The sequence below is a fragment of the Nelumbo nucifera genome, chromosome 3 (genome assembly GCF_055504915.1).
Source record: "Nelumbo nucifera cultivar China Antique chromosome 3, China Antique-T2T, whole genome shotgun sequence".
NCBI lineage: Eukaryota > Viridiplantae > Streptophyta > Magnoliopsida > Proteales > Nelumbonaceae > Nelumbo > Nelumbo nucifera.
The window spans coordinates 34,198,341-34,270,429 of record NC_142651.1 but is presented as its reverse complement, the minus strand read 5'-3'; the positions used below and the strand labels follow the sequence as shown (position 1 = coordinate 34,270,429).

The 72,089-nt window shown below is 36.7% G+C and overlaps 2 protein-coding genes and 1 long non-coding RNA gene across 4 annotated transcripts; 2 read left to right on the top strand and 1 right to left on the bottom strand.

Annotated features, from left to right (window-relative positions):
• Nucleotides 1–4,209: 4,209 nt before the first annotated feature.
• Nucleotides 4,210–6,118, top strand: LOC104592433 (uncharacterized). The gene is made up of 2 exons (XM_010251807.2): nt 4,210–4,773; nt 5,133–6,118. Exons 1-2 carry the CDS (start codon nt 4,390–4,392, stop codon nt 5,769–5,771), a joined length of 1,023 nt encoding a protein of 340 aa, XP_010250109.1. The 5' UTR covers nt 4,210–4,389; the 3' UTR covers nt 5,772–6,118.
• Nucleotides 6,119–17,774: 11,656 nt separating this feature from the next.
• Nucleotides 17,775–21,538, bottom strand: LOC104592426 (uncharacterized). The gene is made up of 2 exons (XR_734410.2): nt 21,311–21,538; nt 17,775–20,216 (listed from the first exon to the last, which is right to left on the bottom strand). It is a non-coding gene; the product is annotated as an uncharacterized LOC104592426 (long non-coding RNA).
• A 5,444-nt stretch (nt 21,539–26,982) lies between these two features.
• On the top strand, nt 26,983–59,229 carry STT3B (staurosporin and temperature sensitive 3-like b). Of its 2 annotated transcripts, none has more exons than XM_010251780.2 (7): nt 26,983–27,189; nt 27,317–28,337; nt 31,195–31,731; nt 38,280–38,734; nt 44,635–44,757; nt 49,234–49,293; nt 58,881–59,229. In XM_010251780.2, the coding sequence occupies exons 2-7, from the start codon at nt 27,435–27,437 to the stop codon at nt 59,008–59,010; spliced, it is 2,208 nt and encodes a 735-aa protein (XP_010250082.1). In that variant the 5' UTR covers nt 26,983–27,189; nt 27,317–27,434; the 3' UTR covers nt 59,011–59,229. The 2 variants fall into 2 exon arrangements, with proteins under 2 accessions (XP_010250082.1, XP_010250089.1); XM_010251787.3 differs by having other exon boundaries at nt 26,995–27,189; nt 27,322–28,337.
• Nucleotides 59,230–72,089: the final 12,860 nt, after the last annotated feature.

The following is a 72,089-nucleotide window of genomic DNA, read 5'->3' as shown; positions in this document are numbered from 1 at the left end:
TGCTTTGCTTCTCCTACCTTTCTCATCCAGGAAAAAAAAAAGAACAAAAAAAATGAAAAAGGTAATAAATAACCAAAAGAAGTAATTTTTAGGGTAGAACCTGAGTAATAAATATCTCATCTTAGGGTCCGTTTGGTTCGCAGGAATAGGGCTCTGTAATCAGAATCGGAATGGACTATTCCAAGTCCAACTGTTTGATTGGGTAAAATCGAAATCCCATTCCCATTCTTGCTGGAATGGCATTGCCCCATTTGAGGGAATGGTCATTTCCTGCCCCTTCCTTGGGAATGAAATCCCATTCCTGCTTATTTCAATTCTCACTTCCATTCCTGTCTGAACCAAAAAGACTATAGGAATGGACTATTCTAATTCCGATTCCAGAGGATTTCGATTCTGACCAAACGGACCCTTATTCAACAAAATTGATAATATGTACTTTGTAGTTCGAAAATTAAATTAAAAGAAAAGAGAAAACAAACACATCCCAAACACCCATTGTGATTGTGTTTGATATCACTGTTGTTCCTAAAGTTGATCAATACAAAGTGGTGAAAAATATCAATTGTCACATCATGGGCACATCCGCACATGAGAGGTACTTTGCATCAGTTTTTAAGATACAAAATTTACATTATTAGCGCATGCAAATAAGACAAAAAAAAAATACAAATTTTGTATCATTCATTAGAATACAGATCACAATTACAAATGAACAGACACAAAATTGAATTGGATGTAAAATTTGAATTCCATAAATGATAACTGAATTGGAATTATTGATTATATAACTGAATTGTATGGTATGGGGCGCTATTATTGATTCCATAAATGATAAAACAACTATTACTTTCAAATAATCAATTCAGATTTGCACCGCGAACAAATAAAACCTATGAGAAAACTATTAGAATTGAGAAAATACAAATTTTTGTAATTTTTTCATAAACCAAATGCAGTGGATCAAGAAACCTAACTGCTCCGATCTCAATTGAGTTCCCTCCCAAAATTGCCAAGCCCCAGTGACAATCAAGTTAGTCTTGATGCAATTAATCTATAAACAAGATTCCCGTGATGAAAGGAGATGCCAACTTAGCTAATCTGGTGCAGCAGATGTTGATTGGTATTTAATTAGTTAGTAGTTGAAACATTAATAAAGTAGCTGGTCCCATATGTTTAATTATCCACATCTAATATTCAATTGCACACTACTCGACACAAATGAAACCCTGCATATGCTAGACCACAAACGTCCTAATTAACTATCGTACTTTTTGTATTGCATTAGCCAAGTTGAAGTGTCGTTAACTAATTGTATTTGTCCATCACTAACGCTAAGAAGTGACGATTTGGATTAAGGCAGGAGATACAAATTTGTTTTGCAAAGTAAACTCTTATCCAAACTTTGAATCCCAAGGCTCGAAAGAGTATAAATACAAATGTGTATAGTATAAATAGATACAAAATAATACAAAACACCAGGTTTTGCATTCCACATATTTGTATTTATGCTCCTTCTAAACTGAACCTAATGCTATGTTTGGTTGCAATGCAAATAAAGTTACACTAATGCAAATTTATAACAGTGTAAATGTTTACCTATTTTTGTATCAAATTTTATCTTATTTATTTGATTGCAGTATAAATGAAATAAATTAAGACATGAAATAGAATAAAATTAAATTAAATTAGAATTTTCATTTTTTTTTATTTGCATTTGCATGCATTTATATTAACGCAAATAAAATTGCACTGCAACCAAATACAGCCTAATTAAGTGGAGTTAAGTGATTTCATTCAGTTGTTTTGGTCCTTAATAATGGATGTAACCCATCTATTGATAGACCTTGGAGACAAGGTCCAAAGAGGATAATAGATGATGGGTAAACAGAAGTAATTTTTCTGGGTCCCACATCTTGCCACATATTGTATGTTTAGTAGATCAAGAATCATGTTCCACCACTGAATGGGTCCACCTAAGTAAAAGAACCGCCACTTGAGACTTTGAGAGAGAGAGAGAGAGGGGGGAGACTCTGGGACATGTGTGAGATGAGTCCGGATCTGCTCCTCATACAGCATGCCTCACACTAATCTTACAGCCACGTCCCACCCTATGAGGTCAGTCAGGGTGGTATGTAGCTGTGAGGTCGGTGTGAGGTGCATTTTGTGAGGAACAGATCCCAATTTGTGTGAGAGTTATTTGGACAGATGGATTAATGGGGTCCATGCACATGAAGTGACAATCCTCATATAATTGCAGAATTCACATATGCGTCCCACAGCATATCCCAACCATGTATTGGAAACATCCCCATTGATAATTTCGAGAGATGTTCCTATTGTTCGCTGAGATGTTCATGTGGGGCATTTATGGGGCACCGTCTGTGGAGCATAGATGTGATCTCATGATTGCAAGACTCTGTCCTACATGGTCATCAATTAATCTGGACCTTCAAGTCAATGCCCCACTAGAAAAAAATATATATCCATCTAACAACCAGCTAAAAACTCTTCATTGGATTGTATTTATCCCTAAGGCTGTGTTTGGAAATGATGCAAATATGTAGAGTGTAAAATGATTCATATAAAATGTAAAGTTGGGTTAGTTTTGTACTCACAAGTTTACCTTCTTACCAAATAGATTTTTAGCTTTAATGGATGCAAACATGAATTTCAGTAAAGCATATGCTTTTTTATCAAAATCCCACTTGAATGCAAATTAATTAAATAGACAAAGCTCGGCATAGACAAAGCCCGGCCTGACCCAACCCAGCCCATGACAGTGTACATGAAAATTGAAAATTGAAAACAACAATCCAGTTTATGGTCTCAGCACTAAGCCCCGAACCATCTTTCATGCATCAAACCCAAACTAATTAGATACACCAGATGTTTAAACCGTTTGATCCAAGTCAGTTGGCTAGATAAGTCGGCCTAGTGTTTCATTTAATGCATGTTTGTGACTTGTGGCCTAAACATATCAACCCGTAGTGGATTGGATTTTGAGAATCCAAACTCTCTTCGCACATGAAAATGCAAAACCCTCCCCGCATTCAACGGTAGGGCAGACTAGGTTTAGAACCCACATATAATTATCTATTATTTCTTTTTATATATAAGTAAAATAACATAAACAAACAACAAAATTTTCAATTATTTGATTAAATATATATATAATACATAATTTATCAGTTATCCTCCACATAAAATTTAAAATATTATTAAACACAACACCTCATACATAAAACTTATTGCTTTCCAACAATATGCGAATCAGAAAGAGTCGAATTTAATCTAATACCATACCCTAAAATCTGTCCTTCAAGCAAAAAAAAATGGTAAAAATTACCATCCTTAACCGTGAGTCTCCATTTGGAAGGGTTTTCAGGACACCGCTCCTAGCATTTTGAGCTGACCCCTACATGAAAACATCTGAAGTTGTGTTTGGTTGTGTAATTATAACATGAAGCTACTCTAAGTCTCTAAGTAGCATATATAAAACAAGGGTGCTCAACCAAAACCGCTCATCACCCCAAACACAAAAGCCATTCCAAATGGGGATCCACTTCAGAATTCAGATTCTTTGAATAGTTTATTATTTACTACTATACGGGGCGTTTCAAAGCAGAATCAGTTTAATTTAATATTTTCTCAAAAAAATAAAAGTTTAATTGAGTTCAACCATCCCAAACGGGCCTTTAATAAAAAATTAACATGGCACATTTATTCTGGGAACCATTATTACACGGCCATAACGAAAAAACTGAAAACAAATTAGATAAATATAAAATAAAAAAACCTGATTGAAAGGGCTAATCCAATCATGATCATCACATCTTTTGAAAAAAAGGAAACAAAATCTCATTTGCTGTAACCAATGCCGTCCATTTTGTCCGAACAGCGGGACCCACCCACAATTTGACCCCTCGGTGGCTCATCAGGACGACCACTGTATTAGTCCCACTCAGTGCAGTGGGTCCCAGTGCCAGCAGTCCGCAATTTGTGGGTGGTGTGGGTCCAAGGAAATCCACCCGAACCCAAAGCCAAAGCTTTTTGCCTGAAAGGCTGAAACCTGGAGCGCACGTAAATTCTCATTAAAGGCGAGGTCCTTTTCGTAATATAAGCCAAGACTTGAGCAGGGTGCAGGCTCGATTCTCGAAGGAGTGACGACTGACGACTTTGGCCCGCGTAGTCCAAGTCAAGACCGAATATAAACTTTTATTTTCCAGCAAAACCGAATTTTTTTCTTCTGAAAAGTCTTCACGTCATTCTTCGCCAAGTGAAATACAATTCCAGACTCCACGACGACGCCATTTCAGACTTTCGCAGCTTCAAATCTCCTGCTCTCCATGCCGAACCAGGCCTCTCCTCCTCTCCCCCTCTCCAACTTCAATGGCTGAAATCGCGAAACAACCCCAGAAGACCAAACCCAAGAGGATTGCCTCCTGCTTCCCGTCTTGCTTCGGGTTCGCAGGCCGAGTTCTCGACCCCGACGACATGAGACCAGCACAAACTAACGGCGGCTCCGGTGGCCGGATAAGAAAGCGCTGGCTCTCCTGGTCAAGGTTCCGGATGAAGAAACCCAACGCCACCAAAACCGTCCCCGTCGATGCTCCTCCCCTCCGCGATGAAGCACCCGACGTTAAAGACATTGGGGTGGTTATGGATTCTAACAAAATCGCTTCGAAGCGTCAGATTCCGCCAAAGATGGACAGGAAGCCCAGCCGCAGACCGACGGTATTGGTGAATGAACCAGATCATCAAAGCCTCTTTGAGGTACCTTGCGCCTGAACCCAATCGTAATTTTTCACTTTTCTATAATTATTTAATAATTTTATAACCAATATTAAATTTCTGATTATAAAATGGAGCTTAAGCTTCAACTTTGCTAGTAATTTCCGATTAAAATGCAATTAACAGCTCATCTAAGAGCTAAAAATTAATTATTAAAAGAGAAAATTAAAAAAAAAATGATGGCATTAATTTCTTCAAGGCATGAATATTTGAGACTGACGCGGGAGAAACGGTCAGAATACAGCTTTCAATCGGCGTAGTTTAACTCGGCTTGCAAGTAACCGGCGTAATTTAGTGATTCTGAATCATTTCCTTTTGGTACTTCTCGAATTCAAATTCAGGAAAAGTACAGAACTGCGAAGAAGACCATCGTCCAAACTCGTAAGGAATTGGATACCGCAGGACAAGCAAGAGCTGATACGTGTCAAAAGCAGCCAACCCGGAAGTCGGAGTCTAGAAAATCCGGCGAGACCGCAGGACAAGCAAGAGCTGATACGTGTCAAAAGCAGCCAACCCGGAAGTCGGAGTCTAGAAAATCCGGCGAGGGCTCGCCGGAAAACCAGCCCAAGACGAAGCACAGTCAGCATGCAACGTTGAATTCTCATTCAAGGTCACCTCCACATAACCGACCCCAGATAATTCAGGCTGCTGCAAGCACCACTCGTTCCCGGTCAGCTGAGAAGAGACCCAGCTCAGAAAAAGCGGCAGTTGCCGGAAAATTCGATGCAGTGGCCGGGATGTCAATCCTGATGGTGACTCTGGCCATAATGCTCTTCTGGGGTAAACTCTGTGCTATTTTAGTCACGTCAGCGTGGTTATATTCCATCCCTCGCCTCCGAACGGCTGTAAAGCCCGACATGGTCGCCGGAGAAGGAGATAATTCTAATAGCATTGATTTTAACTCGGAAGAGTACAAGAAGAAGGTGATCTTAGAGGGGTTGTTGGAAAGAAACCACCGGAGCGGCGTCGGACTTTTGTGACTCGGCCGAGACTCTGTTCACATGATCACATCTGATTTTGCTATATTGCGCCGAATGCGCATTTAGCTCATATGAGGAAGAAGCATGAAGTAGGTTTGACCTCATGGCTCAATCCACTTTGTTAATAAATGCGTCTGTTATACTTCAATTCTTTTTTTTTTTTTTGCCGGGGGGAGAGGGGGTTGTATTTTGGGGTTTCATGTAAATTAAGCATAAAGGAGGTAATTTCTAGAAGTATAGGACCATGACCTTGGTGTCACGTGATGTAGATGGACAATCACGTGAGATAAGGACCTTGCAAGTTGGCCACATTACATCAATCTGGTTGGAATTTGGATTTTTTTCCATTTTTTTCCTTCAATTTTCTTTTTTTTTTTTGTAGAGGAAGCGTCTCAGGGTATATATGAGAGACAGAAGTATATATGGGTTTTCTTCTCTTTACTAATATTTTTATGGTTGAAAGCAGCCAAGAAATGGGCAGCATCCCACGGGTTACACGTCATAAAAAGCCTATGCTTGTGGATTATTCATCAAGGTATAAAAATAAAATATTAATCAAGTTTTGGAAGGTTATTAGGGGAATTAATGAAATCGCTTACTTTGACACAAAATAAAAACTTTCGAAATCTATTACTATATATTAAAATAAGGATAGCGGGATTTTCCTTGCCCCCGTTAGCCCAATCATATAAGTTATGTTTGGTTTGAAAAAAAAGGTAGGGAAAGAAAGGGAAAGGTAAGGATGTTTGGTTTGAAAAAAAAAGTTGTCACTTCAGCATTCCTCTCGTCTTTTTGGAGACCAAATCAGTCCCCCCATAAGATTGCCCCCCACAAGGCAGGGATGTGATGTGGGATGTTGTGGGGGGGGCAATCCTGTGGGGGCTGATTTGAACTCGTCCTTTTCTACCTCAAATGGAAACTTGTTTCACATTATTCTCTCTCCTCCTCTCAACATATTCCTCTTACTTTCTCTTTTCATCATAATAGCCACATGTTAGTCATGTAAGGTTACATAGGCTACATGTAAAATTACATAATTGACTTTAATTACCCTAAATTAACATTAGCTTAAGTTAATTTAACTTAGATTAACTTGAATTCACTTAAACTTCCCTAAATAGAGCTAATTTAATTAACATAACTAAACTTAATTACCTTAATTAGGTTTCATTAACCTAATTATTTAATTCAAATTTATTCTTTTCTTGACACTAGTGGAATAACCCGTGCCATGCACGTGGGATTTGATATTGATGGTGATATTTGACTATGCTTTTATATCTCAAGCATAGATGAAAGTTCACATACCACTCAAGTTCTAAGACAATTATATAATACATAAAAAAGACTATCCTCACAAAATGCCAATATCTGAATTTTATAATATGCATATAATGTTGGTTGCAAATGCATCAGATTGGAACATTAATGCACCAAATCAATGATAAAACTACATTCAACAACATTATATACAGATACAGTTCATCCCAATGTAACACAAAATTTATAGAGAATAGGAGATACCACTCTTCACCGATATCCTGTTTTATGATACCTAAAACCTATGAAAATAATTACTATTAATGGTTAGAAGTAAACAAAGCTATTATACTAATTTACTCAAGTAACCATTGAATAGCAGAAGTCATTATTTAAGATGACTATTAAATAACTTAAACTTATGCCTAAAAACATTTTCTTCTAACTTTTTAACTAAGATATATAAAAAAAAAAAATAGTTGGAAGCAAAATTTATCAACCAACCACTAAAGTAACATATTTGCAAATACCTCCCAAGTATATTGAGCACCTCCGCACATTTGTCCAAGAATAAAACAATCGAACAATTCATAATGTGTCACAGTGTTGCATACGATGAGGACACGACTTGCAGGCCCTACTTAACAACCGCACACATGATAACGCACAATCCCAATGGCCAAATACCCTTATAAGATCTAGGCATAATTGACAAGCATGTCTAGGGCCCATGGAATGAAATTTTTGTATTTTCATTTTTCCATAATTTATGGTTTTTCTTTGTTATTTGTAATTTCTGTTATTTTTTACCAATTTTTATGATTTCTACATTTTTTGTAAATTTTCTATGTATTCTTTGTTTTTTGTAATTTATATTATTTTCTTCGATTTTTGTGTTTTTTCATAATTATTTTGTAATTTTTATTTTTTTCTTTAATTTATGTTATTTTATACATTTTCTATTTTTATTTATATTTTATGTATTTTTTCTAGAATTTATGTATTATGTGAAAAATTAATGGGTTGGGCAGGTCGGGTTGGGTTATAGTGGGTTTAGGTTGAACCCAAAATGGGTCATTAGCGAGTTGATGGATGGGTTAGGTGGGTTAGGTTGAAGCTCAACCCAAACCTATGTACCTAACCCACCCAATGCCTTTTGAGAAAAGACAATGGTTTTTTTTTTTTTGTCAACAACTATCATGCACCCTCATATAGAATTGGGATATGTCGGAATAACCAAACAACTAAGGAGGGGGGAGGGGGGGGGTAGAATTAGTATGAAAAATCAGGATCTATCGACCACACTAACTGAATCATTCTCATTTTTTATATATGGTAGTAGATATAAATTTTTATTTTATTCTACATTTTTCTGTAATTTATTTTTTCTTCGATTTTTATGATTTTTTATATTTTTTGTAAATTCCCTCTATATTTCTTTGTTTTTTAATTTATATTATTTTCTTCATTTTATGTATTTTTTTCACAATTCTTTTGCAATGACAATATATACAATGGGAAAAAATAGAAAGTTGAAGGTAAAGTTGGAAAGTAAAATCGGGGTCTTTTGACCAAACCAATTGCAACATTCTCATTTTTTAGTATGGTATAGATTTGTAATTTATGTTATTTTTCTTCAATTTTTAAGATTTTCAATATTTTTTTGTAAATTTTCTAGGTATTTATTTGTTTTTTGTAATTTATATTATTTTCTTCATTTTATGTGTTTTTTCATAATTATTTTGCAATGACATATATACAATCGAAAAAAATAGAAAGTTGAGGGTAAAGTTAGAAAGTAAAATCAGGGTGTTTTGACCAAACCAATTGCAACATTCTCATCTTTAGTATGGTATAGATATAGATATAGGAAGGTTTATGATTTTCTATATTTTTTGTAAACATTTTGTGTATTTCTTTGTTTTTTTTGTAATTTATATTGTTTTCTTCATGATAAGGAGAAAGGTGCATAAGATAAGAGAGATGTCATTTCTGCTTCCTCCTTCCTACCATGGAGTAGGGGGATGGATAAGATATACACTATACAGAGAAGGCTTTAAAGGAAAGAACTAGGGTTTTAGAATTTGTCTTCACTTCATGTTTGAATGATGACATTTGGCATTTTGCCTCCTACCGTTCTACTTGTCAATGGTGGGGCCATTATTTACATATCTAATAGCTAGTGTTTGGATATAGGTTGATCCTGATTTGATTATATTTGGATTTGAATCGAACATTCATCCAATTTATATAGAAGAGTTTGGATCTCCTACCAACAAAACGCATTCCAAACCCCTACAGCCCTACCAAGTACCAAACCCTTACGGTATTACGTTGGTAGAGTGTCAAATTATCGAACTGGCCCAATGATCATTGAGAAAAAAACACCTTAAAACAAATCAATATAATGAACTTGAAAGCATTCTCCGATCAAATACAACTTATTACGTTAATAGAGACAATCGAAATAGAGGGGAAATGGGAAAAATACCTGAAAAAATAGGGAGAAAACAAAAAAAACTTTACTTAATCATCTAATTGATTGTTCGATGATGAAAACAGAGAGATCGAAAAAACCTATTCCTCCCTTCAATTTGAATTCGTGGTTTGTGCAAACCACCCAATACTTGACACGTGTTGGCTCTAATCAATGAGAAGGTTCATCAGGTAGGTGCTTCATAAGAAAATCATACAAGGCATAAGGGGAAAGAAGAGTAGGTTCCACATTGATTTTATTATTATTTTTTTGCTTTATCCAATTACAAGTGTTAATCGTTAATTAAATAAAAATGGAAAAATAAAAAACATAAAGGGTAAAAATGGAAAGTGAAAACTAGACTTTTTGACGTAACATTGCCACCACCCTCGTTTTTATAAATGGCATAGACTATCTACTACGTGTAAAATTACAAAATTAAGGCACTAGTTTATTTTAGGGTAAATTGCTTAAACCTCCCATGAAGTTTTGGATCGTTGCTAAAACCTCCCCTAAACTCTGAGACAATTGCAAGTAGACTCCTTAATAAGAATTTTCTAAAGAGGCATGAAAATGTCCAAAATACCCATATAGTTACTATTGAGGCTAGTTCTACAGAAAAAATAATATATACTTTATTAAAACAAAAACAAGAGAATTTAAAGTTGCAGCTTTACATTTAAGTGATTGGCATGAAGGGCGAATTTGGAAAATAAATCAATTTCAAAAAAAGAGATTGAAAAGATTTGGGGTAGCAATTTTACGTAGAGAAAACTTGAAATTAAACATTTTAGTCAAAGTAATTGCATGGGTATTTTGGACATTTTTATGCCTTTTTTAGAGGATTCTAAGTTCTAACAAAAGGGGTCTACTTGCAAGTCTATTAGAAACTTTAGGGGAGGTGATTGCAATTACTAAACTTCAATGGGGTTTTAGCAATGGTCCAAAACTTAAAGGGAGGTTTCAACAACTTACCCTTTATTTTAATTAGGAATTTAATTAAAGTTGGCTAATTAATAAATAATTTATTTCATTAGATAATAAAATATTAGGTTTTTAGACAATAGAAGCACCTTTTGGCCCCTAATATCAATAAAAATAACCTTTTAATTATAATTTCTAAAAATATGCAACTTTTTTGATAAAATATCAAATAAGGGCAAGAAATGGGCAAAAACACTTTTCTCCAAACTCGTGACGAGAGCAGGGCAGCAGAAACAACCCATCCATCTCTAACCTCCATTTTCTCTCTTTCTCTTTGTCCCTTCCTCCTCTTCTTCTTCTTCCATCTTTGGTCTTTGATCATGTTTTTCGTCTTTTGGCGATGAACATCTTTCAGCAGCGATGTTTCCTAAACATCTCAGTCTATTGTGTGGGATTTTCCGATTGTATTCCCATAGCTTGGACAAAAACAATGTATTTACCTCAGTGTCTACTGTGTGGGAGGCACTGAGCAAGGACAAAAAATGTCTTCCTGGGTTTGATTTCATTTACCCCACTCAGATGTTTGAAGGCTACCAAAGGAACTTCACTCAGATGTTTAGGAAACATCGTTGTTGAAAGATGTTGATCACCAAAAGACGACAAACATGATCGAAGACCAAAGATGGAAGAAAAAGAAGAGGAGGAAGGACCAAAGTGAAAGAGAGAAAATGGAGGTCAGAGATGGAGGGGTTGTTTCCGCCTCCCTACTATCGTTACGAGTTTGGAGACAATGAACAATGTTTTTTTCCATTTCTTGCCTTATTTGATATTTTATCGAAAAAGTTGCCTATTTTTAGAAATTACAATTAAAAGGTTATTTTTATTGATACTAGGGGCGAAAAGGTGCTTCTATCGTCTAGAAACCCTAAAATATTTCCTAATTAAATTGAGTAACATAATTGTCCTATTTAATTCATTTAATTAAGTTAAATGAACTTAAATTAAGTAATATAATTCGTCAACTTTAAATTAATGTGACGTTTGGTAGATGGCCATTTTCCAAAAATCAACACCACGTAGGATCCACATTAGAATTTGAAGAATAAGTGATTTTTTTCTTGTTTGGTTGGCAAATTATGCCGATTTCTAGGAAATAAGCCGAAAATCGATTAATGAAATCAGCCCTTTCAAGGGATCACCTTTTCTAGTGATTTATTGATTTTTTAGGATGGCATGGCATCCAACATGGCATTGAATAACAACTCTAATACACAAATAATCGGCCATTTAAAATCAGTACCAAATAGACTCAAAGCTAATTTCTCAAAAATCAGCTTAAATGGCATAAATGATACCAAACAACATTTTTTTATGATTTTTCAAAAATCACTGATTCTAGAAATCATCATTGATGCCAAACATCACCTAAGTTGCCCTAATTAACCTATACTTCCTAATTAATGAAGTTAATCTTAACCTAATGTTTTAAAAGTCAAAATGAAAATGGGACCATTTTTGCCTGTGGGTTCTGAGTTAGTGTTTCAATCATCAGGGTTGAATAGATCCACTTATGATATTCATCAATGATTTAAAAAATGACCTAGAATCAAAACCGCTTTGTCCACTGGTTTCTGGGCCAACAGTTCAAACGTATGGTTCGAAAAGATAGCCTATTCCAAATTATAATAATAATAATAATAATAATAATAATAATAATAATAATAATAATAATAATAATAATAATAATAATAATCATAATCATAATCATAATAATAATAATTTTAAAAAGTCCAAAATTGTTATTCGAGTTGAATGGGTCAATGGTTCGATCTCTTGGGTTAATGGGTCATTGACCAAGCGAACGGTTTTTGTCCAAGATACAGGTTAATGGTGAAATGGATAGTTTTCAGGTTGAACGGCCCCACCATCTAGGTCAATGATGATTTGAAAATCATTATATTCATCATAAATATAACAAAATATTTAAATTATAAAAAATAGTTATCAGTTTAGGAATGGTTGTCCACTTCAAATAGTTCAAGGATTATATAGCGATCCATTGACCAAATTCAACTATGTTTTGCAAAATAATGGTCTAAGTGGTAATTAAACCAAAAATGCAACCAATTTTCCATTGAAAAGAGTTAAACCCAATGATTTTTGGTAGGGAAGGAGTTAGATTTTTTTTCTAGGAGAATAAACATGGATGGGACTTTGGGGGCTAATCATTGGATGGGGAGAGGGGAAATTTACATGTAGAAGGATAGTATAAGTGGGGATTAGGGTTCCCTTGGGTCGCCCACGCTCCACCCTTGATCCTTGGGGTTGCTTTTACCCCTTGCTTATGTTAGAGCCTTCTCCCTCAAGTATCCCCCCCCCCAAAAAAAAAAAAACAAATAAATTTGGGGTGGATCTAATTAGGAATGTTATAAGACTTTCTTTTACTTTAAATATGTTTGACAAAGCCCGTGCATCACACAGCTCCCGACTAGTTTTTTATAAAAGAGTGACGCTCAAAGAAGATTTCTCCATCTCGTAGTGGGAGACTCCCTTTTTTAAAGCTAGGGGTGTAACTTGGATGGGTTCAAGTTAAGCTTTTGCCAAATTTTGAATAGGCCTGACCCAAAAACCTAAACTCGAAACAGTGTAAAATGCTAGCTCTGGCCAACACGAGTTGCACTCCTACTTATAATTTGTAAGTACATAAGGAGCTACTAGAATGAGATTGTTATTGGATTTGAAATCAAATTCAATTTGCTTAAGTTGGATTTGGATATCTATTTAGCCATAATCAAGTCAAGTTAATTAGATCTAAAAATACGATATGTTTATTTATTGGATGATATTAGATATTGCTTAATCTGATACCATCCAATTATTTACATAAGTAATCAAAATATTATTGTTAGAATAAAGTTGGAAATTAGGTACTTATATTTTTCTTCTTATAATGTATATTTTTTATATTTAATATTATACATTTATGCAAATTTTACAGAGATTCATTAATGTTTTAATCGAATCAAATATTTGAACAATTGAATCGATTTTCACTATTATTTTATATATCCATCATATAAATAAAATTAGCATCTACCTATTCCAATACACCACAATTTGAATTTGATCCAGTCCATTTGCTACACTATTGGTAGCAATGTGTGAAAAATAGTTAAGAGTTTGAATCAGCATTTGAGGTTGGTTTGGATCTCAAATAACCAAAGAATCCAAGATTAATTATTGGTTTGTTGTGAGCTAGGGTTGCAACTATTAGGAACTTTGTTGGCAACTATTAGGAACTTTGTTGGTTTGTATAAATCCATACGAAACACGTGCAATAAATAGTCAAATAATGATTTAATCAATACAATTCTTAACCTAGAAGGTATATTATAAAACACTTAACGCCTATCGAGATGAAGAATTATAAATTCGCTATCGTAATAGCATGCAAGTATCACTTATATATGATATATAGTATTTGGATTTTAATTTTTATGACCTGCACTAACCCAATACAAGTATTCATTTTATATATTATAGATAGAAATATGTAAAAAGTAATTTTACATATAATTAATTCATTAGTTATTATGAATAAATGTTGAATAATTAGTAAATAAAACATTAAACTGATCTAATTGAAGCCATAAAAAGATTAAGTCAGCTTAACTAATCTTGTTACATGTAAGATAGTAGCTATATAATTTCTTACAAAGTATTGCATGTATTAACCCATAAATATGTTATTTATTATTTAAATTTTAATTAGTAATATTGGAAGTGACTGTACTAAGTGATTTATTATTTTGTGTTTTAGTTAATAAGTCTTTAAGTAGGTTTTGAGATCCTTAATGGCCAGCTGGCATTAACACCTTGCCTGTATTGGTCTGTAACTCAATATCCCTAGTGGAGCAAACCAAGAAAATAGAGTCACTATTGCATGTATTTTTCAAGGGAAATTTTAGGAATTTTTTGCTTCCCAAATGGGGACTCGCCACTCCAAAATGGTGAGTGTTAGCTCCATTAGGGGTACTCTTGTGTGTGTGTTTTTTTTTATGGAAAAATGTGAGCTACACAAGCCCGGCAATAGCTCTTCTCCTTATATTCACTTCACAAATAAAATTAAAATCACATGTCCTAAACTCATTACTACCCTCTCGATTATTAAGAGCTTTACAAGCTAACCAATCAGTCAGCTGATTTGCTTCCCGATACATATGCTTGAATCTGATATTAAGGTTAAAAAACTCAACAAGGTTTGGACATTCCCTAATGATACTAGCCAATCTCCATGGGGGTGAGACTCGACCATTGAGACAATCTATAACCAATTTAGAGACTCCTTTGGTGGTGATTTGCTAGTCTCTAAAGTTAATCGTGATGTTGATAGCCTCCCATGCAGCCCACACTTCCACAAGGTTGATCGTCGTGATACCAATCCCAATCACTTTGGTCTCGAGGACATAATCTTGATGGTTCCTAGCAATACACCCAATGGCACAATTGCCATTAATCGAACAAGAAGCATCAAAGTTGATTTTGATGCAATCAGATTTGGGCTTATACCACTTAACAAGATTTAAACTTTTACTATTAGTGTTACCCATGCAAGAAGAAACTTCTTTAATTTCATTCCAGTAAGCAAAAGCTCTACCAAAGATATTTTCTGCATTACTGAAACCTCCATTAAAACATTAATTATTTCTATCCTTCCAAATGAACCAATAAACACAAGCAAATTTTTCTCTCAGGAAATTATCCCTAGAATAACTATTTGGCTTGTTAAGTTAAGACCACCACTGCTTGACCGACAAGAAAGAGTTCCTGGGAATTGGAAATTCCTCATCTAATCTACTCCATATTTGTTTAGAGTTTTCACATCAAATAAACAAGTGATCAAAGTCCTCTACCTCCCCACAAAAGACACAAGCTAGATCAATCCCTAGACCCCTGGCTATAAGATTATTTATTTTTTATAAGAAGTCTATTATTTAATAAGAGATAGAGAAAAGTTTTAATTTTGGGGGGGAGAATGAGCTTCCAAATATTAATTTGATAATTGGCAATAAGACACTCACCACTATTAAACCAACACTCCTATTCATAAGTTGTTTTAACCGAGAAGTTACCATCCGAGGTGAAATTCCAAACTCTTTTATCTTCATAGTCCCCATGGGGAATTAATATAGGTTGGCCCTGGTAAATGGTAATAAACTTAATAAGATCCTCTTTTCACACTCTCCTTTCAAAGTCCATTACCCCACTAACCATCAAATCCATATCAATCAAATATCTCCTATTATTAAATTCAATCAGAGGACCATTACCAGCCCATGAATCCAACCATGAATTTACATTTTTTCCATTGGCAATTCTCTATATAGAACCCCTTTTAAGAAGCTCTCTTGAAGTCAAAATGCCTCTCTAAGCCCAAGAAGAACTATTCTTTTTTTTTTTTTTTGCATCCTACAAATTGTTGTTATTAAGGTATTTATTAGTCACAACCTTGACCCAAAGGTTGTCATGGCAAGTTAAAATTTTCCACCCCAACTTAGCAAGAATGGCCTTATTCATCCATTTGAGATTCCTCACGCCTAATCCACCCCATTTTTTGGGAGAGCAAACCCTGCTCCACCTGACAAGATGAATGGGATTTTGGCTCTTTGCGTTCAACCAAATAAAGTCCCTTTGGTCTTTTTCTAAATCAGCAACCACATTACTTGGAATTTTAAAAGTTTGCATAACAAATTGAAAAACCATTAAGGCAGAAGAATTAATTAAAGTTAATCTCCCAATTAGAGAGATAATTTTTTTTCCAACCAGCCAGTTTGTTATTCATTTTTTTTTGTCACTCTACCCTCGATAATGGGAGCACCAAGATAGGTTGTATTCCTATTCCCAATTGGGATTTTAAGAATTCTGGCCATAATTTTCTAATGCCTATTGGGGATGTTTTTAAAAAAGGAAATGGTTGATTTAAAATAATTGGGCAATTGACTACATGCTTTTGCAAATCTATCCAAGATCTCCCTGATTTTAATACAAGCATTAATAGAGGATTTAGCAAAAATGATACAATCATCCGCAAACTGAATAATTGGAATTTCCGAACCTCCCTTAGAGGCTTTACAGCCAATATCATTCTTGTCACCCATAGCCTCTTTATGAAAATTACTTGCAAGGGCTTCAGCACAAAGGACAAAAATATACAGGGAGAGGGGGTCACCTGGACGAATACCCCTAGTGGCCCTAATAGTACAAGTAGGAGATCCATTTAAGAGAATCCAAAAAAAAACTGAAGTGATGCACTCCATCACCTAATTAATTCATTTGATATGGAATCCAAATTTAACAAGCACTCTCCTAATAAAGTCCCATTCTAACTTATCATAGGCATTTTCCATATCAACCTCACATGCAAGCATCCCCTACTTTCCTCTCTTTTTTTTATAGTATACATCATTTCATAAGCAATGAGAATGTTATCAATAATTTGTCTATTTTGAATGAAAACACTCTAAAATAGAGAAATAATGTCATTCAGGTATGGCTTAATTCTGTTAACAAGAATTTTGGAAATGATCTTGTAAATAACATTACACAAGCTAATGGGCTTAAAATCATTAATCCACTCCGAGTTATTACACTTAGGAATAAGGGTGATGCACTCTTTTATTTTTTAAGTGGCGGACTCATTAATTGTCATAGTAGCAGTAAGGGATTCAAGCAAAAATCCATATAGATGAATCCAAAATTCATAGCCATTTACTTCATAAGAGCGAGTTGGCATGTTCGAAGAAGCAAATCCTGGTTGAAACACTAGGATCATTTGTTCCAAATTTTGCATCACAATCCAATTTATCATCAAATCTGAATATGTATGAGTTTGTCGTACGTGAAATCCATTATAGAAAATTTTATCAATTCTCCCAACACCTTTAGTTTGTCTCCCTCAGGCTTATGATATTTTCTTTCCCTCTATCACTAATAATTCTAATTGCCAAAGCTTTTTTTCATGAATCATTGTCCCTGTTGCATTCTTTCTTTGAATAGACTTGTAACCAATCTACGTCGCTCATAAGTTTACACGATCTCTAATATTCTTCACTCTTGCAAGGCTGAATCATCCATTCCATCTCTCCCCTCTCCCCTCCCCCACCAAGATAACAAGAATTCCTTTCCCAACCGCCATCCATCGATTAATACAAATAATTGATTTCTAAAGAGAAAAACTAAAATATTAGATATATAATATTTTATATCATATAAAATAATATAATATTTGTATAAAATTTATGTAATGTTATTGGTTTCTAAAGTGAATTTGATACAAGATTTAACGAATCACAAACATACATTCATTTCTTGGCAGTGGGCAATAATAGGACTCTGCTTATACATATGACATGGTATAATATAAAATATTACATAGGCACACACAAATGTATGATAAATTACAAATTGCCACCTTGTACTCAAGGGTGCTAACACTCCCTAAAATATGTTTTGCGACAATGACCTTGTATGCTATCTTATAATATTTATATGAAAAATGCTTTGTTACAAAAAATGCACTATGAAGGGAGAAAAAAAAACGTGAACCACTAATAAATGGAAATGTCACAATTGGCATCTTTAATTTTGTTGGTCCCTAACATGATCGAATGATACAAGATTTAATGTATTACAGATGTTCATATTTTTCGCAACAATATGACCATGTTATAGATATAATATATGATGCATGTAAAATAATACACACACGTACAAATACACATAAATGTAGGGTAAATTACAAATCGTCACCTTGTACTCAACGAGTGTTATTGAAGCACAATAAAGAGATCTGCTCCTCACAAATGGGCGCCTCACAGGCACATCCATCGTGCATTGGGAACATCTCCTGTGAATGATAATTTAACAAGTACGGAGATGTTCCCAATGCATGGTAGGTTGTGAGTGTGAGGCACCAGGTGTGAGGAACAGATCCGGTCTCGATGTTATTACACCCTGAACTATGCTTTGTGACAATGACCTCTAACTTATGAATTCCTACACTTTCCCTCCTAACCTTTTGAGGGGGTTAATGTTGAAAGTATAATTAGTAAATTGCCCAATCAAGATTCTATGGGCTAGCAACAACAAATATCAAAATGATGAAAATAGCCATTAATTCTAAAGCACACATCATTCTCAATGCCTTACCAAGACGAACTTTGTTGAAAGAAATATGTGAGTTAGGATTTTAGAAAAACTAAATTAAATAGCAAAATCGTCTCATGAAATAACAAGTAGTTTGGGCTTTTAAAAATGTTTACAATAATATTTTATGAAGCTAACTAATAAAATGCTAGTGGTAGGGGCAAAGTTTTGGAATCCAAAAGTTTAGGGGGTCCTTGTTGCAAAACAAAGCTTGAGGGCTAAGTGTCATTTTTCCCCAAGTGCAAGGTGGATGTTTGTAATTTAACTATAGATGTAGTTTATATAAAATATAGGATTATTATGTAAAACTCTATTTCACTTTTACCCATTTCTCTTAAATTTGTAAATATGCACATGAGTTGCATGTGGCAATTTCAAATAACAATAATAATTTCAATACATTTACCAAAACCTGTTAAAAAGATAAGTAATCAAAGCATGGTGTGCAAATGGATTTAAATTTTGTATTTCATTTTCATTGATAATAAAAATACTACTTATTATCATATTTGTTTTTGTTTAATATAATAAATATATAATATTAAAGATGTGTTTATAGACAATTTTTTGTTTTCTATATTTTTAATTTTGATCTATCTTTGAGTTTTACTGTATAATTATGACATCAATCATCATGCATTCATCATTTTGACTTAAGAAAAAAAAATGATTTCATTTTTGGGCAACTTTAAAATTTCTATTTCATTTCCATAATTACTTCTAAATTTAATTATTGTTTATCCCACTTATTTTTTATATAATAAACTTATAACATGTTATATATGTTAAAATTTTCTTTAAATTTTTATTTTGCATTTTCCATTTTGTTGTATTTATATATGCTTTTTAATATTTATTATTTAATTATGACATCATTAGTTTACCCATTTTACCCAAACAATTGGATCGTCATGGTGCAAGTAAAGTAGGTTGGGCCAAGTTTGAGTTAAACCTAAACCTAACCTGCATTGAAATTTGATGCACTTGGGTTGGAATCAGATTTGGGTTTGTCAATCAATCTCATGACAAAATTTGACATAAATGTATGTATAAACTATATATGCATGCATGTATCAAAATATGTATCTATATATGTATGCATATAATCTAGCCTTACTTGCGCTACCTGATCCTCAGCTGTCAAATAGAAATCATCTATTGATGCGGATTTCCTAAGATTTAATTATAGCTCTCAGAAACTCCATATTGATCTTCGCACCTCAGCTGTCCAAAAGGATATCTATACCACTAAAGGAGCGATATCTTCTGAATCCTTGAACATTGACTTGTGATGGAAAATTTGATCTTCACACCAGAAGAACACCGGTATATAAAAGAGATAAAATCTGGGTAAAGCCCACGTTTTAACCACTTATGAAAAGTCTCTGCAATTATTTTTGAGGTCAGACCCAGTTTCTCTACAAGAGGACCTAAGCTTGCAAACTCATAAAGTTCCTGCACAGAGGAAACAACCGTTGGTGTTGCAGGAGACATTGAATTTAATTAGCTCTGCCTCCGGCTGCTGTTGATGATGGTGTCAAAAAATATGGAATTGTCCTGCATCGGTGAACATCCTTGGGCTGGAAAAAAAAAAACAAAAACAGCAGAAAAGAGAATGAATTTAAAAACAAAAAAAAAAAAATCTTCAGCTCAAAACACTCCATTGTGTTACAAAGTAAGATAAAACAAAGGCACAACAGATACCAGCAAAAAACTTCAGAATGTATTAGTAGTTTAGTACAGTTTTCTTTTGGGTACTACAAAAAGAAATTTGGCAAATGCATATATTATAACCACTCGAACTCTTCCTGGAATATGTCTGCTCTCATGCATACTGCAGTTTATTTCGCATAGTTCAGAAATACAAAGTAATTAAGTTACAATACTTGGAGCAGTTACCAAACTAATCCATTTCCGCGAACCCCAATAAAGAAAAATAGAAAACAACCAAAAAAAGGCAGAGTGGATGGAAGAAAACATTGAAAATTTAAATGAATGAATGGATTAGAGAGATGCAAAGGAATTAATTAAAATGATCAGTTAAAAGACCCTCTTAGATTAAAGGAACTAACCTGTCAATAAAATCTATAGAACTTTTAGTTTCCTTCAGAACTGATAATCTATTATAATTTTTGTTTTTTACTTTTCTGTCTTCGAGTTTCCTTCATGGGGTTATGGACTTGTGGGTTTGGGCAGGAGACCTATCTGTGAAAGGCCGCTATATAGAGTTAATGTTTCTATTTTCTTTTCTCTGGGAATGGAGGAGAAACAGAATTCATTTTGCATTGCACTCCCGCAAGGTAAACAGTCTCCTACTCCATGATCGACTACAGCATCAATTAAGCAAAAAGAGAAGCTCCCTTGCCAAGAGCAATGCTTCCTAAAGCAACATTCTTCCACAAGCAAAAAGAGAAGCTCCAACATCAATTAAGCAAAAGGAGAAGTTCCCAAAAAAAGACCGCAGAAACATAATGTACATATGCACACCACTAATTTCTAGGTTCGGTGAATCAGTAGAAATAAAACAGATGAAAAATAAAAAATAAAAATAAAAGATTTTCCACTATAAGATTTTCGAATAGATAATCGGTAGAAATTTCTAGGTTTGATGAATATTTCCAATGGAAGATTTTCCATGCAAAACAAAGAGGAAAAATAAAAAAATAAAAAATACCTGAACTCAAATCGTAATTAGAAAATGAGGTTGAAGCAGCCCCAAAATGACTTACAGAGGAGGAGTGGGTTTGAAGCAGCCCCAGAATGACCTACAGCATATGAGGAGTGGAGGGAAAGAGAGAAGAAGAAAAAACGACGCGGGTGAAGTAGGAGAGAAAGAGAGAAGAAGAGTGAGCGAGAGATGGAGAAGCAGAAAGCACAACGCGGGAAGTAGAATGAAATTTTGGTGTATGGGTTTGGGCGGGTTTAGAGTTTTAGGTTTTTCCTTTTTTTATATTAAAAAATAGGTTTTATTTTTTTATAAATGAAGTTGAAGTTTTAATCAATGTTTTAAAAACTCGGATGAAGCACAACCGTTTTGTCCACTGGTTTTTGGGTCAGCGGTTCAACCATTGTTTTAAAAAATGACCTATAAACGGTACCATTCTCCCTATCGGTCGGTTTCTAGGTGACGGTTCAACTGTTCGATTCGAATGAACGCCTTATTCTGATAATAATAATTAAAAAATAATTAAAAATAAAAAACACCCAAAATGATTGAACGGGTTGATGGGTTAATGGTTCAACCGGGCTTAAAACCTAAGCCAACTGATTAGGCCAGGCCTGAGTATATTCTATTAATACAAAGACAAAGCCCAACCCAAACAATTCTATTGACAACCCTAAGATAAAGGACAATGTATCCCGACCTAGACTCGATTCATTGACAACCCTAGGTGAGTTCAATGGAAATTGCTAGTCAATTATTAATAAATATTAATAAAACAAATATTAACAAATAATAATTACTAATTACTAGTGAACTAACTATGTAAGTAAATCAATCAACTATTTAATTAGAAGTATAGTCAAGCTAAGTTAAGCCAAATTTAAGCATGTGTTGGCTTGGCTCAATTGAAATACTCATGGGTTTGAGTTTGAGTTCGATTTTGATTCGAACTTGATTCACTTAAATATTCGATGAGCTTGAGTTTGGCTCAATAGCAAAAAATAAAAACAATAATATAATTGATTAAGTATTCGATCAAATATTCTAAAATATTATATTACAATTAATGTCACTAAAACTCAAACTTTTGCAATGTTTTATTTAAGTCACAAAAGTAACATCAAATAAATCATTTCCTATCAGATATGGATAGGATCGGATTTGACATAAACAGTGTTGAATTGGATTCAAATATACCCTAACTTGAATCTGATATGATCTGTTAGCACCCCTAAACGGGATATTCCGAAATGGAATTTTTGTTTAATGGAACGGCAAAAGGGGGAATATAGGGTTAAAACTTTATGGGCAGATGTTTTGAGGTATCTGGAGTTTAATGATGTTGTTTGATAGGTTCGGATATGCCAAGATTGAGGGGATAATTTGTTCGACTCGGAACCAGACACCTGAACAGTCCATTATCCAGAACCATTTTGGCCATCGATTTTTGGGTCAATGGTTTAACTGTCCCATCCGAATAGTTTTGGGCCAAAAAAGAAGTTATGGTGAAAAGCATAACTAGATGCTTAGATAGATTTTAAATCGAATGGTCTGACCATGTAAGTCAATGATGGTTTGAAAAATATTGGTTTTAGTTTTAGTTATTTTTTTTTATGTTTGATAAAAGTAAAATTGTTATTTGTGTAAATAATTGGGTCAGTTTTGGGTTATTGATCGGGATAGTTATAGGTTATAATTTTGTCCAAACTATTAATCAAGTTGGTTTTAGGCTTGTGATTTTGTCTTGACTGTCCCGGTTAATAATTGGTTTGCGATTGGTCAAATAACCAATTAATTAGATAATTAAGTAATAATGCAATAATTAATATTCAATAAATAATAATTAAATATCTAATTTATTAATATTAATGAATCAACTATTTAATTAAGAGTGTAGTCAAGATAAGTCAAGTCCAACTTCAACATGCGTCGACTCGGTTGAATTGAAATAAATATTCATGGGTTTGAGTTTGATTCAAAATTTATTTATTGATTCGAGATTCATTTGATTAAATATTTGATGAGTTTAAGTTTGACTCAATAGCACAAAAAAAATAATATATTTTTATGTTATATAGTGTATACTATATATAAAAATATATATTTTATACTCTAAAATATTATATATTATAAGTATAATTAATTATAAAATAGATAAATTTATTTGAATATTCAAATTATAATTAAAAATAATAATATAATTGATTATTTGAAAATATTAACTACATTAACAAAATTAAAATGAAATACTAATAATTAAACTTTTCGCTTAATAATAAAAACAATTAAAATATTTAAGCATTTAAAATATTCATTTATATAAGTATTTTTTTATAATTATTTTCAAATTAGCTATGACTTAACTTTATAATTAATTCATTTCATAACTAATTGATAAAAGCTTTAAAGTTAAACAATAATAAATAATAATAGTAATTATTATATATACTAAAGCAATTGTGGAGAAAGGGATTCAATTTACCAAAATATAAACTAAATGTCATTAAAAGTTAAGTTTTCATGACGTTTATAACAAACGTCATTAAAATATGTCATTAACGTCACGAAAAAAAAAAAGAACTTCGACGACATTTAAATTAAACGTCGCAAAAGGATTTTTTTTTTTTGAGTGAAACATTAAATGCACTAACTACCGATGGCTTAGTGCGTGGTCAAACACATCAAACATATGAAATAGGTTTATACAGGAACCATATGGAAAACAGACATAAACCCTGCAAAAGACAACACCATTTTTCTGGAATTCAAGCACATAGACAATTCAAACACCATTTTTCTGGAATGCAAATCCACGCTAGGTTATCTAAATTTGTGAGTTGGGTCAATATGGGATCAAGTTAAGCTTAATTTGCATTCTTATGGTTATGGACCATTCCATTGGCCACCAATTAAATGGGGCTACGCTTGGGCCCAAGTTGAAAAATAGAAAAGACCAAAATTTCGAGCATATGCCTAGGCCCAACTCGAGGACCAAAAATTCAAGTAAGATTGTCTAAATTTGTGAGTTGTGCCAATCTGAGCTCAAGTTAAGCTTTCCCATTTTGCATCCCTATGGACCATTGACCACCAATTAAATGCAAAAATATTTTTTTCAAGTTAATTTACTTTTATTATATTTCTATCATTAGGCAAAATACCTCTTATGTGTCTACTTATTTTGTTTAATATGATGAATACATAATATTAGAGATGCACCCAAGTATATTTTACAAAAATTCTATATGTTTTAATTTTTTTTTGTGTTGCTATCTTTTTTAAAAATTTTAATATTTAATTATGACATCATGGGTTGACCCATTTTACCTAAAAGGTTGAACCATTTGATCCACGCCCACCACTTGAGCAGGAAAATGGTTTCGTTTATATGTCAGTTTTAAATATTGTATTTTATTTGCATCATTAATAAAAATACTTCTCATTTATCATACTTATTGTTGTTTAATATGATAAATATATAATATTTGATATATGCTTTTTTTTTTACATTTTTTGTATTTTTGTACATTTTTATTTATTTTTTAAATTTTATTATTTAACTATGATACCATTGGTTGACCAATTTCAAAATGGTAGTTTTTTTCATATTAGTTTTGAGCACAAGTTTTATATTATTGAAAAATTTGGCGGTAAATTTAATTAGTATATTTTTTTTAGTGAGAAACAAAAATGCTTCAAACAAATGATCTAAGGAGAGGGAATGAGAATTAACACCTTAATGAGAGAGAGTTAAATGAAGTGCAAAATAATTATTTAAATTATATTTTCTACCCCATAGTTAGAGAATGACCAAATTCAAAAGTAGGGATGTTTTAATTAGGCCTGTAAACGGTATTCAAAAATCCAAATTTGAATCCGAGATTCGACACAATCGAATCAAACTTGAATAATTCGAAACAGATATTCGATTGAATTCGAATATTAATTTCTTATTGATTAAATTATCTGCTCGAATTCGGATATGCATTGATCTGATCCGATAAATATATTTTTGTACATTAATGTAATAAATAAAATCCCTTAGGGATAAATGCAGAAATCTATTCATCAAACCCCTAGTCAGCCAGCCCTAAACCATAAACCACTCTACATTTTCTTCTCAGCCCAAGTTTTCTCCTCTCTCGCCATCACCTTGCCACCCTCTCCTCTCTCAACTCTCACTATATGCAACAACTCTCTCTCTCTCTCTCTCTCTCTCTCCAGTTTGCATCTTCTTGCAAACCCTAACCTTAATCATCCCTTCTTCGCCGTCACCATCGCCCAAGCAACCACCACCGCCCCTCATCCTCAGCCTCTCCTCAGTTTTCTCTCGTATCTCATCTAATCATCTTCTCCTCTATCTATTCTCTTTCAAATCTCGATTCATTATCACAGCCACTCGAGCAACCACCAACAACAACGTCAGTGATAGTAGTCTCGACAACGACCACCATCATCGATGACAACCATCATCTTCTCCTCTATCTCTCATCCGCCGCACTACCATCGTTAGTGATGGTAGTCTTGACGACAACCATCATCTTCACTATCCCTCTTTCGCCATCGCTGCACTGCCATCACCGCTCACTGACCACCACTGCCATCGGTCGAATTCGAATTGATAATCGAAATTGAATTCAAACTCAAATATTTGATATCCATTGGATATCGAATTCGAATATTGTGTTCATAATCGGTTTTGAATTCGAATCTAGCCTGATTCGATTTGAATTCAATCCGTTTATAGGCCTAGTTTTAATCGAGAAAAAAATCCACAATGCTCACTTAATATTTAAATGTAGTATTTAATAAGAGGGGATGTGAGCTAATACCTTAAATGCAATAATTAATAAGATGGGATGTAATGGATTTAATATTAGTAGTTCAGATTGCCCATTATGATTCCAACTGTTTGGTTGGGTGGAATCAGAATCCCATTCTCATTATTGCTGGAGTGGCATTCCCCCATTTGAGAGAATGATCATTCTCTATCCCTTCCTTGGGAATGAAATACAAATTTTGCCGATTCCAATTCCTATTCTCATTCCTGTCCGAACCAAACAGACTATGGGAATATTCCGATCCCAATTCTGAAAGATTTTCATTCCAATTCCTATTATAAACCAAACGGACCATAAACAAAAAAGAAAAGTCATTATTTTGTCCTCTACCCCAAAGGGTCCAAGCTCATTTGGATGAAGACCCCCCAGATCCATGATGGAGAGACGGTATAGTAGGTTTCATCATTGCACAATTTTGGCCAATGATAAACTCAAATGGAGGGGTAATATAGTAAATTTGTAATAATTGTTTGTCTCGAAATGATAAATATGTGACAAGGCCTAAGTTTAAGAGAAATGGTAAGAGCGAAGAATTTTTGACAACCATAAAACATTATCCTCAATCTCTAAAACAGCCTCTTCAATTTCTCACTTTTATGAATTGTTATCAAGCCAAGATACCAAAAAACGTTACACTGAATTATTTTTATTTTTATTTTTTATAATTGAAAATAACTCGTTATTTTTAACCCTAAAACGTATGCAATATATAATGCGGCCAGGCTGGGCTTAAGTGTCAGGCCTAGTCCAGGCACCACACCTGGGCCCAGGCCCGTATATTTCAGGGCTGGGCCTACGATCCGCTCACTTTGAATAAACGGATTTATCAATATGAATTTCTCCGATTAACGCGAGGTGCACAATGCGCACGCTGTATATTCCATGCGAGAGTGGACTTCTGTATTTTTGTTCTACTGCTTGATTCGATAGCTACGTTTGAAGTCTAAAACCCTCTGAGCCAAAGCCCAAAAACACTCTACAAAACCTCTCTTTTAGGGTTGTCCAATGCAGATAACCACTTCGAGGATTTGATCGCAGTTAAATTTTCACGTAAGATCTCGTTTTATTCTTCAAATTTCGATCACTTTTAACTATCAATTAAGAAAATTGACCACTTTTTGTTAGTCTATTCGAGAAACCCTACTCATCAATTCCAGATTCAATTGCTTTGCTGCAGATTAGTCTACTTTATGTGAGGATCTAGGGTTTATATGTGTTAATTATGGAATGCCTGCGACTTTAATCGATCCTTAGATCACATTAGATTCAAGCTATTGGAAATCCGAATTCTCACGATGGGTGCCAAATCTGAATCAAGTCAGACGCCAATGCCTGCGCAAAGTGGCACAGTAGCCGATCTATTTAACTTTTCTCCGAAAGCGCTAAAGCTCAAGGTCAAGCAGCAGGAACTCCTGATTCGTGTCAGCATTCTTTGCCTCGTTTACGTCTTGGCGTTCATCACTAGATTGTTTAGTGTGCTTCGTTATGAGAGCATGATCCATGAGTTTGATCCTTACTTCAATTACCGAACTACGGTTTTCTTGACGGAGAAGGGATTCTATGAGTTCTGGAATTGGTTCGACTCCGAGAGTTGGTATCCGTTAGGTCGGATCATTGGAGGGACTCTCTACCCGGGTCTCATGGTTACTGCGGCTTTCATCTACTGGGTTTTGAGATTTCTGAGGTTCGCAGTCCATATCCGGGAGGTCTGTGTCTTAACTGCCCCGTTCTTTGCATCTAACACTACTCTGGTAGCTTACTTCTTTGGCAAAGAGATTTGGGATTCCGGGGCTGGGCTTGTTGCTGCTGCATTAATTGCCATATGCCCAGGTTACATTTCGAGATCTGTGGCCGGTTCTTACGACAATGAGGGAGTGGCAATCTTTGCGTTACTACTCACTTTCTATTTGTTTATTAAAGCAGTGAATACTGGGTCCCTTGCTTGGGCTTTGGCTTCAGCTTTCGGGTACTTTTACATGGTTTCTGCATGGGGTGGATATGTCTTTATCATTAATTTGATCCCGCTTTATGTTATGGTTCTTCTGATTACTGGGAGATACTCGATGAGATTGTACGTAGCTTATAATTGCATGTATGTGCTGGGAATGCTGCTTGCTATGCAGATCCGGTTTGTTGGGTTTCAGCATGTACAGTCAGGGGAACATATGGCAGCAATGGGCGTGTTCTTCTTGATGCAGGTTTTTTCTTATGGCATGTGGTTTTTTTGCTGCTTATCTAGCTTTCCTATTGTTAACATTTTCAAAACCTTTTTTCCTCCAGGCTTATGTAAATATGGAAACCGTTTCATGATAAAATAATGCTTCATTTTTTCAAATTAAATTTTCTACAGTTAATAGTATCGTGGATCAAATTAAGGTTTTCTTTGCTTTGTTTTTTGATAGAGAATTGTACTTTTCATGCATTTATTTTTCAAATTGTCCACCTTTATATCATAATACGAGCATGTTCAAATGTTGTTTTGGTTTTCTTAGTTATTTACTCGCTCTTGAACTTGAATTGTCTCAAGATGGAAGTGGCATTGGCAACCTAGGCCCTTCAGGTGTAGGAGGGGTGCTAATGGTAATGGTGCTATCAAAGCACCATTCTTGGGGCCTATTGGAGATGGGATTGGGAACCCGTTAAGAGCAGAACCATTGACTGTATTTCAAGGGCTGAAGCTAACACAGTCAATGAATATCAGAAAATTAATGATAGAAGGGGACTCTAAAATGGTAATCAGTTGTCTTCATGATTACAGCCAAGTGATGTGGGAATATAGACTAGTTATCTAGAAGATTAAGTGGTTGATAAGGGGAATGGAAGTATCATTTCAATGGGTCAAAAGGTCAGTAAATGGAATGGCTAACATGTTGGCAGAGTTATGGGTTAATAGACAGCAGCATTTTTTGGGCTGAAGTGCAATGCTTATAGAGTTATACCAAGTATAGGGATAGGTGGAGTGCTTCCAGCCTATAAAGTGGGTTGCATAATACTTTGTAGTTCTACGGTTGTAAAAAAAGTGTACTTACAGGTAAACTTAAAGTGATTTGTAGGTTCAGATGGTTGACATGCATGGCAGCAGGATCTGAAAACCAATGAGATGTTTCTTTCTGATTGATAAAAAAAAAAAAAAACAATGAGATCCATACCAGATATCTTAAAGTTTGTTTGGATATGATTTTTTTTGGTTAAAAGTAAATTATATTAAACTATTAATGTGGAGGGAGAGAATCCCTCAAACTATACAAAAAGTAGTACAATGTGTAATCATATCTCCTGCTGGTTTGTTGTCATGATCATTTCAAAATTAAAAATAGTGATAAGAAGTTTTGGGAGGAGAAAATTGTTTGATCAGTGATCCAGATGTTCTCTCCATCCTCGCTGGTACTAGGACTATAGACCAATACTATATCACATATTGGTTATAGACACTTTCTCGAATGAGCAAAATGAAGACATCTTGCAAAAAAAAAAAAATTCAAGTATCCCTCAATATTTCCCCCAATGTTTCAGAAGAATTTGATATATCAATAAAATTTTCAGTTTGTTCTGTGCAAATTTTCTTAATTTTGGTGGAAGTTTGTGGAAATTTCACTAATTTTGCTGAAACAAATTGAAAACATTTTCGAGTCATTAAGGTATACTACTGCATGTAAAGATTTTTTTTTTTTTTTTTTGTATGAATAACTGAAATTTATTGAGCATGGAAAAATATTTATGATACAAGCTGACAAGCTTTCACCCCAAAAAAACCTAGTAGCCCTCTACTCAGGTCCCTATAGCTACCTGATTCCTATTACTAGCATATCATTTTACAATTGTCCCCCAAATCTTTCTGTCCTATTAACACTGCTTAGCTAATGCATCTGCTACACTGTTGGCTGGCATTTGGCACCCAAGCTATACTTATGACCATACCCCTTGCTAAACTTCTTAATTCCCTCATCATGCACCTGTACTGCCATTGTGTGTTGGAGCTTCCTTTTAACCAGCCCATTACTGTTTTTGAATCACTTTACACAACCAGTGCATGTACAGAATTTTTTCTTCATAATTGATAAAGTCACCTGTTACTGACCAAAAATAAAAAAGAATACCAATCGTGAGGCATACAAAATGCTCATACTACATCTTTCCTAAAATTAAATAAAATCATTTGGATTTATTGATTCTAGACTTCTTAGTCAACATTTTGAATTAGATAACCTAGAATATAAAGATCTTTTTAAAAATGAAGGAGTTAGGATATAAAAGTTGTATTTGGTTTTTAAGGATGCTCGCCTTGCATGATAATTACTAAATGTTGTTATCAATGCTAATTTAAACTCATCTAAGAAAATGTATATTTAAGATTTTTAGCCTTCTATTATTCGTGGTATCTAGTTGGCTATTGTTTTTTGATAGTAAAAGAAAATTTTTATTAAAAAGAAAACAGAATTATTTATTGTAGGTTGACTGGTTGAGTATGCAATTATATATTTTTAAAGATTTTATTTAGTTTATAAATAAATTCCATATCCTTTCTAATACTTTTTTTTTAATTTTCCCAATTTCCTTAGATTTTTCAGATATCTGAGTGGAATTTATGAAAATTTTCTGATTTTCACATGGGTAGATGCCTAACAAAATTGAAACTTCAAACTATGATTATTCAATGGCTCACCTCCCATGTAAGCTTTAGATGGGAGCTATCTTGTTTCATTTTTCTCTATCTGACATACATCCCATCATAAACTCCTTTTTCTTTTGCACAAGTAAGATATTCAATACACAGCTGCATCTTCTTGAAAAAAAAAGTGATCCCGCTGCATATTCTGTTTTTAGGTATTTGCATTGGTCAAATATTCAAATTGAGTCCATTGTAGTTCCATGAATTTCTTTAGATATTCTATGGTTAAGATTTCACAAATTATGACCTTCCCTACTATTAGAATAGGATGGTTGCTTACTGTTGGAAATGTGTTATCTTTTGTTTTTCTGTTTAGGTATTTTTTCAGTTGTTGATATAAGCATATAAAGTTGTCATGGGAGTCTAATGTATAATGATTGGTGTAGGTATTTTACTTCTTGGATTGGGTTAAGCACCTGCTAGGTGATGCAAAATTATTTCAAGCTTTCTTGAGGATCACTGTGACATGTACAGTAGGTTTGGGTGCTCTTGCTCTTGGAGTTGGCATGGCATCTGGGTATATCTCTCCATGGACTGGTCGTTTTTACTCTTTACTTGATCCAACATATGCAAAGGATCACATCCCAATTATAGCATCTGTCTCTGAGCATCAGCCAACAGCATGGTCCTCTTTCATGTTTGACTTTCACATCCAGCTTTTCCTTTTTCCAGCCGGCCTGTACTTTTGTTTCAAGCGGTTGTCGGATGCCACAATATTTATAGTTATGTATGGTCTCACAAGCATGTATTTTGCTGGTGTAATGGTTCGGTTAATTCTTGTTGCTGCACCTGCAGTATGCCTTGTCAGTGCAATTGCGGTATCTGCCACTATAAAGAACTTGAGCTCACTGGTACGGATGAAGAGCAAGTCTCAACCAACTGGCTCTATCAAAGGAACTAGCAGCATGAAGGCTTCTTACAAGGTAAGCGCTTGCCTATTTATAACTAAGGCTTCATATTCTATCACATGGATGTTTTTATCTGAGCATATCAGCAAACTGGTCATTCATTTTGCTTAATGAGGCTCTGTCTAATTTGTATAAATCGAGACCAATGGTCTAAGTTCCTTATTTTCTTATAACTTGAATTTTCTTGCAAAGGATCCTTGGGATTCAAGGGGCCTTTAACATATCAGAAATTTAGTGTCCAATTGCTGATTTAATATGGAAAGAGTGTCTGGTTTCTTATTTTTCAGCATATTTTAGTTCTTAGCAGCTTTCAAATAAAAATATGTTTTAATTGGCTCCACAGGATACCTTTTATAGTTATATCTTAATAATGCCATTTAGGTTGCTTCAAAGAAAATGCTAGAGTTTATGTTTTAAGTAGGTGTGTGTCTGTTGGGCATTTCAGTGTTTTCAGCGTAGGGTCTGCCTCTCTGATGTGAACCTTGTTTGCGGAGGAGCTTGCTACATGTGTATTGGCATTTAGAACATAGGAACTGGTTTCTTTCTTTTTTTTTTTTTGATCAGCAACACAAAATTGATTCTTTAGATTAAAAAAGAGGTACAACAAAGATTTGTGGGCAGTGGGCACAAAAGCAAAGCCCACCCAGAAACTATTCACTATTTACAGAATTGCCCAGAACATAGAGTGTCTTTGAGTTCCTTGCTTTGCCAGACCATCAGCCAAACTGTTTGCAGACCTCCTAATCCATCTTATTTGGATCATCTATCTTTAGAAATCTGCTTGAATCTCCTGAATTCATTCCTTAACTTCCATATGATTCCTTCCCTCTTTTCCAACCAGCTCACAACTACTTTTGAATCACCTTCAATAATCAGCTTAGTAATCCCCATTTCTTTAGCTTTCTCTACTCCATAGACTGCTGCCAATAATTCTGATCTCACCACATCTCCATGCTGAATAGGACCTGAGTACAAAGCTAGAATGTTTCCATTTTCTTCCCTAATTGCCCCACCAATATCCAATGGTTCAGGATTGCCCATACAACTACCATCAAAGTTTAATTTCTTCCACCCAACACATGGAGGAGACCAGGCCTCATGAACAATCTGTCTTCTAGACGAAGAACCTGCAATTATTTCCCACGATCTGCAGAAATCTTCAACCTTAAAGTCAGCAAAGAGCTTTAAAGTGCTCACCCAATGTGCTACTCTGAGAGTAATCACCTCAATCACAGCTTCTTTACTTCTTTCCTTGTCTTCAAAGATTCTTAGATTTCTTTCCTCCCAAATTGTCCAGATCACTGCTTCTCTAGTGCATCTCCACATAATTCTGCCTCTTCTTTTAGGGCAGCTGAAAAGGTGAGAGCTAAAAACACCTTCCAGACAATTGGGGGAAGCCAACTGCATCCAAAAAGAGATGAAAACCACTCCCAAATAGAAGTAGCAAAAGGACAGGAGATCAAAAGGTGAAAGGCAGTCTCACCATACAACTTACATAAAGAGCACCAACTTGGGGACAGACACCACTTTGGTCTTTTCCTCTGAAGCAAATCACAAGTGTTAATGGAGCCATGAAACACTTCCCAACAAAAAGCACCAACTTTTGGAGGGATGGGCCGAGACCATATCTCCTTAACAGGGAAATGAGGAGAGGGGGTGGTGGAGATAAGAGATTTTAAAAAGGACTTATAGGAAAAAAAGAGCCCAACTGACTAAGGGTCCACACTCTAGAATCTGAGCTACCCTCCCCCAAACATACTGAACTCAACAGAAGAAGCAAAACTGAGACATTGGAAATTTCACATTCTGTCAGATTGCTAGTAAAAGCCAAGATTCCAACTTAGGTTTGAAAGGGATGAGGAAGAGCTGATAAAATCACAAATAGGTTTACCTTTGAAACTAGAAAGCTCAAAGAGAGAAGGAAAAACCTCTGAAAGGGGGGCTTCCCCTACCCACATATCCTCCCAAAATCTAATTTTCTGACCCAAAGCCAAATCATACCTTATGCGATTGAAGAACATAGGAAGATTGTCATGGATAGCCTTCCAAGAAGCAGCTAGAGTAGCTCTATGTAAGCAGCAGCCCACATCCCAACCGTTGTTTGACAGCCCATGGATACTTGAAATAACTAGTCCACAGGCTCTCATTTTCTTTAGGAAATCTCCAGAGCCATTTACTCAATAAGGTCGGGTTCTTCAACTTAATATTTCCAATGCCCAGATCCCTCTCAATCTTCAATTGCATCACCTTATCCCATCTAACCAAATGATCTTTCTTCCCTTCACCAGGCTCCCAAAGGAAATCTCTCATTATCTTTTCAACTCTTTTTACCACAGCTTGAGGCATCCTAAAAACCGACATATAGTACACTGGGAGGTTTGCCAAAGTGGATTTGATCAATGTAATTCTCCCACCCAAAGAAATATAATTCCTTTTCCAGCTTGCTAGTCTTTTCTCAAATCTTTCCACTACTGGTTTCCAAAAACTAGCCGATCTAGGGTTGCCACCAAGGGGTAAACCTAAATAACACAAAGGCCAATTTCCTTTTTCACACCCCAATAAATCTGCCATTGACTTCAGCTCATCATCTTCTACATTAATACCAGCCACTAAGCTTTTAGACCAATTGATTCTCAAATTTGAGATCCTTTCGAAGAGCTTCACTACTAACTTCGGATTTTCTACCCCCTCTCTTTCTTCTCCATCACAAAAAATGAGGATATCATCTGCAAACTGCAAGTGAGAGACCAAAGCTCTATCTCTTCCTATTATCCATCCTTTGAACAATTGCAAGGATCTAGCCTTTAAAATCAACTTACTTAATACCTCGGCCACCAATGTAAATAGAAAGGGAGAGAGTGGATCACCTTGTCTAAGACCTCGTAAGCCTTAAATGAAATCAACTGCCGATCTATTCACTAAAACAGAAAATTGACTTGTTTGGAAACAACCTCTAATCCATTTACACCATACATTCCCAAAACCACACCTCTTCATGATATTAATCAAGAATTCCCAATCCACTAGATCATAGGCTTTCTCTAAGTCCAATTTAATTGCCACTCCCTTTCTCTTTAACCATTTTTGAGCTTCCACACATTCATTTGCAATTAAGATTTGATCAACTATTTGTCTATCCTGAATAAAGGCCCCTTGGAACTAAGAAATGATTAAGGGGAGAATCTTTTTAAGTCTCAGAGAAAGCACCTTGGCAATTACCTTACAGATACTAGTCACTAAGCTTATAGGCTTGAAATCACCTGGCTGGGTGGCATCTTTCTTCTTTGGGATCAAGGCTAAAAAAGTTGAATTCATCCCCAGACTAGTTCTCCCCCTTCTGTGGAATTTCCTTAACACTTTTGATCAAATCATCTTTGATTGTTTCCCAACAATCTTCATAGAATGCCATAGTGAATCCATCTGGTCCCGGAGCCTTAGATCTATCCATGGAGAAAATTGCTTACTTAATTTCACTTTCCTCAAAACTTTTCTCCAACAATTCCACTTGATTTTCTTCCAAACACTCCCAATCAAATCCATCAAGTGACCACCTCTCATTAATTGGCCTGCGATAAATTGATCTGAAATGGCCAGCAAAGGCCTTAGCAATGTCACCTTGATCTGTGATCTCAGTACCTTCCACCAATAAAGAAGAAATTGAGCTCTTTCTTTTCCTGCCATTTGCTAACACATAGAAGAATTTTGTATTTCCATCACCTTCTTTAATCCACTTCTCCCTAGATTTCTGCTTCCAACTTATCTCCTCTCTCAAGAGAGTAACCCCTAGCTCCTTTTTTAAAGACCATCTCCTTTCCCTATCTTGGTTTTCCAAGACACCTTGCCCTACCGGCATATCAGCCTGTATCGATATTTAGAACCTTGGGTGCAGACACAACAGAAGGGGGATTTTCAGGTTTCTTATCCCCCTGTTTCAGATCGTGGTCGGCCATCTAGACATCAGGTTTTTCTGGTTGAATGTGATCCATGGATACCATAAACATTTCAGCTCTTGGTTCTGTGCCCCTTGGAGGAGACTCCTTCGTAGTCCTACAGTTCCCCTGCACATTCGTCCTCTGCTCTTCCAACTTTTGTTGCTCGACAGAGAGAAGTCTACACTATTTCTGTGAACAGGATGACTCTTGTTGATCCTGGGCATGATTTATTAAGCTAACACCATTTTGCACTTGCCCTTCCAACGTTATTTCCATATAACTGCCAAGGTTTTCATGGAATTCTTTCTCCCCCTGCATAACTTGCTCAACGGCTTTAACTTAACAACAGAACTCTCTTGAAACTAAGTCTCGCTGACCCTTTCTGCGGCGAACAGATCACTGGTGCACAAATTCTCTTCACCCTCGAAGCAAACTTGGATAGTCCTGTCCACACTTCCTATACTGGATTCTTCATCGGAAAGGCTATCCTCATCATAAACTTCACAGCTTATCCACTGACCGTCGTCTTCTTCATCCCCCTGCATTTCCTTTGATCTTGCGTACCTAGGATTGGTTTTTTCTTGCATCGAAGGAGGTCGACTAGCCCACTGTAAATGTGGCTGTTTCCCAGAGGATTTGCTGTTAGGGATTGATGGGGGCGATGATAGAACAGTGTCCCCCATCGATCCCTCCACAACCCCGCACGTGAGGGCGGAAAGCAATCTGGCCCAACTGTTTGGTTCACCCCTGGTTTAGAAGCCTTACTTCCTTCTCCTTTTAAAGCTTCCATGTAGGACACAGGTTTGTTCCATCAAAATTCAAAACAGTTTGAAAAACCAGCTTAAATTGGGAAAATGGAGCCTGAATTAATTTCACCTGACTTTTTATTTTCTTTTGGGGGAAAACCAAGATCAGCATTCATGTCTCTCTTTCTCTCCTCGCCATGTGGCCTTCTATCTGCCACGTAATCATTTTCAACCTTTTGCCCTTTCTCCCAAAGGAACGATTCAACTTCTGACGCAACCCACACTTGCCTCTACCTGCCGTCTGAGAAAACTTCGATCAACCTTGGAAACCAGACAAATCCACATCTAGAATGAATCCTCCACATATTGCTGCAATCTGAAGAGATATTTCCTCTGTCCAAAGATTAAAGGGCAGTCCCACAATTTTCAGACGAAAGGACTCATAATCTACCTCCGTCTTGTTACAAGAGGGATTCCAGTTTTCCACTGACGCTACTCCCTCTCTTGTGGATACTTTGATTAGATTTTTAGCTTTACTATCCATATCTAAAATTGCTGTTGTTTCCCCAAATGGACGAAGTAATGCCTTTTCCGTCGTTGGCACAGAGGCCACTACATCCTGTAGCACTCTTTCCCAGTTATCCACCTTCTTACCCATTCTAACCACCTTTCTTCTTCACCACTCCTCCAAACCGCTGTCGGCCATCAGTTTTGAGCAGAGGTAGTTACCACAGATACCCCCAACTCTCATCATCTTTTCCTAGTTGCACGGAGATTTTGAAGAATGCTTCGTAACAGGTGGACGATGTGCATTCCTACCTTCTGACTATCTTTCCAGTAACCACAGTCTCTGCTCATACTCATCCAGGGCCTTCGCAAATTGCAGCCACCTCTGTTTCTCCTTTCCAGCAGGGATGCAAATAATTTGCCTTTTTCCCCTTCCAAACATTTCAGTCAGTTGAATGAATTCTCCCGTCATTCTTCTTCTTCTCCACTATGAATTTTTTCTTCGGCACACAAAGTTCCCCTTTCCAATCTGTCTCTGTAATGGCAAATAATATGCCATCTAAGAATCCTTTGAACCAGCTTGAAGCCTCCCTACATAAGATAACCATAGATCGTTTGCCATCTCTGATTTTTACCGCTGAAGCTCCACCTAGTTCTTCCAATAGAAGAGTCTTTTTCTCCACAGCTAGGACTTTCTTCCACCTGGTTGCCGGAACAAATTTCTCCATAATTTCTGCCGGAGATCCCCACCTCCACTGTTGCACTTACAACATCTTACTTCACTAGTGTGGGATTGTCTTACACCACCAATCCCACATAGGCACTGGGTTCTTTCCTTGTCAGAACCTGCTACCAAGCCCATGATGTCATGGCTGTAATGCCATTTAATTGAACTCTGTTTCTTGGCATCACTATGATGATTTTGGGTATAGAGTCTGTTAAGCAGCGGGCCTAGTTGCTGCTTCTTTCTTTTCTTTATTATTTTATTTATCTGTTGGCCGTACTGTTGTTGGACTGTGGGCCTTATTTGTGTTGTTTGTTTATATTTGTTTTTTATTGCTGCCACCTAACAAGGGACATTCCTGTAATTTATCATAATTATCTCAGCAGTTAATATATAAGTTAGTGGGGGCTCGCAATGGTTCCAATGATCTCTTCCGCTAGTTTTTGCTTCCTTGATCATTGGTTTTTAATTTATTTTCTGATTATTATTGCTGATTTCCAAGGCAAATTGGTATCTTGGCAAAGCACTTGAGTTCAAGAATATCAATAAAATGTATTGTTGTTATTCTTCTCTTTAAGCTATAATGTTCCATTTTTTTTGGTAATTGTTCTGCTATTATGTTCATTATGATTAAGCCATTGCTCCATGTTTTAGGCATCGCTGGATCAGTCCCTGCCTTTCCAAGGAAATGGTGCTATTGCATTACTTCTAGGAGCTTTTTATTTGCTAAGTAGATATGTTACCCATTGCACCTGGGTCACATCAGAGGCATATTCTTCTCCTTCTATAGTCTTGGCTGCAAGGAGTGCCCATGGTGGCAGGGTTATTTTTGATGATTACCGTGAGGCATACTTCTGGCTTCGTCAGAATACTCCTCCAGATGCTAAAGTGATGTCCTGGTGGGATTATGGCTACCAGATAACTGCCATGGGGAATAGAACTGTTATTGTAGACAACAACACATGGAACAATACACACATTGCCACTGTAGGACGTGCAATGTCATCTTATGAGGATGAAGCATATGAGATAATGAGATCGCTGGATGTGGATTATGTGCTTGTTGTATTTGGAGGTGTTACTGGATATTCTTCTGATGACATCAACAAGTAAGGAATGAGAGGTTTTTGCTAGAAAGAAGAAAGTCCTATCTCTTCTAGTATAGTAGAATAGCATGGCATTATTTTTATGAAATATTATGTTCCTTTTCATGTTTAATTTCCATAAAAAGCTTCCTAACTTGATGATTTGAACATTTGAAAGCATACTTTTCAAGGGCTTTTATTTTCAATATCCATCCCGTTTGTTTGTTTTTTTTTTCTCTGGTCTATTCTTTAAGATACATGCCAGAATATCTTATTATGATTTAGCACCTACCTAAAAGAAGCAAATAAAAATAAAAATAGAAAGCAGAGGTCTTTTACCATTTAAAAGATCTTAATGTCACCAATTAGTCATCTAGTCATCTAACATATATATGTCTTAGACAAAACATATAAGATCCTAGTAAAAGATGGTCAGCATCATTCAAAAGAGGAGACATGGGATCAATCCTGTGGAATAATAGCAAGGTTTCACTGGCATGGCCAGTGAGCCTCACATGCATCCTGTTCTGTCCCCACCCAAGTTCCTATTAACTTGTACTAACCTGACTATTACAATACACTAAAAACCCTTAAAAGAATGATTGAACTCCAGAAAAATTTTGCCTTGATGTTTCCTGATATTGCCGGTGACTTAGAAAAATTTCTCCTTTGGGTTAATTGGGTCATGCTTGGGTTTTCTGAATATCCATGCAAAGGACATCCATAAAAAATCTTTTTTCAAATGATTCACATACTCTCCACACATAACGCATTTACTTAACTAAATAGAAGCCCCTACTTTTTAAATGATTCACTGTGGAAACACTTTCCATCAACAGCAACCACATGGAATGGCAGGCTGCTGTTATGACTAAGAAAGGGAAAGTTTTCTGGTTGCTCATTCCCTCAGCAATCTTTTGAACTATTTGGTGTGAAAGAAATTGCAAAATTTTTTAGCAGAAAGCTTCAGTGGAAGCAGTAGTCATTAGCATGGTGGTTGGACTTCTTAGAGATTGGCTGTCTATTCATAATGCTTTCAAGATGATTCTTTTTGATGTTTCTTTTTTGTGGGTGAAGTTTTTTTGAGGCCTATTTTTGTCATTGTACAGAGGACCATATACCTTTTGAGTTTATACATTATACTTTACCTTTAAAAAAAAAACATCAACTCTCAGCAGAATAGGATTTACCCACACACCTTGAATATTAGTTTCCTCAATCTAACTTATTATCATAGGCTCATAAAAACACTTCATGGTGAATACGGTTGACGTATGACCTATAGCCTTGATACCACTTAATGTAGGACCTCTTGCTTTGATATGAATTGATATAAGACTTGAATGACCAAAGCATGAGACTAGCTGGCCAGGAGAATTTGGATGGGTTTATGGGTGATTTAGGACCAAAAACAAAGATGGATTAAGTTAGAAAAGTTCTAGGAACTTTATTGCAAAAACTGTAGATTTTTGCTATGATGGCGAACAACTTAGAAATGGGGAAAATAGGTCTAGGATAGAAATTTTTTAGTGAAATTTCATGGGTAGAAATTGTACAGGGCAACTAGCTTTGGTTAGTTTTGGAGCACCTTTTTCACAAACGAATGAAAACTCTGGGGTTGGGAGAAAAGTTGAAAACTATGGAATCTAGGGTTCCATTTATTTTGGCTTGTGCTGAAAATTAAGGAAAAACTTGCCTAGATCAATTCCATTCTTTTGCTAATGTTGAAAGAATGCCTTTTGTTAAGGAACTTGAGGGCTATCTGCAATATCTTCTTGAAAAATTAAAGAGAGAAAACTAGGAATCACTAAATGGGGTGCAAAGAATCAACTATAAAACATAGAATAATTTATAAGACCTCAAATAAAATTCAATTCGTTATTATCAAAAAATAAAATAAAATTCATTCCTTCATGACTCCAAATCTTTGCACATGTATGTATAAACACTATAAGGGTGGACAATCCTACAAGAACTAGGAAAAACAGAAATTACAAAATCGTCACTACCATCTACCATAAGAAAACTTAAGAGCTAGTAAACCACTTACTAATGGCTGTGAAAATTTTAATACACCCAAACTATGACTAGGAAAATCAAACTAGGGCAGACCTCATAGGTGACATGTAAAATGGCCAAAGTTTCCTTACCATCTAAAAATACAAAAATTAGAAAATCCCAATTTTGGCTTCTTTTCTCTTACATAAATGCCATTAACATGTTCCTGTTCAACACCTAGCATCTGGTGACAATCTTAATACTCACATCTTTCTATCTAAAGTGTCAGATTTGATGTTTCAATTATAAGCACCAGTGATCACTATCAATACTATACATGCATATATCTAGTGGAAGTGACTCTCATATGTTTTTTGTTTGATAGATAAAATTCAATTGATTTCATTAGAAGCAAATGATAAAATGTTTGTTACAAGCATCCCAAAATGAGGTGTGAGATGCAGCCTCACTCATTGGTACAGAAACATCATAAATTTACAATTGAGCCCAGTGCAACTGTTCCCTAGTTACCCCTTGTTTAGCTAGAGAATCAGCAAAAGCATTTGTCTCCCTCCCCACCCACTGTATAGTTACCTCCATCTACTGAGTTAACCATTTGAATTTCTTCAATTCATTTCTGTAAGCCCAGATCACTGAATCTGGGTTTTTTAGCCAACCCACCACCACCTTGGAGTCCCCTTCTATCACCAAATTTTCCAATCCTAGCTCTCTTGCTATCTGTATACCTTGTATGGCTGCGTATAATTCTGCCTTTAAAGAGTCTCCATTCCCCACTGGTCCTGAGAAGAGTGCTCTTAAATTTCCTTCCTTGTCTCTGATGACCCCTCCTATTCCAGCTGGGCCTGGGTTGCCTTGACTACACCCATTGAAGTTTAATTTCAGAAATCCTTCAATGGGAGGAGCCCAAACCAACCTTGCCTTAACCTTCTGCATTGAGCTAGAAGCCACTAACCAATTCCTCCAAATATCATCAAATGTGAAATTTTTGAATAGTTCCACCGTTTGTAGCCAGTGTATAACCCTAGTCATTACACACTCCACAATTTGTTGTTTGCTCCTTTCTTTCTCTTGGAAAATTCTGGCATTTCTTTCTTCCCACAAGGTCCACACCACTGCTGCTCTAGTGTACTTCCACATTACTCTTCCCCTCTTCTTCGGTAACACAAAGGTAGATGGGTCAAACAGCATTTTTATCTCCGTTGGCATATTCCACCTGCACCCAAACAAAGAGAAAAACCAATCCCATATATCTGAAGCAAATGAACAGGAAATTAGTAAATGGTAAGTTTGGTAACAAGATTCGCCATCAGATTTGCATAGAGTGCACCAATTCGGGGAAATACACAGAAAAGGCCTCTTCTTTTGCAAATAATCCAGAGTGTTAATTTTTCCAAGAGCCATTTCCCAACAGAAGGCCTGAATTTTAGGGGGAATCAACGGAAACCACACTTCTTTCCAAGGAAAGGACAAAGAGCTTTAAAAAAGGAGGCACAAGAAAAAGAACCTTTAGAACTTGGGAACCAAATTCTTCTATCTGGACAAGAAAGCTCTAAACAAACACCATCAAGGAGAAGGAGACAAGTTGCTTCCTCATCCCTCAAACCCCTACGAAATCCGAGATCCCAATTAGGACTCAAAGGCAAAGAAGGAAGAACAAAAGTGACTCTCATATGTTCATGATGTGACAATAGATATTTCTCACCAATTTGTATTGATGAACTCAAATCTTTGTTGTTGTTCTTTCTTTGTTTTTTTTTTTTTAATTTCTTCCTTGCTGTTTGCTTCTTCCCAATCCCTTTTTCTCCACTAGCTTCACTTCCCACCTCACTTTCAAAATTTAAATTATCTCTTCCATTTTATTTACACACCCTGGCTTTGGCCCTGTTCACCACAGCTTCAGATATACTTCTTTCCTATTCTTCAAGCTCTTATGAATTGTCTGTAAAACCTTCATAAGTCAGTTGTGTCTCTTCTCCTTTTCCCATCGCCTTTGTAACACTATTTTACTCCTGATTTCAAAATCAGTAGGAAAAACACAGACATCACTTACCACTGAAAACTTATTAGCTGCCGAATAGGAATTTTGAGACTCTATAATTCCTTCAATAAAATCTCTTTTAACCCCTAGTTCCACCATTCCCCTTCGTAAGTCTTCAATTCTTCAATGTCCTATATCAATATTACTTTCAACCTCCTTCACACCACTATTTTGACTGACTACAAAATCTTCAATTCCTTTCTCACCCAACCCAATTACCTGCATTAGGACAACCCTTCAATTCTCTACCTTTCTCTTCTTTTCAAATCTATCTAGAGTTTCACAATCCTGGTGGTATTCATTGTGTGTGATGTGCCACTGGTATTTACCTTTTCCTCATACTTCAGTCTCCTTCCTGATTGGCTCTCTTGTAATGCTCAAATTCTCTTCCTGTCTTGGAACTCCATCACGTCTATCATTTTCAAACTCAAACACATTAGGGCTTTTAAGCTCTTCCGAATATCTTGGCCTAGTTGATTTGAACAGCAATTTTTGTTAATTGGTCCCTTATCCCATTTTTTCGAATCAGTGTCACCTACATTTAAATTAGTTGAGCTTCCCTTGTTTCCCTCCAAAGTTTGAAAAATTGCACCTTTGCCCTTTTTCTTTCTTGACCCTTCATCTCCCTTCTTTCCCGTCGAGTCCAACTGTTTATCTTCCTCCTTGTCAATCCTTACAAATGTTGGATCGCAACACCCCATTTCCACATGCAACACAAAAATTTCCCCTGCATAGAAGAGGTTAAGCAGTGGAGGAATTAAACTAGGGTTCTCTGTTTCTATTAAAATTTCCGCAGATTGAGCCTGCTCCCAAATCCAATTATGAAAGTCAAATCTTTTAAATCTACTGCAATCATTTTCTATCTCCTTGATTCTTTGAGTGCTCCAAGCATGAAGAGGGATTCCAAACACTTAAATCCATACAAACTTATGTTGCTTCACTATTTGTCCTACTCCTGGACACCATTTGTCTAAACACATCTCAGGTGATCTTATTCTTCCTTTGTTTTCTTCTTGTTTCAAGGCTTGCTCATATCCTTTTTTCTCCTGAAACTAAACAAAAAAAATACACGGTCCTATTTTTCTAGCTCGTGAAAAGTCTAGTCTTCCCCACTCTTTTTTGCCCAAATTTCGACATCACATGTTTCAGGATCTGAACTCATAGATCTTCGTACTAAATAGCGGTTCAAGGACTTGAACCTTTTGTTCAATAAACCATCTTTAACAAAATCTCCCTTTAACGCCATCTCAGAGGCCCTCTTGTTGTGGTAATTTGATAGTATTTGTGTTTTTACAGACACATCAGCCTCAACTGTTGTATTAGTTCCTTAACTTCATTTTGTGGAGTATAGAGTGCAGGGTTGCCATAACAAATCAGTACAATGATATTTATTGTTGATGATAAAAAAACTTATAGTATGATTTATAGGGAACTAAAGACACACTATGGCATTGTACAATGGTTAGAACCAATGTTTCAACATTATGTTGTACTGTATGTTCATTTTTCAGAACATTGATTAGATACATTTGATTTGGTATGATATGCATTAATTAAAGAAACGTGTGATTAAGTATGATATCTTATGCTATGTTTTGCTTGAGATAGGCAAGGAACACCATTTATCAAATAGAAACATCTTTGTTACTAGGGCAAGTTTCTTTAACTTATCATTAATGTCTGGTGCATATTGAAAATTGCTTTTAACTAAGCTTATGTCACTGTGGGATCAATTTTATCGATATAAGCATTCTCCAATATACTATTTAATTTCCTGATTGGCACTTTCAAGATCAAGTGGCATTTCTTGTGTATGTATTCCTATATTTGTTGTCATATTATACTGATGGCATGCATGCTGTACTAGATTTTTGTGGATGGTTCGGATTGGAGGTGGCGTTTTCCCTGTCATCAAGGAACCTGATTACCTTGTTAATGGAGAGTATCGTGTTGACAAGGGTGCAGCGCCCAAGATGTTGAACTGTCTCATGTATGCTTCTGAGCCTTACCGACTTCATTTCATTTTCATAAAAGAAAAGTGAATAATATTGTTATTGCTTGTTTATAGTGGAAAGGGAAATGTTGTTGGGGTGATTTGTGTGATTAGTATTAATCTACTTTACATGTATACATGGTTCAAAGTACAAATATGTGTGAGTCGTGTGACATACAAAATTTGTGTTTTGTGTGATTCAAAGCGGCAAGACTCACACATCAAAATTGTTTCAGGTTTCAAGCTTTGAACTAGGCCATCTCTTGGAAGGGTATTAACCATTAAACATGGCTACATGTCCTAAATCATAGTATTTTGCGTTTTGGTGACCCTGAAAATTGACATGTGTCATGCAATAAGGTATAATATGTTTCAATAGGGCTGCAAATTGGGTTGTCCAATTTGAAGAATTTCCACTACATTGAGTTCGGTTTTGGGTTTGGGCCTATTGGAAATTTAATAAATTCCCAACCCAACCCATCCTAAGTTGCAGTGTTATGTATCAATACTTTGAACCATGCATATATATTTGATATTTCCAAGTCAGACATCTTTTCTGTGGAGTTTGATGTATAATAGTCCCCAAGAGTCATTTGGAGTTGCTTTCTAGGAAGCAATTGAAAGGCCATTACCTGATGTTCGTCCTAGCTATCTGTGGTCTTGGGAGGGGTGGACTGGACACAGACCTAACATTAGGACTTTTTTGCACAAAACTGATGCTCTCAGACTTGAATCTGCTTTCTCATGCTTGTCAGCCCAAGATTTTACCATTATAACAAGCAATTCATTATCCAAAGAAGCACCAACTCAGATAGGAGTGTGATTATTGCTAATGTGCAACTATGTCCTCCTTCCATGATGAGAAATCAGCAGAAATAGCAGCCAAATCCTAGTTAGAAATTTGGGTGCAAACTGAAGCATAGGCGTGTATCTTATTACTAAAGATACTATGGATGCTGCATTGATAAACGAACTTGCCCTAAGGAAAATATAGTTGCATTTATTTTAAGAAATATTCATTAGATGTGAGGCAGACTTCTAACTGAATCATAGGCATCTTATCTTATTATTAAAGATATTATGAATGCTGATAAACCAACTTGTCCTAGGAAAATATAGTAGTATTTATTTTAGGAAATATTTCATGAGATGTGAGACAGACTTCTTGGAAATAATGGATTTTAGGACTAGGGTTTCCATCTTTATCCTAACCATGACTATTCTATTTCTTGCATTTCAAAGAATTCTAATACACTTCTAGTGAAACAAAAGCAATCACATAATTTATCAATTAGTAATGGTCCGTCCCCACATGCTATTCCTGTGGATGGTGTTGTTTTTATTCAAGAAGTCTAAAGTCAAAGAGCCTAATAAGGTCTCTTGGAAAGATGATTGGTGTGGAGATGTGGATTAGGATATGTCTTGTGTACTGGGTGGTTTGTTGGGTTGGGTTAATTTTGAGCATTGGTGCCCTGCAGAATTTCATTGTTCAAACCAGAGGAGGACAATGATAGACGGTGGTTGCTATACTTTCAAGTTAATTGGCCTTCGATAAGCACATGTTTGTTTTAAGTAATCAGGTTCACGTGATGGTTCTTTTTCTTCAATTTGGTTCACCTGACCTGGACCGGTTCCCCTGTTGTATTTTAGCTTGCTGCCAGTTGGGGTCCTGCATTTCCTTGCATTGTCTCATTTCTCATACGAGCCCTTGATCTGCCAACTTTATTATCAGATGCACCTCCACATGTCTCCTCCTTGTCTCGATACTCTTATTGATCAATAACTGTCAACTTCTCAAACCAACTCTTGGTTGCCCAACTACCACATCTCTATAGCTTTTTAGCTCAATCATTTGTTGCTTAATAAACAGTTAAAGTTTAGATCTACCTTCAAGTTCTGTCAGCACCTCCTTGCCTTTTATTGCTCAAACAGTTCCTTTTTTTTTGTGTGAAAGTAGACCTGACTTCCTCTTGGGCTAATTTCAGTCCGCCATGTATCTCTTCTTGTGCCATGTGGTCTTCAACCTTCAGCCTTTCTGGTTAAAGGTTTTCTTCTTCGTTTATCAGCAGCACTTTTAGGATTGGATACAGTACAAATAGCGAGTACATAAGCTCAACAGGATGGAGATAAAGCAGCACGTAAAATGAAATGTATCTGGCACCCTTTTTTATTAGTAAAGGTAAATTTTATTAAGCAATATATCAAAATTGAGGATACAAATCTGTGGGTAAGTTACCCACAATCATAGTTTTCAAGGCGCCAAGGTAAGGCTAGGCGACAGGGGGTGCCTTGTCGCCTAGTCACATAGGCGATGGATTTTTTTAAGTAAAAAACATAGATCCTAGGGTAGTTCCCTAGGAACCATAACCATATTTCCTTAATAATAGGGGCCAAAGATTTTAAGTTCTACCTTATTGGTTCAGGTTTTGAAGTCTTTGAGGGCTCAATACAGCATTTAGCAATGTTTGTGTTGATTAAACCCTAACAAATAAGGAAACAATAAAACAAAATTAGTATATAAACACACAAAATGAACATTTTAGTTTAATAATGTCTATTTTATAAATCTCAAAAAATAAAGAATAAAAAGTATTTTATAATAGAAAGTATAGAAATTCTTGGCGATTAGGCAAGGCAAGCCTCCAAGGGCGCCTTATCAAATATAACTAGAACTGCAATCCCCATACCCATCCTTACAATTTATCCCAAAATAATTGCTGCCTATTTGTCCCTCGTTTAGCTAAAGCATCTGCCATGCCATTTGCAGTTCTTCTCACCCATTTAAAATGTATCTGACACCCTTGCAAATAGCAATAGGTAGATGATATCACAGGTTGTGGAGTCAAAAGTACTTGGCTGAGAAAGAGAAGAGCTCACTTGCATATAGTGTTTTAGAAGGTGTGGGAGGCATACACCTGGAGCTGCCCCTCCATGCGAGGCGCTCCCAAAATGCCCTGAGGCGTATGCCGAAGGCACTGACACCTCTGAGGCGTACGCCTCATGCACTTTTTTCATGAGACGTGCTAGAGGCGTAAGCCTCATGCACATCTTATATAAAAAGACAAAAAAAAAAGAAAAAAGGAAAAAAGGAAAAAAGGAAAGGAAAGAAAAGGAAAGAGAAGGAAAAAAGAGAAAAGGAAATAAAAGAAAAGGGAAGGGAAGAAAAGATAAGAGGAAAGAAAGTGGTTTGCCCCCTGCCCCTTCGGTTGGGGGGTTTGCCCCCCAAACCCCCTGCCTCCACTTCGACAAGACCCCCCCCCCTTCAACTAATGTTATGCATCTTTATTCTTTTTAATATAAAAGATTTTTATTGAAAATAAAGAAAAAATGAGTTCCCCCCTTCCTCCTAACCCCCTCCTCTTAAGGAGGCTTATGCCTCTAGGTAGTGGACACCTCGCGTCATGCCTCCACGTTTTAAAACATTGCTCGCATATTTGATCAATGGATTGTAATGTCTTTGAAGGCATAACTTCTGATTCCAAACTTGAAGATAGTGGCTGGTTCTTATGGCAACTAGTGTAGACCTAGAACTTTGGAGGCATATGATCATGAGCAATAGCAAGATGTGAAATAGGAATAGACAATTGAAGTTGAACCTCTCTCAATATTACTATACTTTAAGGGAGAGGCAGAGAAGAAAGTATGAAACTCAAAAAACAAGATGTCCATGGAGTATACCTTTTGGGAAATTTGACTATAGCATTTATAACCTTTCTTTATTGAGATAACCATGAAAAAACAAGGAATCAAAGCACTTAGCCATTTTGTATATGATGCGATGAAATATTTTTTATGTTCTTTATCTTTGATTTTGTAATACTAAAATAGGCATATCTAACTAAACTAGGGCTGTTCACGGGTTGGGTTGGGTCTGTTTACTGCTGTTTCTTTTTATTATTTTCTTATTTGTTAGGGTTTTAATCAACAGTTTAACACACATGTTGGTGTATGCCATCTTGAACCCTCAAAGACTTCAAAACCTGAACTGATTGGCAAGGAATAACTTAAAATTTTGTCCAATCAACAATATGACCTCAAAAATTCAATGGATGAGAAGATTAGCAAATGGGATGGTTGATACATTAGCTAAGCAAGGGGTTAATAGGGATCATTTATATTGGACTCAGTTGAAATCTGTTTCTTTTGGTTTTATTGATGCTTATTGTTGTGAGAGGTGTATCTCACACATCTCCTTGGGATGCTTGTACTGCTATGTATTTTGACTTTTTCTAATAAAATTCAAGAATTGTGAGAAAGCCAGTCATGAGTGTGGCAGCACCCACACTCTTCTTATATCAGGACAAGAGTACATTGAAAATGAAGATGAAAAACCCCTGTTCCTAAGTAAATACAGAATTATAATGCTTTCAAATCTCTGTCACTTGTATAACAACTAAAACTATTATTCCTTGGACATTTTTGGCATTTTCTTTATTTCCATGATTGTAATGAATCACCTGTGGTTCTGAGCAGGTACAAACTTTCCTACTATCGATTTGGAGAGCTGACAACAGAGTATGGCAAGCCTCCTGGGTAAGTTACATCCTTCTTTATATTTTTTAATTCTTATAATTTGGTAGATCTTGTTAAACCTCTTGTAGATGAGCAATGTTTTTTTTTTTTTTAGTTTGAGGAATGCTAATGGGTGAAAAGAAATAAAAAGACTTCTTATCCTCTGAAGGGAAACCTGTAATAAATCTCAATTTCATGGAAAAGAAATAAAATGAATAGGGGTAAGTAGGGCATATCTGAGTTGGATGGTAGAAAGAAACAAGGAAAGAAACATGAGCCTAAATAACTTACCAGGGCAAGACAATTTGCTAGCAGCAAATAGATATTGTCTGTAAGGAATGCTATAGTAGAAAATTAAATATTTTTTTACAAAGATTACAAAACTCGTGTATTTGTCTGGAGATAAAAATTGTGGCTGTAAAATCTGTTGATCTGTTGAAGATCTTGGCAATCAAATCTCACTGCTTAAGGTTTTTCCTGGAGGTTCTGATTTTGCAGATGTCATTGTTGCATAGTCTCTGAAAGCTACTGTTTCCTATTAAAAAATTGTTGCATGGTCTCTCCTAAGTGGTAGAAGTATCTTTGTCAAACACTTGTCAGATTCCAAGACCATGGATTTCTAATGGATATTTCATTACCCTTTCGGTTCTAAGATAAAAATGATGGCTGGGAGTGGGTGTTGACCAAGGCACATGGATCAAATGAAGATCCTGAGAGAGAAGCTTTTTGGGAGGACCTCAAAGTGAACAGATAGGGTTTTTCGTGGTGTTTAGGTGGAGACTTTAATGTGATAAGGAAACTCAGGGACGTGAAAGGGGGGGGGGGGGATGAGAGAGTGATGATATGAGAAAATTTAGGGAGTTCATTTCTAATTTGGGTTTAGTTGATCCCACATTAAGTGGGGCAAAATATTTTTTGGTTCAGTCAAATCACCTGTAATTCTTAGAAGGCTTGACAGATTCTTATTTTCAGTCTCATGTGATGAACACTCAAAGAGATAATCAAAGAGGCCTTTTGCAAAGGGGAGTTAAGATCTGTTGGAGGCAGGTAAAGATAATATTTTTCGAGCTCAGTTGTAATATGTAAGAATTGTTGCAAGGGGAGTTAAGAGAGTTAATCTCTCCTTAATTCTGACCTTTGTATTTCTTATTGATTCTTAATAAAATTTCATAGTTGTTGATTGAGAGAGAGAGAGAGAGAGAGAGAGAGAGAGAGATCTATTGGAGGAAAAAAAACTTTTTGGCTGAAGGCAAGAGATAAAAACACATCATTCTTTCATGCATATGCGAAAACTAGTGAGAGGGAATTGTATCTCAAGTTGAGAGTTGGAGATGAGTGGGTAGAGCCTCATGAGGATATTTTCAAGTCATAAGGAGATTCTACATGTCTTTGTATACACCTTATCAAGAAGGCATATGGTCATTGGTGTCATTGGGCTAAGGTATATTAGTGATTCTGCAAAGACTTTGTTCGAAAAGTTTGTGTTGGAGGAGATTGAAGAGGCTGCTCTAGGCCCCAATGGCATTATTTTGCTTTTATAAAGCATTACGGAGTTAAAAGAAATCGGTCATGGAGTTGTTTCATATCTTGTTCAAGTTGGGAACAATTGAGAAGGGTGATAATGCTACCTTTATCACATTAATAATGAAAAAAGATGTAGTGGAGTGGGAGACACTGATGAAAGTTTGTTAAATGACTGATGCTGCTTTGGGTTGTCAAATTGGTAAATTTCGGTTCACATTACCTAGGTATTCCCATTGGTACTAGAGCTTCTTCTCTTAAAACATGGCAGCCGGTTAATGACAGGTTAGAAAGAAAGTTGTTATTGTGGAAGTACAGGTATTTATAATTGGACTTGCCTCAAGGGGCTTGGTCAGGAACCCTCTATTTGCTAATATTTTTTGAGAAAATTTAACCAAGATTTATTGAGAATAAAGGGGGGGGGGGGGGGGAACAAGAGGAGATATACAAAACAGGGGGGGGGGGAACCCCTGCAAGTTACAAAGGAGGAAGCTTGTCGCTATACAGATGCTCCAAATACGCACCAAATTTAGCTAGGCCATTTGCAGTATGATTGTATTCCCTAGGAATCCAAACTAAGTTAACGTTCAATCCATCCAAAGAATCCCAAGCTTCAGTCAGATAGTGATAAAGTTTCCAAGGGCCCCCTTTTTTGTCTCTTAACCATTTTATTGTATTTGCTGAATCACCTGCAATGATCAAATTCTGAATTCCCAAATTCTTAATTATTGGAGTCGGCCCAACCGATTGGGCCACTAAAAGTCCAGCAGATATTGCCCCTTTCATCCCTTACTGTACAACCAATACCTGCAAAGCCCGGATTGCCTAAGGCACAACCGTCAAAATTAAGGGTTATCACACCTTCACTGATGGAAACGGGATGCCTCAAGGGAGATTGCTGAGGATGAGGCAGAAACAGAAAGGGGTGAATATTTCTGATAATATCATTGACTGAAAGTCATTTAAATAGATCTGAATTCACCGACCAAAGGATGCAAAGATAGGTAATATCTGAGATTAACTCCTCCAAGGTTCTTTTATTGTCAAAGATACGGGTGTTTCTTTCATCCCAAACGCCCCACATTACTGCATGAGGCACCGATTGCCAAAAGACTTTACCCCTTTTGCTAAGTCCTATTCCTTGCCATTGATTCAAGTTGCCCATAATGTGTTTTGGAAAAGCCCAGCTGTACCCTGCCATATTCAAGAAATGGGACCATATCCTTTGAGTGAAGCTGCAATGAAGAAGGACGTGATCTGCAGATTCACCCTCGCTGAGACAAAATACAAACATGAGGAGAAATGGAGCGTCTTCCCAACAGTTTTTTCTGAAGGAGATCACAAGTATTAACTTTCTGGAGACAGGCTTCTCATACAAAGAAGCAAATTCTCGAGGGGATGTGGCTACACCAAATTTTCTTGTAAGGAAAAGAGGGATGCTGATCTTCAGCAGTCAAAGCCCTGAACATAGACTTAGAAGAGAATTCGCCATTTGGGTGAAGGGTCCATATTCGGGTGTCAGAATGAGAGGGGGATATATAGGCATCTTGGAGGGTTTGGATTAAAGCTATTAAATCAGAAATCTCCGAGTCCCTTAGGGGTCTTCTAAGGTGGAGGTTTAAAGAATTCTTGGCGGACTGGTTTGGGAGGCAATCAGAGATAGAGGCTTCTTGGACAAGGGTGAGGTTAAACAGCCTAGGGAAAGAGGCATCCAGGGTAGATTCTCCCCCACCAAAGATCTTTCCAGAATTTAATTTTAGAACCATTTCCCATTTTATACTTTATAAAAGGAAAGAAAGAAGTATGAATGGAACATATACCTTTCCAAGGATTGATGGCCTTTATCCTGTTCAAATGGAGATTGCAATCCCACCCGTTTGTATTTCGTCCATATTTACTAGAGATGACAACAGTCCAAAGAGCATTAGGTTCTTTCGGAAATCTCCAGAGCCATTTGCCTAGAAGAGAGGAGTTTTTCTCTTTAAGCTGTTCAATACCCAAACCGCCTTCCTCTTTTGGTCTGCATACTTGTTTCCAGCTGACTAAATGGTTTCTCTTATCTCCACCACCTTCCCAAAGAAAATTCCTTTGAAGCTTCTCAATCTGATTTCTGACTTTGGTCAGAATCTGGAAGACAGAGAGAAAGTAGACCGGCAGATTTGATTAGGAGGCCTTTAAGAGAGTAAGCCTACCCCCTTTGGAAAGATAACACTTTTTCCAAGTCGATAGTTTCTTCTCGCATTTCTCCAACACAGGACTCCAAAAGTTGAGGGATTTTGGATTCCCTCCTAGAGGCATCCCAAGGTAGGTAATGGGGAGATTCTCCACTTTGCACCCCAATAAAGATTTGAAATTTTCTAGAAGATCCACTTCCACTGAGTTGATAGCCACAATACTGCTTTTACAGAAATTAACTCTCATACCAGTGAGAATCTCGAAACATTCAATTACCATTTTAGTGTTTGTGATGTTGGTTATAGAGGCATCTAAGAATAGGATTATGTCGTTGGCGAACTGTAAGTGAGAGATGTGAAGTTTATCCCTACCCACTTCAAAACCTTTCACCAAGTTGAAAAGAATTGACTTGTCAAAGAGATACTTAAATATATCCATCACCAAAGTGAAAAGTAAAGGGGAAAGAGGGCAACCTTGTCTTAGACCACTGCTTGCCTTGAAATAACCTTTTGCTTCACCATTTATCAATACTGAAAACCATGGAGAGCCAATACAACCTTTAATCCACCTGATCCAATTTCTCCCAAAACCTCTTAGCCTTAAGCAATCAAGAATGCAATCCTAATCCACTTTGTTGTACACCTTCTCAAGATCAAGTTTCACAAGGACCTCTGGGATCCCAGAGGATTTTCTGTCTTCCACACACTCATTTGCAATAAGAATGCTGTCCACAATTTGTCTTCCTTTAACAAAAGCAAACTGATTTGGGGAAATTAGATCTTCAAGGACTTCTTTAAGTCTGTTGGCCAGAACCTTCGCCAAAATTTTGTATATGCTCCCAACCAAACTTATAGGTCTAAAGTCTTTAACTTCCAAAACTCCCTCTTTCTTAGGGATGAGGCAGAGAAAGGTAGAATTAAGGCCCTTGTTAACAATGGCAGATGAATGGAAGTCCCTGAAAAACTCCATGAGATCTGACTTTACAATTTCCCAACATTTTTGGAAGAAAAGAATAGGGAAGCCATCCGACCCTGGAGCCCTATCACTGTCCATATGCTGAAAATAGTCTTCTTGACTTCTTCCTCTTCAAAACTTCTTTCCAGCCAATCCCTCTTTTCAGCTGAAAGGGTAGTGCCATCCCAATTAAATATTGTGAATTGATTTTCACTATCCTTGGAGTAAAGGTTTTTAAAGAAAGAAAGGAAAGATTCAGAAATTTCCTCAGGATTCTCCACTTCTTTCTGATTAAGATTGAGCTAAATTCTTCCTACTTCTTCCCGAGGCATGGGTGTGAAAAAATCTGGAATTATTGTCCCCTTCTTTCAACCATCTCACTCTTGATCTTTGTCTCCAATAGATCTCTTCCCTTCTAACTAGTTGCTCCCATTCCTTTCTTAATTCTGCTCTTTTGTTTCTGTTTAAGGCATTGAGTGTCCTATTTTGCTCTCTATTGTCCAAGTCCTTTAATTCCGAAAGTATTCTTTTTTTTTTCTCTTCTTCAACAGCTTTAAATTCTTCTCTTCCCCAAGCTTTAAGATTCTTCTTCAAAGCTTTTTGTTTCTGAAGAAGTCTGAATCCAGCCCAACCCTCTACTTTGCAGTCTTCCCACCATGTTGCAACATTTTTTACTGCAATCTGTGTTGTAGCCAGAATTTTTCCAATCTGAATGGGGTCTTTTAATTATTCGTTCGGTGTTCAGCAATATGGGCAAGTGGTCTGAGGTACATCTTGGACGAAGTTCTTGACACAGATTTGGAAATCTCTCCAACCAATCCTGAGATAATAAAAATCTGTCAAGTCTGCAGCTTATGGCATTTTCTTGCATGTTTGACCAGGTAAAAAGTCCATTGGTAAGAGGGAGATCACATAGATTGTCTGTCAATAAAATTAGAGAAATTTCTCATGCTTCTGGTTGGGGTTCTACCATTAGAATGTTCTGAACTGAACCTGGTGACATTGGAATCACACACTAAACACCATGGTATGTCCTCCTCCTCATGCAGGGACTCCAACTCAGCAACCTGGTTGGGGTTCTACCCTATTTGCTAATGTTGTTCATACATTCATCCTAATAAAAGACCTTTCTAAAAGATAATTAAAATTATAAAATCATTTTTTAGGTATTAACTATTAAGAATTTTGAGACCCTAACATGGACTTGTTTGGGCTTTTTCCTCAAGGGGCTTGGTACAAAGACCGCTGGTAGAATTAGGAATGAAAGGTGTAGCATCACATTAACTATTTGAAATAATGCAATTGAGAAAGAAATGAAGAAATTAAAAGTTTGACATGCTTGAATATGTTTTGCATGCTATTATTTTATTTTATTTTTGTAATTTTCACTTTCAATATGTTTTATATGTTATGATTTTGTATTTAAATTTGAGCTAATAGCTCTTTTTAAAACATTAAAAATTAAAGTCTGAACTTTTTATCATTAATACTATTTTAAGATTTTCTTAATTTATTTTGAATTTTTTACATTTTTTGCAATTTTTTGATTTTTTTTTTAAATTTGCACCTTGCACTTTTAAAACACTGTCAGTGCTTTGAAACAAGAGGTGATCAAGTTGTAAGTCCAGTGTTCCGACATCCATTATTGGATAGAGAATTAGATGAATGCGCAGAATTATTTGCCAAGTGAGAAGAAGTCAAGGTGGGTGATTGTAAACCTGGTACCAGGTGATGGAAAAAATATATAAAAAAATCTGTTAAATCTTTTTACAATGCTTTGATGAGAAATCACATAGAGATCAGCAACTTTTCAGGTGTTTAGGGAAATCCAATTCCCCTCAAGTTGAGGCTTTTGTGTGGCTTCTTTATTTGGATAGTATCCTCACAATTGATCACTTGAAGTCAAGGGGATTTCAGATTCCAAACAAATGTATGATGTGCATAACAGCAGGAAGAAGATTCATGCCATTTATTATTTATTGTTGGGTAGTGGTGTTTGTTTGCGGTCTTTCTTCTGCATTATTTAAGGTGTTGTTGGTGTGTCCACTTCATCCTAAGGAGATCTTTCCTAAATGGCAAAGATTAACAGACAGCAGGAAAGCTAAATTTTTTTGAAGCTCCATTCTTTTTGTGGTCTGTTGGGGTGTTTGGAGAGAATGGAACAATAGGATTTTTGAAGACATGACAAGAGAGGAAGTTAGTGGTGGATAATGATCTTAAATTGTTCAGTGGGCTCTTGCTCATTCTGAATTTAAAAATTTGAAAAGAAATGACTTTGGGAAGAAGTTGTTGGAGACAATGTAGTTTTATAGTGTGTAGCTCCTTGATTATGTTTTGTTGTTTGATGTCTTTCTTGTGCTGTTTGGGGATCTTTTGATGTACTGATTTGTGGTGAACTCTTTTGACATGTCTGTATCCATTTTCTTTTTAAATGAAATTCCCCTTTACTATAAAATCCCTAATCCTCCCCAGTTTTATCCTAATTCTTGAGTATCCCTATCAAATGATTCTACTGAACTTTGACCGAATGGGAGAAATATGAAGAATACCTTACAGGATCTTAGGATGTTTAATGTCGCCAAACTAATGGCATGACAGATCAAAACCATCAATATTGAAGCTCATCTTCTAAATATGCTGCCTGTAAATTTTGTGCCCAATCAAAGGTTGGCACATTATCCATAGTTTGATGTCTACTTTCACAAAATTTCAATAGCCAGAAAATTATTGAATGATATGTGTGGCTAAAATTTATGGAGGGATATTTGGTATCTGAGTGATGGTGAACATTTACATGTATTAAAGTAAGCCACAATGAGCATTTTGCTCCAATTTGATTTAAAGTCAAGCTAAATAGGGGCACTGTTAAGATTTTAGCAGAACTTTGATGTTATGCGTAATCATATACCCACAGCAACTAATGCTATAAGTGAAGGGTGATTTTTGTCCTGCCATGCCAGTCAACAAGGGAGGTCAATTTCAATTAAGAAACTTGAGGAGCTATTTTAGTTTTTATAAGAAATCTCAGGGGAAGTTTAAGGATTTTTCCCCCAAAAAAATATGCCTCCATTTATCTTATTGTGTACAGTTGTTTTTCCCGTTGACTATGGGTTCATCTGTAATTGGGAGCTTGTAATGACATGTGAAAACTTCCTGAAAGACTGTTTAGGGCCTCCAATATCCATTTCTACTGTTTCGGGATCTTGGTGGTTTTTGGAATTTAAGTCACATGGAGTCAAGGAGATTCACTAGTTGTGGGACCCATCATGATCATGTAAGTCATGCTCTTGGAGGGCAATCAGGTAATTCAGGAAACCACAAGAGATGTATCCAGGAGGTGTCTTGTTAGTGTTGATGGTGTTCTGAATTTTACTGTTAATTTCTAGGAAACAATAATGTTGCCTAAGTGCGAGCATTTCTTCTGTAAGAGGGCAGCTACAGGACAATCTGAGACCCTGTGAAGTAATGATGTTGCTGTCCAGGATCTAGCCACACAAGCTAAAGCCGACTTACCAGAATGGGAGATGAAACCTGCAACACAATTGATTTTAAACCAACCTTCAGGGGGCAGGGTGGGATCCAATGGCCTGATGGAATAGGAGCTGGTGGAGGCATGGGGAAAGAAACTGGGGGATCGGGGAACACTTGAGATAGAAGGCAAAGAGTGCAGTGCACTGAAAAAGGAGTATCCGGCTTGTTATGGAAGATAAGAAGATTTCAAGCTAACTAGATATTCCAACTGGCTATCCCACTCAAACCACTAGCAGCTGTGAGAGCTCGAGGTCAGCAACTGAAGGGAAAATTTCTGAGCCAATCTTTAGAAGTGATAGTGGAACTGGTAGGAGGGCAAATGCTGAGGGGACTTGCCAACCAAACTGCTCTGGCAAAGTGACAATGAAGGAGCAGATGGCTAACATCTTTGGGAGAGTGTTCACACTGAGGGCAGGAAGGATCAGAGCGAATCTGTCTTCTAGCAAGAGAGGTATTTACCACCGAGGCTTTGTGGACAGCTCACCAAAGCAGTATTAACTTTGTTGGGGGCATTCAGCTTCCAGAGATGCTTCCAGGTTCTCTTGGTGGGATGCAACCTGCATAACCAATGCTCTGTTTGGATAAGCTTTTTCTTTTGAGCTTATGGCTTTTGAAAACAAAATTGAGCCAAAGCGTGCTTTGAACGATCAGTAAGATTTTCTTTTAGAAATATTATAATCTGAAGCCAAAATGCTTTTAAGCCCCAAAGGGGCTTTGTGTTGTTGGTCTTTGAAAGCACAATTCCTGAAGCTTATCGAAATGCAAAATTACCAGGTCATCAAGAGTTCCTTTTTGTGGGCTGGCAAACCTGCAATTGCACCTTGTTGGTTCTCAGAAAGCCTTGTGGAATTGTTTATTTTGGGGGCTTGATAGCTAGACCTGTTCACGGGCCAGGCTGAGCTCGGGCTTCAGTGTGGATCCATTGAAATTTCGGCAAAAGCTAAGGCCGAGCCAGCCCAAGAACAAGTCTATAATCTATTGATAGCCTGTTTGCCCTTGCCAAGCAGCTTGATTCATAGTTGGACCTATCCAGGTTCTGTATATACAAGGTGACATGGTAAAGGTCAAAAGATCAAAATGTCTATCTGATTTTATGAATCAAGGATTCACTCCCATGCATTTACAAACCTTGTATGAGTTTCCCTACATTTCCTTTCCTTTTCCCACCTTTTCCTTAAAACCAAACGTGGGCTCAAAGAATCATTCTTCCTGGGAATCCTTTCCCTTCGGTTTCTTTGTGAAAATCTTATTTTGACTGAAATAACTGGAATCAGTACATTTGAACAGTTTGAAATTTTGAATTATTTGATGTTTATGCAAACATGACTGGCTCTTTTTTTTTTTTTTGGCTCATTGTCTGTCCAATGTTGCTTTATTGACGTAATGTTACTTTGTATTGTTTTTATTTTTGTGTGATTGGATAACAGATACGATCGTGCAAGGGGGGTCGAAATTGGAAATAAGGACATTAAGCTAGAGTATCTGGAAGAGGCTTTCACGACGTCCAACTGGATTGTTCGAATTTACAAGGTCAAGTCACCTAGTAATAGGTGGTGAGATACATATAATTTTCTCATTTCTCTCACTGATGTATTAGGCGGGACAGGAGGAGAATGCTGTAGATGTATTGAGCTCTAATTTTGGAATAATTTATGTTCTAGACTTCTAGCAACAGTTTTAGGAAGACAAATGAACCACACTTGGCCAGGTAAGGCAGCTCTTTTTTTCTGTTAAAATGCCCGAAAAGAACAAGTTGCTAGCTATTTATTACTGTCATTGTCGTCCCTTGGCATCATCTATTGGCATTTTCCCTAGGAACAGCAGCTATTGGATTTTCTTAGGGCTGCAAATAGGTCGAGTCAAATTTGGGTAGAGGGATATATCTGGCATTCAATTTGGTTGGTAAGAATCCGGGATATCCAAATTTGAAATTTGATTTGACATCCAATGGAACTGTGAGACAGGCTTGAATTAGGTAGGGGTGTTTATCCGAAGGAAAAGCCATGAAGGCTAAGGCTAGTTTTCATTCATGAGCTCAGTTTTACAATCTACATCTCTTTAGGGGCAATATCATTCAAAACAGAAGGAGAAGCAAACTGGCCAATAAACTGGGACTAGTTCACCAGTTCGTTTGGATCTGCTGATTTACCAGTTTTAGGGCTTGCACAAAGCGGCCAATAAATTGGTTTATGGTTTTTTTGTCCAACCGGCTGGTCTTGTCTGGTTATCTGAACACTGGTATTGAGTATAATCTCAATTCTCACATCAGTTTTCACTTCCAACTTAGACCGGTGATAAGTAAATGGCTCGATGCCGTAAAGTTGACATCTTTTCATAAATGGGAGTAATTCATTGGTGGTTCTAAAATGTAAGCGATTCCTCTTATGCTATTTGATTGTCTAGTCATCTTAGGCTCCTTATCTTTCATATTATACTGGGGATCACTTCATTTTACTTCTTATTTGTTTCTCACAAATAAATAAGACAGTCAAATTTGCACTCCCATGCATTTACACCAGTGCAAAAACAAACAAGCTGAGCCTATGGAAAAATCTTCAAACCAGTTGTGCAAAGAATAATCAAGCAAGAGACATGTAAAGTTATAAAGGTGCCCAAGAAAGGTTTTAATAACCAAAAAAAAGTGAAGCAAATCAAAGAAAGCCAAGATAAAGAGTATCATCAAGCATTTGGAAGAGCTCGAGAGATCAACTTTAACAAGTCATTTGAGAAGTAGGCTCAATCTGTATGTAAACACATTAAAATAGCAAGTCACCGTTGAAGCAATCTAGGCCGAGGCCAAGTAATCGTGGAATCCCACCAGTGTCTTACCAATCAATAATATACATACAAGATTTTTCATAAGGCCCCATTTGTTTTTTTCAGATCTGAAGGGGGAAAATCAGTCAATGTGATTGCAATTCTCATTGACCACTTTTCCCATGTTCATTTTTCATATTCATGCAAAACCCGCAGAAAAATATCTTTAAGTATCATTTACCCAAGTAAGTAACTTTTCAACTTGAGAAAAAAATTGACAAAAAATGAATAATTTTACCCATTCTAAGAAGTCATTGTATAGCTTACTTGAAAATCAAATGAACATAAATGGATGGAGCAGATCTGGACAAGGGAAATGGTTACAATGGCTTATTGGGACCAGATCTGAACTCAGAGACATGGGTTGAACACATTATTAGCCACAATCAAGGTTCAAAGTATTGATGCACTCTCGATACTCAAAAATTGATATCAAGTGTTTCATCGACACGCATTTTTTACATTTTATAATTTATAATCTGCAAATCATCATCATGTGACATGATCCATATCAATAATTTGAACCTTGACTAATTCAAAATCAGATATCTAGGTATCTATTCCAAGATTAACGTTGGAATTCTAGGATTAAAACCATATGGAAATTATTCTTCCGACATTGCGGATGTTGTCAAATTAAACACCACCAAAATCCAAACGGGAGCTATAGAATTTTCTCATATATGTTCAAATTTGGAAGAAATGCGATGGCATGCCCCACATATATTGGAAATGCTTATTCACACTGATAAAGAAAACATATTAGACAATAAACCTCTATCTTCATATGGAACCTATCAATTATGTTTGTTTTTCTTATGTGAGACCCGCCGATTCTTTTTATAAAAAATTCTCATGTGTGTCCAAATTTTATAAAACAATGTCGAATGGGACCCGCAAATGCATTTCTCAAAATTTCTCTATTTCTATTGTAGAATTTATGTTTCTCATTATATTGAAACAAACAACATTCTTCATTTCTTCCAAAAGAAAGCTTCAGCCTAAAAGAAATGGCAAGGCAAGGTAGATGACTGTGTGTGTCTCAATCAGCTATAAAACAAACTGTTCAATTGCTGTGTGTCTCAAACTGAAACTGCCTAAGAGCAACCCCAGTGCCTAAAAGAAAGCTTCAGCTATGTGTTTGTCAAACTGTTCAATTGCTGAGCAGATGAGTATAAAACAAACAACTCTTTCAGAGAAAAGACTAGCTAAGATCAGAAAATTAGATTCATCATATTTTATGTAGGTAAGCAAGCATCCAATTCAGGCATGGCCCACAATAAACCTAATAACAATCGACTAAACCATTTTTAGAGCTACCAAAAGATGCATTGGCCAACTGTCAAAGACGTCAAGCCAGTGCCTGTGTTATCAGTTATCAATTATCCCATCCATGAGTTGCTCGTGCATCCCAAATCTAGCCACTTGCACAAGCCAAGTGTTGGGGCTCGGGATGGGCTGAAGACAACACAGTTAATTCGCTCTTAAGCTGAGGTGTCCGAGGTGGTCGAGGACTAGTAGGTTGGTCCTACAAAGAGGAGAATGTCAGAGATCCCGGGTGAAAATCTGAGGCGGAGACTCCAACAGTCAAGTTAGTATTAGGAGGGGTATAAGGTGGATGAGGTCTGAGGTTCAGACGAGGCCACCGGAGTTCTCAAGTACTAGCTAGAGAGTTTAAGTTCCAATCCTTTACCTAGGGGGTTCATCTTCTATTTATACTTGAGGCCGCCTGGAAGTAGGTGAGCTCGGACGGTCCGGATGCAGTCCATATGCGAGGAATGCAGCCATCCGAGGCCGCCAGATGACTCCGTGCCATTGACTCTGCAAAACCCGTCGAACTCTGTTCTGCACGCACCCTGATTGGATCCACTTTGAACTGTGCCACTTGACACGTGTAAGCCCACCATAGGACGAGACCATGTGCGCCTACATCACTAAGAAACAGGTCTATATGGTGTTTCAACCAATTGTCAGAAGCTCTTTGAGAAACTCCAGCTTCTTAGAAAAGATCTTTGTTTCAATCGGGAAACTAGAAGGGAAGCCAACGGGAATTAACGTTATCTATAAAGCGACCAGAGAGGGTGGCACAGAATATAAAATAATGGCCATATACTTGCTCAAAAAATCACCCCACATAGTGGAAACTTGCAAATAATATCAATGTACATCTTTACCAAGTTAAAGTCAATTCAATGGACTTTATGCTACAGGGTTATTATAATGTGTTTTAAAACGTAGATGTTACAACTTACAAGTGCAGCTTTAATGGATACAGTAATAACAAAAACCAAGATATGGGAAGTGAAAAGGAAGAAAAACTTCTTATATGGTGAGGTGAGGACATTGTACTTTCTTTTTTCTGACTAGACTTTTGAATAAAACCATTTTCTTCCTCACTAGCATTAACTCATCAGCAAATATGAAACCTAATGCGCACAAATCTTGGAAAACTTGAGCTAAAATTATCGCGTAAGAATGGCTTTGAAATTGTTCCTGTAGTCAAGAAACTATACATTTTGCTTAAATTTTAAAAATGTGAAAACCCACATGTGAAAGCAATTGCTCAAACCAGAGATTGATAGCTTTCTGTTCATTATTTGGTGCGGTTTGTAATTAGGGGTGGATTCGAGCTGCGCCAAGCTGAATACTTGACTATTCAAGCTCAGCTCGTAAAAATACTGTTAGGCTTGAGCTCAGCTCAGCTCAAAAGTTCGCAAGTTCGAACTCATCTCGTCTCGAGCTTGACTGCAAGCCAAGATTTTTCTAAAAAATAATATTATACATATAAAAATATTTTTTATTTTATATACAAAAAAATTAAGAATTATATATATATATAATAAAAATTATTTATTTACTATACTAGGCTCGATTAACAAAGGAGCCTATATATCGGGCTTGAGTTCAACTCAAACTCGATTTAAACCGAGCCTATATTGCTCCTTCTAATTTACCCTCTAGGTTTGGTTGGAACCTAAGCCTGAGAAGAGGTGTTAGAGACACAAAGTTTGTCTATACCATAGCCTTACTTTCTATCCTTGAAGGGGTCTTTATTGATCCATCTAAAGCAGATAGCAGAATCTGAACACTCACTTCCTCAGGCTCTTATACTTGTGCCTCCTTTTTCAAAGCACTATTACCCTCTCATCCCGCTAGCTTTTCTTTTCCTGTTAAAGAAGTGTAGTGTCAATCTATACCTCCTAAGGTTGGGAAGCATTCCTAAGAAGAGTTAATACAGGGGATCTACTCTAAAGGAAAAGACCCAACAGTTGTTTGTCTCCTCATTGGTGTGTTCTCTGTAAGTTTGACAGTGGGTCCATATATCACTTACTAATTTCTTGTAGGTTTGTTAAAGCTATTTGCGTATGGTTTACTTTTTTGTTTGGATGCAAGTAGACCCCCCCCCCTTGAATGTTCAAAGCTTGTTTTCTTCCATGCCTAATTGTCCAACTAAAAGGGCTAAAATCATGTGGAGGTGTGGTAGAGTTGCAGTATGTTGGACAGTGTGGGAGGAGAGGAACTCAAGGATCTTCTCAAGTAAAGAGAGAGGTATGGAAGAAATTATAGAGAGCATTCACATTAGAATGACGCAATGGTTGAGAACATTAGAGCTGTTCAAAGTGTTTTCAGTTGATGAGTTGTTAAGGAATTGGAAGGAGATTGCAAATTCAGGCCTATGTAAAAAGTTATCAAAAGCTTGCTAGAATCCACCACCTATTGGATTCACCAAACTGAATTTTGATGGTAGCGGCATAGGCAACCCAGGGCCTTCTAGAATTGGAGGTGTGATAAGGGATGAAACAGGGAACGTGTTAGCCATGTGCTCTGGGCCGATTGGGGTGGGAGATTCATTAAGGACTGAGATTCTTGGAGCTATTAAAGGAATTCAAAAGATCAAGGAAATGAAGATAAAAAAGGTGGTTATAGAAGGTGATTGCAATGGTGGTGAAATGGCTAACAGAGGACAGTGCTATGATGTGGAAATATAGCAATGGAAAGAGGAAATATAAATGGTTAACCAGGGACATGGACATTCAATGTAATTGGATAAAGAGAAGTGCAAATGCATTTGCTGATGGTCTAGCTAGGCAAGGGGTAAATAGAGGCACATTATTCTGGGCTGTTTTGTAATCACTACAAGATCATAAAGTTCTTGGGTAACTGGAGTTAAGACCTTTTAGCTCCATCCCGTTGTAATCTTGTTTTTATCATTAATAAAATTTCACTGTTACTAATAAAAAAAAAAGTTAAGCTTTTCACAAGCCGAGCTCGAATAGCTCGTGAGAAATTCGGCTCGTGGCCACCCCCTATTTGTAATGAGTTAATATAGAATAATAAATGTTATTAGTGGTTAGGGATGGATTCTAGCTGAGCCGAATAGCTAGCTATTCGAGCTCGGCTCGCCAAGGCAATACAAGGCTCGACTCAAGCTCGAGCTCGGTTCAAGCTAGAACCTTGAGCTTGAGTTCGATTCGGCTCAAGCTCGACTTGAGAAAAATGTTTTATAAAAATAAAAAATATTTTGGTTTGGTATTTAAAAAATTAAGACTTATAATAATTAGTTATTATTATATATAAAAATAAAAGTATGATAAATAATATTATTATTATCATTATCATTATTATTATTATCTATAGCTCGTGAAGAGCTTGGCTCACGGCCACCCCTATTAGTGGTATGCAAACTGCATACTATGGAATTTAATGTAAATTTATGCTACTCTAAACCATGATACCGAGACATTGATGCTGACATGGACTTTGACGTGTTAATTAGGCTGGGGTTGTTATTACACTCTCAGGCCAGGTTCAAGCACTAACCCGAATACTTAGTTCATGCAATGAGCCAATGACAGCAAATTGAAGCAATCAAATTCCACGTTGTTTTTGTAATTGTAGGTCTAAAAACTCGGGATTCTAAAACATGTGAGAGTTTCCAATTTTCTACTGCCCTGCAACACCAAACTTTCTTCTCGATAGGAACTGAATCTTCCTTTTTGTATAGATACCTCCCTTGGCAATGTTGGAAGAGTACAATTTGGTAAGACAGGAAAAAGAAGAGAAGCAAAGTCGAAACTCGAAAGGCAAGTATCACTTGGTGATGGCAAAGTTTGAAAGTTGTTTTGGAGGAAACGTAGAATAGGTTCAACTTTTCTTCCTTATTTGTTTCTTTAAAAAATAAGGGAGCAGAAAGACACTGGCATGTTACTCAGAAACAAGCTACCAACATGGTGGTCTCTTTATTGTCGTTGCTTTGTGACGATTCTTGCATAGAAGTCAAATGACAGCTGAACAATAGAACTTATTCAGATCAAAGTCCAACTCAAGCAACCCACGTCTTCCAAACAGCAGTTTCATTGGAAGTTTTCGCAGCAATATCACTTTGAACAGGAGGCTTTCTATGGGATCCAATCCAGCAGCTAGGATCAAGTAGCATCAATTCATCAAGTCATGCCCATAAAAGATAGTGACAAGAGTGACAAAAGAAATTGACCCAACAGCATTGTATCATCTTTCACATCTTAGGGAAGATATAGCATCAGCAGTCTCAGCAACATATTCAAGCTCATTTGTTTTGCCATCCTTTATTCTCATAAAATATATGTCAGATGAAAACATGTTTCTCTTCAAATACATGTATCTTGTAAAAGAATAACTTCACCTTATTTCTTCTGTAAATACATGGTAGATCTTGTAAACGAAGAATTCCATGCCCATCGGGAGCAGAGATGTTTTAGAAACCACAGGAAATTTCTTAAGATATGCAGGACCAATTTTCTCTTAACTAGACCTCTCCTGCAAGGATTAAAGCTTGCCTTCTCTCAAGGTTCACTTGACTCTCAGGCGGAAGATGACTGCTTGGTGATGATTAGATGGTTCTTGAGGGCAGTTGCAGGTACATGGGTTACATCTCGTTAGAAAAGCGAAGGTCTTGGCATCTCGTTAGACATCTCTTTGATCAGTGTTAATAAAAAATAACCTCAGCTTGTTTGAAGTCAGTTCAGTTTACAATAAGGAAGTATGCATCAACAAGCCTAAAAAAGAATTGGCTTGTAGTTGGATGCACCTGAAGGCAAGGGCCATCCCCTCCATTTCCCACCCATCCATTGACCCCTAGAAAAACCTAAAGCAATGTCAGTCTCTCACTCTCTCTAATATGATGAAATCCCATGATCTTATAGGGATGGATTAAGCTAACAAGATTCCAACTCTGATAAATAATTCGTCTAATGGGCAGATGAACATCCCTCCCTCTCTTTTTCAATAAGACTGCTCCATGTGCTGATGAAGTTAATAAATAATATGTCAACTGGATGAAGCTCTAACCATGTATTATCAACATCTAATCATCTCAAAGCCACTACTATTTTTTCAATCAATAACATGATCAAACAGATTTTATTGACAATAGAAACCATGCTATGGCAATAGACAGAAAAGGGCAAAACCATATACAACAGCATAAAGCCGAAAAAGTGACCAGAAGAAATAGCAATTATATCATAATGAGATATTGATTAAACCCCTAGGCCAGATGCCCCCCATAACACTTAAACCTACACATAACATCCTTCACTAAGAAGGTTGTCAGAGCATTTCCTAACTGGGAATTCACTTGAATGAGCCATTCAAGCTGGAAGTTAATGCTCTAGGCTTTCTAAAAATAAACCGGAGATCAAAGAAACTCACACATTTAAGACACCCACTTAATTACATAACACTTACTTTACCCACAACTCAATAACATCCTGAAGAAAAAGAAAATTTTAAGCCATCAGCACAACCCTTAGAGACTTCATCTACAGGGCTTCGAAGATCAGAAGAAAAAAACATTCATTGTTCCTAAAAACACCGCCAAAACCTCTCCTGAATTATTCCAAGAACAACAATTAAAGATGACCTCAAATCAGTTGCAAATTAAACAACTATAATTTAAGTTCCCTTTATTAAAAAGATGGTCTAAATTTAGAGCTAATTAAGTCAAGAAAGGTGCTAATTGATTTTTGAGAGATCTTTTTTGAAGATAAATAAAGAAGAAAAATTATTAAAAAATGCAGAAATTACAATAGGTGACAAGGCATCACCCGAAGACCCATAATCAATCCAGCCCTCCCCAAATTCAAAAAGCCCTCAAACAAATCAAAACAAAATATATGTTATTGATAAAAAAAAATCAAAACCAAATAAACTCAAAAACCTCCCGCATGCAAAACCCAAAAAATAGCCAAACCCCTTCCTAAGTTTTATCTCCCATCTTTCCAAAGCCAATCAGGCATATAACCCATCAAATCCTTAACCATATGCAGACCTCACAACCTTCCCTCCAATCTTTCATCAGTAGGAATCAAAACATCTTTTTTTCTTCTTCATAGCTTTTCTTGTCTTCTTTACCCTTTTATTTATAACAACCCAAAATAGGTCTCCCCTCACCCTAGCAAATACCTTTGAAACTGTCATGGTTTGCTTCATCTTCCAATTCTTCCTCGAGAGGTTGAGTTCTATAATCTCTTTTCCTCTGGTAAATCTTTATTTCCTTTGCCCCAATCACATTTTCTTTCTCCCTACCATCCTCTTCATCATTAAACCCCTTCAAATCATTCTTCTTCCCCGTTCTATCCTCCTCTTCATCTTCACCTGCCTCCTCCCTTAAATTTCTCATCTCTGATTTATTCTTTCCTTCCAAACTCTCCATACCAGCTTCCTCTCCCCATGCAGCTACTTCACCATATCCTTTCCTAACATCACCCCCAACCACTCATCGATCAACTCCATCATCGAATGACTGATCCCCATCCAACTCCTCTGTCGCAATCCCCTTAAATCTAGCTCCCTTCTCTTCCTGATCACCGACTAGAACAACTTCAACTGCACAAACCTCCCGAGCAATCATTGAAAAGGAAGATGATGGACCAATACCATCATCCATCAAATCCCCAGACTTTTCCAACATTTGGTTAGACCCACATGATCACTTAAATCACGTGGGCCACCTTCTCCCAATCAACCAGTCTCCTAGCCCAACTCAAACCCTTGGTTGTTCCTCCCTCCACCTGATTCATCCTTATTAATCTTATGCTATAATGTTTATTCCTGTGGACCCCACCTTTTATGTGAAAAGGCGCCCTTTTTTACGATCTCCACGAAAGTCTTATAACTCACCCCTTTATCCTCTATTTTCTTGAGGAATTAAATTGTTTTCCTTTTCCAATGAACCCCCCCCCCAAATCTACACTCGTTCGAGGCAATTCAGCTTCCTTAGAAACTTGACTCTCAAACTTCTCACCATTCTCCACTCTCTCTCCTCCATGTGTCCTCCAATCTTCCGAAATTCCATAGTCTTCTAACTTGGAGCAACTCTTCCAAAAGAACGCTTCAACTTCGAGCAGAATCCAGATCATGAACTAGAGGCCATCTGTAAACAAGTTCAAAGCTCAAGGAACATCTTCAGATTTCATTCCCTACATCCCAAGTCTTGCAGCATGAAGATCTTGAAAATTAAAACTTAAAAGCAACAAGAACTCCCCCCAAGGCCTGGACCAATTTCTCAAGAACGATTTTGTTCCAAAGGTTGAAAGGAATCCGCACCAACTGAAAAACAAAGATTCCACCAAAGAAATCCTTCTGGTTGTACGACATATGCCAAGCTTCCACCATCACCAGACCCTCTACCGTTACCACCATTTCCACAGTAGATAGCTCGATGTTTTCTCCTTCAAGAAGCAAGACTCCTTCCTACCATTGAAAAGCCTAAGGCTAATAGACTCCAAAAGCTTAAATTTCTCCAGAATACTCCCCCAATCTTTAATAACTTTTTGTCTTGTGTTAAAACAAAACTCTTCGCCCAAGCTCCTTTCTCCGATTTAAACAACAGATTCTCATTTCTAGGCAAACTGAATCACAGTAATTAGTGGAGTATCTTCTACTGGTATTCTTCCCAACAATTGAATATCCTCCACCCTCAGCATAAACTCCTAAGGCTTGTCAGCGAAAAGATTCCACCCTGTTTTCTCTCTACCTTCCGGCACAGAGATCACCTTCTTTCTGTTGTCCCCAGTCTGTTCCATAATAGCAATAAGCCACCCTTTAACATTCCTCTTCATTTCAGCTTCATACTTCTTTCCAACCAAACTCATTGAACTCTTTCATCCCTTTTTTTGATAGAATGGACCACCCCATCCATGAAGCCCTTCAACCATCCAATTACATCCATAACTACGAAAATGGTTGCTCTACTCTCTTCTCTAATTTTCAAAGACCATTTCCCACTACTTCTGCATTCTTCAAAATGAATTTTTTTGGCTTCGATCCCCATCACCCTTCTCCAACTCACCCTTCCTTCACTCTCCATCAACTTCATTGGGATATCTTCTTAGTGCCCTTTTTTATTTTCACAGTAAACCTCAAATTAGCCAGAAGTTAACCAAAAACTAGCAATTAGCTGAGTTGTTAGACAAAAAAATTGGTTCTTTTTTGGGAAGATATTTGGGTTGAAGAGGCTCCCTTGAAGGATCTCTTTCCGTCTTAATTCAATATCTCTCGGTTTAAGAAAGAGCCTGTGTCAAAATTCTCTGTCCCTTGGAATCTCCGTTGACAGCAGTTTGGGATTTCGATTTTCGGAGAGATTTAAGGGATGAGGAAATTGTGAGTCTAACCCACTTGTTGAGTACCCTTGAAAAAGTTTATCTGGATCCCATAGAGCCAGATAAAAGGTTTTGGACTCTTGTGCCCTTGGGTAGGTTTTCTTGCGCTTCTTTCTTTAAGGTCTTTTGTCGTCATGTGTCTACTCAATCTTTCCCCTTTAAAGAGGTCTGGTGTAGTATGGGTAATCCAGGGCCATCCGGAATAGGGGGAGCAATAAGAGATGAACAAGAGAATCTGTTAGCTATTTTTCTGGACCAACAGGGATGGGAGATTCCTTGAGGGCTGAGATACTTGTAGCTCTTGAAGGGGTACAAAGAGTCAAGGATATGCATATTAAGAAGCTGATCATAGAAGGAGATTCTGAAGTTGTGGTGAACTGGCTAAAAGAGGACAACTCTAGGCTATGGAATTACAGCAATGAAAAGAGAAAATTTAAGTGGCTGACTAAGGACATTGAAATTCAATACAAATGGGTAAAGAGAAGTGCAAACTCATTGGCAGATGGTCTAGCTAGGCAAGGGGTGAACAGAAACTCTATATTTTGAGTTGTATTGTAATTGTGTTTTGGTGTTTGTTAGAGCTAGCCGAATAAGGGTAGATTAGTCATTTTATTTCTGTTAAGTTATGTGCATGTGGCAGTTTTAATAAAGACTTCTTGTCCCATACTTAAGTGGGGGCAGTTTAGTCTTTGTACTACTAATTAGAGGCTAATCCATATTAGGGTCGACTGATAGGGTTTAGGCTACCATGTTCGACTCTTCTTCTTCTTCTACTCTTCTCCTGGTTCGAACTACTGTAGCTACAGGACAAACATGGTATCAGAGCAGGACATTGCTCTCTAAATCTCCTCCCCTGCTCCTCTCTGTTCGTGACCTCATTATTTTTTCTTTCTTCTTTCTGGGCTGAAAATGGAGAACACAGATTCGACCTAGGCCTGAGAACACTTCAGTCCTTCTTCCTCTGCGCAGAACTTGATTGTTTTTCAAGAAAAAAAAACAACTTTAGAAGTGGATGGTCGACTGAAGCTCTCCATTGGAGGTTGGTTACTTTTTTTTTTTGTGTTGTTGGTATTTCTGGGTTGAAAGCCTTCAAAATCTGCTTGGACTGATCAGAACCTAGAGAACTAGGTTGTTTGTAGCCTTGGTTCTTGGAAAAAGGTCCAAGAACAGACTGTGTTTACAGTGGCCGAATGGTGTAAGGGTATGTTTGACCCTTTCATGTGGGTCTGTAGTTGTTTTGAAGCCTTTGTTGGTCACAAGTGACCTGAATTGAATGACAGGTTACTGCAGTGGCAGTAGTTGATGTTTTCTTTGGACTTGTAGTGCCCTCTAAAAAGGTTAGACAGATCTGTACCATGTGTGACAGCTATGGTTGTGTGGTGGTGTTTGTGATGCTCAATCTCTATTGAGCAGCTTCAAGAGGGCTTGTATGTGGTCAGTGAGTTGCTGAATTAATGTCGTGTGATTCGTGGTTTTGTGAAATCAGTAGTGGTGTGAACAAGAACAAAAGTTTGTGTACCTATCAACTGTGTTTAGGGATGGCTGTAGTGTCTGGGACATCTGTGTGTTTGGGGACTGATTGATTGTGACTGGTTGTGAACAGTGGTGATTGATTGTGACTGGTTGTGAGCCTATCATCTGTGTTTGGGGACTGCTGTAGTGTCTGGAACATCAAACTCCTGACAGCAGTACTTAGTTGGCGACTAGGAATTCAGATTAGAGGTAGCATTGGAAGAGCATCATGGCAGCAACTAGAGATGGTTGTAGTGATCAAAAACCAAGTGTGGTGATTCCCTCTGACTATCTGAGTGTGCAGATGACTTCAATTAAACTTAATGGTGAGAACTATGTACCATGGGCCAAGTCAGTGGAAGTTTTTCTCAAGGCAAAGAGGAAAGTGAAAGCATGTGAAGGAAGATAAACCACCAGCTAACTCTTTAGGGTTTGATGACTGGGAACAGGAAGATGCCCAAATCATGACATGGTTATGGAATAGTATGGAACCCAAAATAAGTGCCAATTTTATGTTCTTAGATACAGCTAAGGACATATGGGAACATGCCAAGAAGCTTTATTCTGGGCAGGATAATACTACAAGGGTATATCAGCTCTATCAGGAGTATTTTGATCTGCAACAAAGGAATAAAACCCTAGAAGAGTACTATGCCAGTATGAAGA

What these genes read in the sequence shown, in the direction of transcription:
- LOC104592433 (XM_010251807.2), top strand. Translation starts at nt 4,390, where the DNA reads ATGGCTGAAATCGCGAAACAACCCCAGAAGACCAAACCCAAGAGGATT. An exon ending in ATCATCAAAGCCTCTTTGAG is followed by an intron (nt 4,774 to 5,132) that starts GTACCTTGCGCC and finishes ATTCAAATTCAG; the next exon opens with GAAAAGTACAGAACTGCGAA.
- STT3B (XM_010251780.2), top strand. Translation starts at nt 27,435, where the DNA reads ATGGGTGCCAAATCTGAATCAAGTCAGACGCCAATGCCTGCGCAAAGT. An exon ending in GCGTGTTCTTCTTGATGCAG is followed by an intron (nt 28,338 to 31,194) that starts GTTTTTTCTTAT and finishes TGATTGGTGTAG; the next exon opens with GTATTTTACTTCTTGGATTG. An exon ending in TCTTCTGATGACATCAACAA is followed by an intron (nt 38,735 to 44,634) that starts GTAAGGAATGAG and finishes ATGCTGTACTAG; the next exon opens with ATTTTTGTGGATGGTTCGGA.